The 62,735-nt window shown below is 36.7% G+C and overlaps 1 protein-coding gene across 5 annotated transcripts; it reads left to right on the top strand.

Moving 5' to 3' along the window:
* The first annotated feature begins 10,218 nt into the window (after positions 1-10,218).
* PEX2 (peroxisomal biogenesis factor 2) lies at positions 10,219-29,324 on the top strand. Of its 5 annotated transcripts, none has more exons than XM_042870141.1 (3): positions 10,246-10,458; positions 10,626-10,712; positions 28,275-29,324. In XM_042870141.1, the coding sequence occupies exon 3, from the start codon at positions 28,296-28,298 to the stop codon at positions 29,208-29,210; it is 915 nt and encodes a 304-aa protein (XP_042726075.1). In that variant the 5' UTR covers positions 10,246-10,458; positions 10,626-10,712; positions 28,275-28,295; the 3' UTR covers positions 29,211-29,324. The 5 variants fall into 5 exon arrangements, with proteins under 5 accessions (XP_042726079.1, XP_042726075.1, XP_042726076.1 ...); XM_042870142.1 differs by having other exon boundaries at positions 10,246-10,480; XM_042870145.1 differs by lacking the exons at positions 10,246-10,458; positions 10,626-10,712 and adding an exon at positions 10,219-10,239.
* Positions 29,325-62,735: the final 33,411 nt, after the last annotated feature.

Below are 62,735 nucleotides of genomic sequence, written 5' to 3'. Positions count from 1 at the left end.
TAAAAAGATTAATTAAAAAAAAAAAAGAATAATAATAATAAAAAAAGAAAAATTAGATAATTTGTGGTCTTTTCACCCTGATAGGCAGCTAAACCCTACAACTGTCCTCTGATTCCCCCTCACGAAAGAGCAGGAGAAAATAAAAGAAAAAGAAGGGCTTAAGCAAGGGTTAAGATAAGGACAAGGAGATCACTCATCAGTTACCATCGTGGGCAAAACAGACTGGGCATGGAGAGACAGATTAATATAGTTTATTGAATGTTAACAGAGCAGTGAAAGCAAACTAGAAACATCTTTCTCCCAGTCCACCCTCTTCTACTTCCTCTACCCAAGCAATGCAAGGGAATGAGTTGCAGACAGTTACAACACTCCTCCATGGTCTCTCTCCATCCCTGCTCCACATGGACTCCGTCCCACAGATGCTGCAACTCCACACTGCTCTGCTGCACTGCTCTGCTCCAACACAGCTGCATAATGTGGGGCCCAGCCTCCAGGAGCATGCTGCTCCACACGTTCCCCATGGGCACAGCTCCCCTAGTCCTCCTGCCCCACTGTGGGCTGCTCTCCACGGGCTGCTCAGCCTGAGGCTGCTCCTGCAGGGGTATCCATGGGCTGTAGCTCCTTCAGATCTCACCTACTGCTGCACCATGGGGTCCTCCATGGCCGCACATGGAGATCTGCTCTGCAAGGAGACAGCCTGCTCCACTATGGGCCTCTCCTGGAGCACCTCCTGTCCTTCTGCACTGACCTTGGTGCCGACAGGGTTGCTTGTATTACATTTCTCACTCCTCTCTCAGCTGCTGTTGCACAGTAATGTTTTCCCCTCTTACATCTGCTCACCCAGAGCACACCCACTGTCACTCATGGCTCCGCTCTGGTCTCTGCTGACATGGGGCAGCTGCTGGGCTCTGCTCACAGAGACCACTGCCTATGGCCACCTGCTACCAAAACCTTAACCTTGCCATGTAAACCTTCTACATAACTTTACAAATTTCTGGATCTCTCCATTACGCACAGTTTGACTTGGCGTACAGACTTTGTTCAATTCAAAAAACTAATATTTCAGTTTACTGAATGAAAAACCCTATATTTTTGTCTGGCATGTTCTTCTATGCTTGTCCCAGACTGTATTCTTAAGTGTTGACAATAAGAGAGAATTAGACATATGGATATCAAGAAAAATCTTGCATTCACTTCAAAACATAAAGTATGTAAGAATTTTTTTTTTTTTTTTAATTAAAAATGTGGAAATATTTTAAATAAAAAGTAAACCTCTTTCCTGTTTAACGTAAGGACTTTAAATAAAGCATATGGGATAAACTATCTCAGTATTTTATTTTCTCAAATCCTGCACAGATCCTCCCAGTTTTGGCCATGGTGTGAATTTCTGCATATTATAATTTGCGTATATTCAGTAGAAATTTCATTCCAAAAAAATAAGTCTCTTAAAAATCTATCCCTGCCAAGCATTCTACAACTTTGAGATGAAGGAGCTAATCCAGCCTTTTGTAGTTGCTTCTGTTCCAGGCTGTTACAATGCCAAAGACAAGAATAGACAGCAAGGGAACATCTCCTTCTGTGCATTCTGTTCCTTCACTAATTGAGCACTGAGAGTTCACAGATGACAAAAGCGTAACAGAGGAAAAAAAGACCAAAGACAATTAGGTAGATTAGACAGACAACCGCTACTGGAGCAATGATGCAAAAGGTCAAAGAAAAAAAAAAAAAGCAGATGAGAGAGAAACTGAGATGAAACAATTTTAGACACATATTTACTCATTAAGGACAATGAGCAAAGTCAGGACAGAAAGTAAGGCAATGATAGCAAGAAAATGCCAGGAAAACCTGCGTTAAAGAAGGATGCAGACGGACATGGTCAGCTGAGAGGAACTGAAGACCAATTCTGTACCTACACAATCTGAGTTGACGATCTCAGCAGTTTTCAGTGGTCAGCATAAGCATATGCTTTAACAATATCTAGAAGCTGTTTCAAATGCAGATGACTGTCATTAGTTCTCTCTCAAATTAAATAGCAGGTCTGCATTATCAAATGAACTGCGTGAAAATCAAGATAATTCCACATTATGAAAACTGTTTTGTATGTGTGGGTTTTTTTGAGTTGGTTTCACTTAAAAACTTAGCAGTTCATATTGATAAAGCTACAATTTTTCCAAGGGATCATTTTCTAACTAGATATTATTTCTCAAGTTACTTTTATCCCTCCCTTCTTACTGTAAATCACTGCTGGAGAAGCATTGGTATTACATCTAAAACTGGCAAGGAGTTGAGCTAGCACAATAACAAGGAAATATTTTAAAAATCTTTTCGGTGCTTTGCAGGAAATACCACCATCACTGCCCCAGGCCAATAAATAAACCTGTTGTTGGATGAAAATTACTGAATTTATCCTTACATAAAAATACAATTTTACAGAACTAACCTGAGTTACCAACATCCTCCGATTGGACAGAATTGGATGAAAAAAAATCATCTACTTAATTCCCTTACCAAATAAAAAGTCATTTAAGAAAAATACCCTTCAGAGCAAGGCAATTTTTAAAATCGATACAGTAAAAGCAATCTTTGTATTTATCGTGTTTTTCCAGACTGGATAATCAGAAGGGTAAGAGATCAGAAAGAAGAGATTCATCTTGATAAGCGTGGCTCCATTTTTGTTTAATCTAATTTTTTAAGGCATTTCTCACTGGAAGAATTATAAAACAGCATGCCTTCACTAGTTGCATACAACACTAAAGTAAAGTTTGCAAAGTTTAAAGTTGATCTTTGTATAATCATTAAATATAACACAGACACACTGCAGTACCTCTGCTCTTATGGAAATCAATACAAAGGAGGACATCCATGTTTTGAGAAGCAAGTTAGCATGCATAATTCTCCAAAGATCTGAAGAACAATGGACACCGTGAATTTAAAGTGCAAATCTTAAAACGTTAGGATACTACTAAAATAAGGTAATTCCTCAAAAGAAAAATAAGGCAAATAAGAACAAGAAAGAGCCTATCTTCCTTATCTATGGCCATTTTTCTGAAGAAGAATCTTTAGTCTCTTATCAGAGAAACGGTGTCCGCAGAGCAAAGAAAATTTGTTGCACTAATAAGAACCATTTTAAACAGTAACTTTTCAGATTAAAACTGCATTTTACAGAGATGCAAAGAGCTGCAAAGCTGAAAAGAAGGATTATAAAAAAGAAAGGGTACTCTTCAGTTTAAGAAATATTTCTATTGCTCTCCAAGGAGATTTATTTCATCCACTATATAGCATGTGTCAGGAGTTATGCTGATCCTTCACTGGGAGCTAAGTACCCAATAGTTTTTACATTACCATGTACCACAATAGCAATCCTTGACATTGGTTATAAGTGTCAGACAGAGCCTTCATTAATTGTCATCATTTCTAAGACATAAAAGAACCCTCTCTTCTTGAATGTTATTACACAAAAAGTGTACGTTATCTATATACAGCAAGTGCAAAAATGCTTTGTACTGTAATAATAATAATTTAGAATATATGGGATAAAAAGTGTACTATTGTTAAACTGTCAGTCAAAACCCTTGTTATACAAGGATGGAACATCACATCCATCTATAACAGCCTTTTCTGTCAGTCAAATGTGTTGTTCTATACAAATCTATCATCCATTTGATTTTTAAATTGGCATAGGCTGTAAAACATTATTCTGATGTGATACCAGTGTGATCTAAGTTGCTGCTGATATCAGAATACAACAGACATTCTCTCTAAAATCCAGTTCTCCTGTTTTCAGGTATCTGCATTACTCAGTTGATTTTGCATATACATTCATATGAATAATCACATAAATTTTTTTCTTCTGTTACAGGGAAAAGAACATGCTTGCTGACAATCTGTTCTAATTTTGAAATTAACCATAACTTTGAAAATTCTATATCAGCTTGATGAAGTCATTATTAATATTTACCCTAGGAAAAACGGTATTCATGTTTATCCATCACAAATCCTCATCCAGAACCATACTAGTCCCTTAATCCTAGTTATGAGCAACAGTGATTTATGAAAAATGAGTTAAGCAGCACTGAATTCCTATAACATTTTTTCTGTGACATTAGCTGCAGGAAGAACTGAATGGGACAAACTATTCACTTATAAAAGAACACAAGTTGGATTCCACTGTCCCACTGCAAAACCAAACACAAATGAAAAGGGCAAAAATAATTTGAATCGTGTTATAAAAGAACAGTAAAGAGTAAATCAAGGCAGGTTCATATCCTTTTTAGTTTATTCCCATGCATAGCTTGATGTTTGAAATGTTTGTATTAATAAGCTAATTTTTGTTTCTGATAAGCACAGGTAGAGAAAGCACATCAAATCAATTTCTCCAATGACCACTAACAAATGAAACCATCTATTTTGTTCCATGTTTGAACTGTGAAAGTAAAGATAATAAAATGTACAGCTTACCAAAAGCATTTCGTGCTTTCATGTCTTTCTTTATTGTTATTATTTCTTTATTCAGTTCATACAGGAATCATTAGTCTAGAGTGATTTATTATTATCCTCACAATTATTTGAGCATATGCACTGCAGCACACTTTTCCCCCATTCTAATTGGTGCCTTTTAATATATTTGGTATATACAACAACTTTGTGGAACACTATCTAATGACTAACAATGTTTTAAAATCCTTAAGAGCTCTAGGGGCAAGTTCAAACAAATTGCTACTGAAATGATATCACCAATCTCTTCTCCACTTGTTCACATGAATTGCTACTGAGATGGTATCACAGATCTGTTTTCCACTTGCACTGTTCCAGTAACACCTACAGTGAAAAGTCAAGGGTTCCCATGCCTATATCATCTGTTCTCAGATCACTGAAGCTTAAAACTGTTAACAGAGGCAAAGAACTATAAAACAGACAGGCTAAAATGCGGACTTATCCTTTAATTTGACAATTTAGCCACCTTTTTACAGAATTGGTGTAAAAAGAAACAACCTTAGTGAATCAGTTGAAAGTTATAAATAGAGCTACAGTGGATTTCAAAAACAAATCACAACTGAGAAGAACTCCAGTATCTTGCTTTTAAAATTCAAGTTTGTTTAACCTCTCACTAAATCACCTAATATTTCTGATTCAGGTAGAACTATGAATATAGAATACAAGAAGAATTTTAAGGCAACCAAGAGCTCAAGTATAATATTAAACAAATGTAATTACTGGAATTAGTATTTATTGCATTATTTGTTTAATAGTATGTCAACTGAGGCTAAAGTATTAAGCAGCTTGCATTAAAAACTTCAATGTCAGTTCTCTGTATAATCTTTCCATTCTGAAAATACTGTAATGTATTCAGTACAGCACACACTGTCCATATTCTGTTAATTTGCTAGATGACATATCACATGGCTATCCACGTTATGCTACCTACTGCTTTTAAATTTAAGATAGGGATAAAATAGACATAATTAATCTCAGTTACCAATTTTAATATTTGAATTGGTATTTGAAAGCTGGTATACAGTGCAGAAGTCTACAGAATCACAGAATGGCTGAGGTTGGAATGGACCTCTGGAGGTCATCTTGCCCAACTACCTACTTAGTGTGGAGTAAAGTAGAGCAGGTTGCTCAGGACTGTGTACAATCAAGCCCAGAAAATCTCCAGAAATGGAGACTCAACAACCTGTCTGGACAACCTGCTCTAGCATTCAATCATCTTTAAATTATGGGGAATATAGTAAACTACTCACTTCAAGTCAGTCATTATTCTAGCAAAAATAATAAAAGTCACATTACTCTTGACAAAGGAAAAAAATAGCTAAATCATTTTGAAAATGCTGATTATTCTCCTTAGAAAGCAGGTCTATGAATAGTAGCAAAAATGGATTTACTTTTTTTTTTTTTTTCCCCCCAATAGAAGCTTCTTTCATGAGAGGTCTAGTGCTTGACACTGGAAAAATACACAGAATGCAATCCCTATGTCAAGTTCACAGTATGCCATCAAGGAAGGACAAAGAGCCTCAAGTATACAGAAATACCTACAATCTTTGTAATTAGAAGGTATGCCATTTGCAAGAGTTATAAAGTAGACCCGTTCCTTCTTCTTTCTCCAAAAATTGAAATAAGCTAAGTTCAGCTTTCATTTTCCATTTTCTTTAACAACATTCTACATATATTTAACATAACATGTAACATATTTCTTCTTTAAAAGAGTAATGGAGAAATAACCCCAGATTACTAAGTGCAAATATTGTTTTATTTTTTAAATTCACATAATAAAGAAAATTTTGATAAACTGTGCCATATATTATATACATTAGAGTCAAAAGTCAGGCAGCGTATTTAAAAAACCATTAATCATTCACATGATTTTTCTGGGCATGGCAAGTTACGGAAAAGACATCAGCACCACAGTCAAAACAAGAATTTGAAGCTTCCTAATAAAGAATATGAAATCTGTAAAGGCAAAATAAAATAACTACATCAATTAGAATTGAATGCGAGATCTTTCTGTTACCTCATAAATAGCAGAAGTGAATCACAAAATTGAATTATAGAGTATTTTCATCTGACACAAGAAAAACAGAAAACAAGATATGGAGCTTACCACAATCTTTTCCTCTGAAAATTAATTATTAATTCTTTCCACAGCTTAGACATACAAAGGAGACTACATCATGGTTAATTTTCACACTTATGTATATAGTCATGGAAGACAGCACACAAACTTTAATAGTAACTGTCAAATTCTAATAATTATTTTGATTGATAAAAATGTCAAATGATTTTCCAACCATACCACTTCTTCCACCAACCTCCTTCCCCTCCCCTCCCCCCCAATAAAAAACAAAAAAACAACACAACAAAGATTTTTCAATACAATTATAGTGATTCATGAATCATAAAACTATAAAACAGAATTAGTTCTGTCATCAGATCTACATTCCTATTAGAACTTTTGCAATCTATTGGTTTGATACTTCGGCTTCTTCCACATCCCGAGTTGCCATTATCATGCCAGTAGAATGGAGTTTGATGGACAAATCTTACACACTCAAAGCATAGAACAGATATTAATTTATGTCTGCAACGCTATGAATCAAGCAGGTATTTTACATATGGGAAAATCAAAGAAAGGTGAAGTGCTTTGTCTAACGGCACTTGGAAGAAATGAGTAACAGTGCTCTAATTAAAATTCAACATCAAAAATCATATTAATCCTCAAGACCTAGCTGCATTTTTCAAAGTGCATGATTTGGAACATCAAAAAAAAGAATCAGATCAGTCTTTCTCCTCAGTACTCACATTAATGATAAAACATTGCATTCATCTTCTTCCCCTGTATTAGCATGAACAGTCATTTTTCTCAGATATAAAATTCACAAAACCATTTGGATTTAAAAGAAATATTTATAAACAAGTCCAGGTCACAATTAAAATTTAAATTCTACATTTGATTTGGCCTATATCTCTACATACTGAGAGTCTCAGAAAAAAATCACATACATGCCAAGTACGTTAGTATACCAACTTATACCAGACTGATTTAATTAGTTTGCTTTCAATGCAAAGGTGCAGCACCTCAGCAATTATGAGATCGTTAATACAACAGAGCATAACAGCACCTTTAGAGGTCTTGTCTAACCTCTAGGCACACATATAACTCCCATTAAGGCTAATGGGAGTCACATGTGTGCAACCAAGGGAGAAGAGGCCCATTAAAACTGATACAACACATCCATTAATCTTCAGGTCACTCTTAAGGTCAAACATTATAAAAATGTTTATGAACAGTACTTACTAGGTATGCACAGTGGCTACTTTGGTTTTAGGAGAGACCTGTGAGCAGTTAAGGCCATGGAAAATGTCTGCTTTAAAAGCATCACCGTTTCAAGCAGTAGCATGGAAATTTGAAAATGCTTTTCTATAGTGAAAGAACATTTTGTTATAATCTCTTGAATTAGAAGGATAGGAGTGACAGAAAAGGTTAGATGCGATGAAAACCTTGGACAAAGGTATGCTCTAACTTTTCATTTTACTTCCAGCTCCCTCTCTTTCTTCATACTTCAATCCTTTACTTGTGGTTTTCTGCTTCAGGAAGAACATCGCACTGACTAAATTCCTAATCTGTGAAGTATGCCACAAAGACACTACAAGTAAGATTTTGATTATTGAATCACTTGCAAACCACAACAATTCAAGCACTCGTTGCAGGGTGAACTGAGTTTTTAAAGTTTTTCAGAGAAAGGTGATCTTAGTTTGCTATCCATTTCATTCTCTCTATGTGAAACCCCTCTTATTCAACACTGTAGTATAGTTTAGGCAAGCATGACCATTCCCAGATTTGAAAAAGCTAAAGGTACCAATTTCCAGCCATTTCATTTGCAAAAGCAGTCCAATCAGAAATGAGTTTGCTATCTTCATCCGCTGAATCCTGGAGGAGAAAGAGATTTCTCAGAAGCATGCGGTCAAACGATCTCTCCACATGAACAGAGCAGAAGGAATGGCAGATGGGAATGCAATTGTTAGATGAATACAGAAATGAAGACAAGCTTCAAATATGTTTAGCGTTCAAGAATTTGGGCGAGGAAAACTGGCTTCATTGAGTTTACTATACTGACAAAATATTCTGAAACTTGTCTTTCACAATTACATTCAATACTCTTACATTGCAAGTGAAATTTATTCATTACTCTCTGATTACACTTGTCACAGAATCTTTGTTTCAAGCACTGACAACTAGTTTATCTCAGCACTCCAAGCTTGCACTCTAAGACCTTACATAGCAAACAGAGATGGTCACTGGAACAATTTCTCACCTAGAAAGTGAAGCTCCAAGGGAAAGCCAATAAATACAAAGCCACAAAAGAATGCTGTACAATGCTTCAGTCTTGAGCTGCAGGTCATCTATTGTTTTATTGTGGTTTGCCCATTGAAAGTAGGGTCTCACTGCACAGAACTTTTATACACCACTACAGCTCTTTATGCCCTGAAACAAGTGTTCTATGTTTCTAATTCAAATTTGCTTTCTAAACCAAAATCATAGAATCTTTTGAGTTGGAAAAGACTCTTTAAGTCCAACTCCCTGCAATGAACAGGGACATCCATGACTAGATCAGGATGCTCAGCGCCTGGTCCAGCTTCACCTGGATGTCTCTAGGTGCAGAGTTGTCTCATCAACCACCTCTTTGGACAAGCTGTTCCAGGGCCTAACCACACTTACTGTAAAAAATGTCTTATGTTCAATCTAAATCTCCCCTCTTTTAACTTGAATTCATTTCCTCATATCCTATCACCACAGACCCTGATAGCCTGTCCCCTTCCTCCTCATTCCCCCCTTTTAGATACTGTAGTTGGCTATCAGGTTTCCCAAGAGACTAAGCTATCTAATGGACTTCTCCTCAGCCAAGTGCGCATCATGTTCAAATCTTTTATATCAAAACAAAATCAGAAACTGTAAGTGAACTATTTCCATACCTTTTATAAACTTTGCAGGCTAATTGCTGAGAAGCCAAGAGACCACAATCTACTTTTAACACTCACAAGTATTACTCAGCAGTTCCTATTCTTTTCACCTTTCCCCCAACACCCCTGTGGTACTACTACCTGTATCTCCCCAGCTGCCCTTTCCAGACAGATCAAACACACTGTGGCCAGTAAGACAGGACCTTTACGTGTCACTGTTATCAGCGTCCCATCTGTCAACCCAGCACCACACAGCACTGGAGAAAGGCACTACTGCCTGTAGTGCTTACGGGCTGTTACCACATTTTCACTACAGTCTGCTGCATTCCTCTCCTCTCACAAGCCTGTGATCTGCCAGTAAGCGCTACATACACCCCTCAGCCTGCAGGGCCACAGCCGCAGCTCAGGTTGCTGTAAGCCCCAGGCGGCCCCGCTCCGAGGGCACCAAACAGAGGATCCAGAGCAAGCTAAGGCCGGAGCCGGTGCTCTCCGAGCACAGTACTTCCTTGTCCAGCCCGCTGAACTGTCCCCGAGGCCCAGCGGGAGAGCTCACAGCCACGCACTCGACTCCCGAAACAGCCATTTCCCCATAACAGCAGAAACTCCAATCATACACTCTACGCCTTGGCACAGGCAACGCCCCGCCTCCCGCCCTCTTCCATTGGCTCCTCAGCTTCACCCTTTGTCGCTTAATTTGCTCCCTGGCCTGTCAGTCAATTACCCCCGCGCCGCGATTGCTACCCTGGTAGCCGTTCTAACGCGTCATCTCTATGCCCGAAGGTACTTCCTGTGCGACCGCTCTAGGCACTTACCTGTGGCATCCATCGCCTATGCCGCCGCCTCTCTAGGCTGTGGGTGCTCGCTCTGTGACCCAGGCGGGGCGGGCTAGCAGGACGGGGTCCGTGGAGGCAGCCGAGTGGCGGTCCCGGCGGGGCCTCCGTCCGCGCGAGGTGCGAGGTAGAGCCGCGTAGGCCGTGCGGCCCGGGCCCCGCGGCACAGGTCAGTCGGGGCGCGGGACGAGGTGAGCGGGGCCGTGGCGGCGCAGGTCCCGCTGACCGCCTGGCTCTTGGGCCGTGCAAGCTCAGGGCCGCGGGCCTGCTGGGGTCAGCCCCAGGCCTTTCTTGTAAACGCTTTGTTTCTCGTTGTGGCCTTGCCGGGTTTTGCAGTTCCGCAAGTCCCACTGGTGTTTTTTCCCTGCTGCCCGCTGTCTGCCCAAGGAGGCTGTGAGTCTTCCAGCTAGGACGAAATGTAAGGTAAGAGAAGAGGAAGCCTTAAAACACGTTCCGTAGAGAGGACAGCACGTTGAATTTTGGCAGACATGGTTTTTCATCTGAATTGTTAATTGTCGATGTCAGTTGAAATTGCAAAACATTTATAGGAAACTTCCCTGTAGCTATGATACGACTCAGTTCAAGGCTGTTCTTTGCTGGGGGTGATAGTAAATCTTTTCCACTTTATTTTAACCCAGTCTTGTGTAGCCTACTAGTGTTTAGTTGCCAACCAATGGCTTCTCCCAAAACTAAAGCAGGTTTAGTCTGAACGGCCAAGTTATTTTGGCAGGAAGATGAATTCCAGTTCATGATAGAGTTACTGCTGTGAACCAGAGGGCTGTGTATTTCCTTCAGCCCAGATTTCTTGTATCGTCATCTGAGTGCTGGCAGGAGGGAACAGTTCACCAGGGTCAAAGGTTAAAGTATGGCCACTAATGTTGTAAAAGCTGATTCCAGTAAAATAAAATAAAACAAATACATAAATATTTTGAAAGTTAGTGAATTCTTGTCTAACTTTTTGGAGCCATTATTAATGTGCAGTTGAGCAGCAGTTCCCAATAAACTGTTAATTCTAAGACTATTACTGTTTTCATTTCTTTTCAGAGGTATTCTATCACTGCTTTCTTCTACAAATGTTTTTTCTCTGTATGTCTCGGTTTCATCTGAACAATTTTTCATCTTCTGCAGGGTGTTATCATCACTAGTTTAATGGAATGGATTAGCAGGAAAACAGCTGAGAAAGGCATCATTGCTGGGATATGAGTTAGAATAGAAAGAAACTATTGAAGGGAGTAACAGTTCACACCTCTGAATTCTCCTGTTTAAATCTGTTCATGAGCCATGAAGTCATCAATTTCAGTTATTTGATCTGGAGTGGAGTGGATAACTTCACACCTATGGGATCTATAAATGAAATCTCTAGAAGACTTCTTCCATATTTTTTTGTGAAAGTGGAATAGACCACTAAGGCACATAATGTCAAGTGTATTGGAGGGATTTGACACTTAAACTTTAGTGTCATGGAAATAGATGACTGTCATTATTAGAACACCTGCTTTGACAGCTGATGCTCTTATAGGAATACTATTTTGAATTAATAAGCCATATTATCTGCATATCCTGTTTTTGGAGAGAGTATTTCACCACTTAGATCTATACTGATGTTTGTGTATGGTGCTGTGCATGGCATATTTTGCTACAAATAGGCTAGTTCAGAATAAATCCAATTTCTGAAAAGAACTTATCCTTCCGATACGTTACCAACATATATGTTATAGTAACGCATTGAAAATAATACTTTCATTGCTGAAAGTTGTTAGAAGATCATCTATCTGTGCAAATCTATTACTAAGAAAGCATCATTGTCATTATTTGTATTTCTCATAGTGTTTTAATAGTTTGTGCATTTACACTTTAATTACTCTTTAAGCAGCTGAAGTAAGTTTTGGCCTAGAGTTTTGCCTCTAGTTCTAAATCCCTTTAGCTTCTTCTTGCCTTGGACCAAATTTATGTTTTTAATTATTGAAGTCATCCTTTCTAGAACTAAGACGAAGGAAATTAATTCCCTTTAAAACTTCAGTGTAAGTTTTAGAGTTGGCGTAACTGGATAGACAGTTTGAAATTAGACATCTCATTGAATGGCTAAATTTCTTTCACTTGTGCTACAGGTGTTTCAGAACTGCAGTAACACTGGTGAAATTAGACATTTCTAAATGAACTCATATTCTAGTCTCAAATCTGTCGTTAGAAACACTTAGAATGACACAGGCACATAAAATATCATCCTTTGAACTTACTTAAGAGAAGTTTCATCGCTCAGATAATGGACCTTCAAATGCTACGTAAATGCTTTCACCGATTAAAAGACTGTCAGGTAATGTGAATGATATACCCCATTTAATGTTGGGGGATTAATGAGGATTAAAGTAGCTATACCAAACAAGAATGTAAGGATTCAAACCCTTATTAATGAAGTAAAACTGATTCAATTTCATTGTGTAAGGAGAACAATTTATTTACATATGATTATTTATAAATGCAAATAATCGTTAATGTCTGTGTTGGCTGGTAAACTGAAATATAAGTTAGGTTCATTATTAGATTAATATGTGTAAATAAAATGGTCTGATTTGCTGGATTCACTTTCAGCTATTGAGCATTCTGAAAATTCTAAATGGAGCAAAATCAACTACTCTGGTAAAATAACTTTGATTTTTAGTGTCTAACTTTTGTTTTCATTCCAAACTGAATGTCTTTCGAGCAAGGAGAGTGTTGTTTGTGAAGCAATTTTTTGTTGTTGTTTGCTTGAGAGCTGTGTGCCTTTGTCTCCTTTTGGACAAATATATTTTTTTTCCCTCTGAGACTGGATGTCACTTCTTTTGTTATTGAAGGAAGTGACTCACAGAAAAGCTTTGATACTTACTGTGATTCAGGACGTGTAGGAAGCAAGTGTTCCTTTGATGGACTAAATAAAACTCAATTAAAACTTGCAAGCAAGTTTTAATATATTGATAATATGTAAAGACTTCCTTAGACACTGTGTAGAATGGAATGGAGAAGGTAATTTGTATACTCCTGAAGATTTTTGACACTGTTAGTAATCTGCAGTCCTCCATTTGTGGTTTTGACATCAAATGCTGTGGTGCAAGTCAAGAAAGACATTTGATCTTCTCCAGTGTTTTATCTCTTATAGTCTTTTATAGTGACAGTTCTAAAAACTGCTGCAGATCCCAGCAACTCATAGAACAATTGGGAAGGAAAGAATGAAGCAAGTTTGACTACAGAGTATCAATATCTTATGTCTATATAGCAATCAACATAGATTATGTATATATTGTGAAATCAATAAAGGTGTAGATAATTGAGGGACAAGGAATGATCTCTGAATTCAATATTAACATGTATCCTGTTGTAGTAATCTAACACATGGTATTTCAGAAGTGAAGTTGGTGGGAGAAGATGAAGAGGTGCCTAAAGGAAAACTAGTCAGCTAAACTATGGACAGATCATTCAGCAGTGTCAGACCATGATGTAAATACCTTATTACCAATGTTTTGGGTTTTTTTGTCTGTGTTGGTTTTAATGGCCTGCATTTTTCTGGCGTTGCTTTTTTTTTCTTTTTAAATTCCATAGCCCTGCATTTGCAGTTTCTATGATTATTTACTGAGATCAGAAATAAAGATCTTAAATCTGTCAAACCCTGGTAAACTTAAGGCGTAAATGCAGCTTCATTAAATTAGCTTGTAAACATGATTTCCTCTAATATCAATAAAGAAACAGACAAACATGAATAATAACAGAAAGAAATGTTCTTCAAATATTATGAACTTGTTCTGTATTAACTCCGTAATTGAAGAGTAAGATGTATTCTGTGACATTATCTTTAGCATGTGATTTCTAAAAGTTGTTTGATATTTAGTGATTTTTGGAGAAATGTTTTCTTTAGTCTTTGTGTCTTTGATTGAGATTCTGTGGATAATACATTTCTAGTGAGGAATGGAAACTATTTTCAGACATGTTAAAGTCAATAAGGTGATCAGGAGTAGTCAGCATAGATTCTCTAAGGGGAACAGAGTTATGCATGACAAACCTGATAACTTCCTATGATAAGTTTCTAAGAGAAAGACAGAAGAAGAACACCAGTTACAGTCTGTCTGGACTTCAGTATGATTTCTGATGCTGTCTCCCACAATGCCATCATTGAAAATCTCTTTATATGTGGGCTTGTTGAGCAGACAGGGAGGTGGACTGAAAACAGGCAGAACATCCAGGCTAAGAGGATGGTGAGCAGTGGTGCAAAGTCTGATAAGCAGTTAGAAGGTAACTAGGAGCGTACCGTTGGGTTTAATACTATGTTTTCTCCTATTTAACATTTTCATGTTAAAGTGGTCAAGGTTTTGCATCTTTTCAGTCTCCTCAACACTGGTAAGGCCAGATCTGGAGTGTTCTGTCTCCTTGGCTCCTCAGTAGAAGAAAGATGGGGGAGTTCCTGAGGGTTCAGTGGAGGGAATTCAGTTAAGGGACTGGATCATTTCACATACAAGGAAAGGTTGAGAGAGCTAGGACTTGTAAACCTGGAGGGGAAAAGGTTTAGGATGAAACTCATGGGTGCGTATGTGTACCTGCGGTGCAGATGCAAAGAGAGCAGAGCCAGGCTCTTCTCAGTGGTGCCCCTGGACAGGACAAGAGGCAGTGGGCACAAGCTGCAGCAGGGAAATTTCTCTCTGAACTTGAGGGAGGCACTTGAGTACTGTGTGGTTGATGGAGCACTGGTGCAGATTGCCCAGAATTGCTGTGGAATTCTCTTCTTTGGAGATATTCAAAAGCTGAATGAAAAAGGTCCTGGGCATCCTGCTCTAGATGTCCCTGTTGTGTTGGACATTGTAAGTTTGAAATAAACACATTGATCCCTTTCTACTTTCCCCTATTATCACACGTATTTTCTTTAAATAAATTTAAAAAAAAAATAAAAATAAAAATAAAAGCAATTCAGAGTTTTTGTGTTGTTAGCTGCGGTAAATACACAAACAGTATTTGTCAAGCCACTTGTGGAATTTTGCAGAATTAATTTAAGAAATTCAGAGGGGGAAGTCACTTTTTAATTACTTCAAAATAACAGATAAAAAACCTCCTTTCCCATGGGCCTCAAAAGAGGCACATTTTTCCTTAGATCACTCAACTCCATCCTGTAGGTGCGAAGTGTACGTTGTTCCTACACATTATGTGCTTAGTTCTTTACAAAAGCACTTATATATGTATGTAATTAGCTGATGTTTGTTTGGCCAATTAAAATCAGTCTTAAGAAAATTTTAATGTGTATTTCCCCTAACAGTGATTGTTTTCTAAATGTGAACTTTCCAGGCACAGCTTCTGAGTTCACAAATTCTTTTAGAACATAGCAAGAGTGGCTTCACATCTATTGTGTTTATATCTCAGTCTGCCTGGGAAAAACCTGTCTAAAAATGTGCTCTCTCTGCCACTGCTTATCTTGACAGTCTCAGTGTCTGCTAATATTGGCTGTGGAGTTGGGAAAGGAATAATCCAAGTCCAAATTTTAAGAAAACTTGAAAAATACTTTCAAAGATAATATTATTTAAAACCAGCGTTATTAATTCTATCAGCAGAGGAGTAGACAGGAGATATCACGGTAGGGGGCTGGCATAGAGAAAGGGACTTTTCCTGGAAAGGAAATTAACAGCCAGCCATGACTCTGTGGGGCATTACTAAAGTATGAATGGGAATCCATGCTAGAATTGCAGAAAGACTGCAGAATGTCAGAGGTGATTGCATAGTAAGGAAGTTGCTATCCTTCCAAACTCATAATATGTGTGTGCAGCCCTACTAGTGGATTCTGAAATGCTAATGAAGTTACAGGATTGAAGAGTGTGTGGTGAAAGCATATCAGTCTTCTCACTTGTGCTTAAAGTTACTGCAATTACTAGGTAATAAAACTGTCAAGATTTGGGGACAGTGAGCACTTCTAATGTTCCCAACATCTGTATTAGTCATTGTGTATGCCAAACATTTCAAACTGCAGTCATATCAGAGAGGTAAGAGTTGGGAGGAATTGTGTAGTATTCCTTATGTAGAGTAGCCTCTCACCTGCAAGCCTGCATGAGTACAACACTGGATGCTGTGCTCACCTGTTTGTGTACAAATGTGGAGAAAAATTGAAACAGGTTTGTTTTCTGCTACTTTAACATACTATAACAATTCAACATGTTCAAGTTCAGAATGTTGGTGCTAGTCTATTAGAAAAGGTGGCAATACCTAGTTGAATGAAGATGGGGCAGAAGATTAGCTTTTAGAAGAGCTTTATTACAGCTTAAAAAAATGATGCACAATTGTCAGATAAAATGCTGTTCTTTGTCCTTCCTAATTAATAGTTCTTGATTATAGCTAGATCCAATTAATCGTGTTGTGCTATAGAAGACTAAAACTTACAAGTAACAGTGTACTGACTTATCTTTCTATTAATGAAGGACCTTGGCTTTAACATAGTGTAAATATGTTATGGTTTAGTTTTATATGCAGTAATCATTTTAGTACAGATGTGGACAAAGGTTAATTATGAGTTAACTACACATTACTGATTTTGCCATCTCATCTAGTACACGTTTCCAGGAAAAGGTTGAAAGACAACCTTTTTTGCTGTGCAGTATGTGGATTGACATTGCTACACTTTCATACCACTAAATATTCATAACGGTGCAGTTTGATTGCATATGTACATAAAAAGCAAGGAAAATGAAATAAAATTGGAGCAGTGACTGTGTATGCAAAAAATGAGGCTAAAGTATGTTTCATGCAAAAATTCAGGGCTCTGTTGCCTGTATTAAATTGTATCTCAGTATGTAGAACAGGCATTGTTTTTGAATCGCTTCTGTATATCTTCTCAGTCTTCATCTAGCATTTCCAGAACTGTTTGGTGATCCATCCATACAGATCAGAGAGGTAGAAGCAGAACAGAAACACAGCAGATCTGTGAAATAGGAATTTAAGCTAGGTAACACTTTTTTTTCTTTTTTTTTTTTTTAATAGTATCAAATGGAGGAAAGGCAAGTAGGCTGTAAAAAAGATGCATAAAATTGGCATTGGCACTGTGCATGACAAATTAGACTATGTGAGATCTAGAGCCTTTACAATAGTGAGAAAGAAATAGTACATAATTCAGTACACATAAGGTCTGCTTTTCAGGGAAGTAACAGTAACCAGCACATAAAGAGTTATGGTCATAATTGTCCACAGTGTACTAACAACCATTTGTCCATATTCTCTGAACCATTCTGAAAAGGAGCTGCATACCTTTGCTACAGTGATTTGTTTTACCTATGTAACACAAAGTATGGCACATCTACAAATCCATCCTTTTCACTTTTATACATGCAGTACATTAGAGACTTTCATTTATCTGTCCTTATAACAGAACCTGGTATTCTCATCATAAACAAAATCTCTTAAAACACAAGGATCTCCCTGTCGTCTGCTGATGTGATCATCAGTGACTGAGAATTACTTTTGTAACTTAAGGGATTCTTTGCAATAATAATTTTTGATACTGGTTTAGTCAGAGATGTTGCACTTTCATTACATGGGGCTGTTCCTTTCTAGTTAACCATCATAGCTGCAGCTCTGTCAAATGCTACAACTGAACCCTCCATGATTTTGATTTATCAGCAGTAAATACAAGGTATGTTTCCAGACAATTATTGTTACCTGCTGGTATTTCAGAAGAAAGAGCATCGATAATGCATAATGGGTATATATACTGGCTCTCCACCTTACTGCTCAAGGTCTTGTTTTGTTTGGGTTTTTTTTGAAGCTTTTTTTTTTTAAAGCCTCCACTTGTCATGAAGCTTATTGTGTCAAGCTTTTGAGTTTTGTTTAATCATCAAATTAATTGAAAGCAGCAGCAGATAGCTTCAATTTAGTACAGCGGGAAATGGGAATTTATACATGGAACCGATACTTCCATGTATAGATGAGTTTGCAATTTGACATACTAAGGACAAGGATGACAAAGAAGAGGAAATCAGATAGGGGAAGTAGAGAAAATGGGATATGAGGTAAAGAATAGGAACAGGGTATATGAGTTGTTACATGCTTGTCTTCTTTTTTATTCTATTAAATTAAAAATAGGGCCATATACAGAAAGTTGGAAAGATTATGTTATTTGTGCTCATTATGTTTCAGGAAGTGCAAATGTACTGTGAACTTATATTCCCTTAAATGCAACATCACAGACTTCACAAGGTAATAGCTTAAATATTAGTTGTGCGGTAATTAGAAACTCTGATTTAGTTTGATTTAGTTCTTTGCATTTAAGATATTTTGAGAGTGCTTGACTGATCAAAGATTTTTCTCAAGTCCATGGAAGCTCTTAGCATTCAACATGTCTTAACACTGGCCAATATATTCTCGGTTGCTAGCATTCATTGAGAGAATGTGTTGCATTGATACAACATTTTCAGTTTCCATCAAACACTGACAGAAATGACTGTTATACAGCTTGTAGAAGTGCAGCACTTCCCTACTGCTCTTCATTACTGTTGTGTCAATTCTAGCTCTTCTGAACTGGTTCTGATTTTGTAACTTGAAGCCTTAATATTTTGGCTCTGTCAGGTTGTTTATGGAAAGATCAGTCAATGAGCTATCGTTATGTTTTCTTGCCGTCTCCAGGCATTCATCAGTTGTTAATTTCTTGTATTCCATTTTATGAAAACTGAATTTACTGAGTTAAAATTAGAATGGCAACCTGCAATTTGAATGTACTTTTGTCTTGTGCTCAGTCTTCTGACACTAAATGTTAATGTTGTGGTTTAATGCTGGTAGGCACCACACATACTCTCATCCCCCTTCCTCAGCATGACTGGGACAAGGGAAGAAAATAAGTAGGATGAAAACTTGAATTCTTCACATAAAAGTAGCTTAATACACATAGTATTTAAGAAGGAAAAAAAAAATAAATGGCCATGCATGGATTCAGAAGGGCAAAAGTGTTCTTGACTTCCCGTCACAAGCAAAGTTCACTCATATTCTGGGAAGCAGAGTCTCACGGTGTATAGCAGTTGCTTCAGAACGCCTTTGTAATGAATGTCTTCCTTTCTTCTTCTATGTGGCCTCCCCCCCGACTTCTACTTTTGGGCATGATGTCAGTACAGTATTGGGTTGTTCTTTTGGTCAGTCAAGTGGCTGCATCCCCTCCCAGCCTCTTGCCCACCCGCTGTCTACTTTGTGGGATATTGGACAAATAGTCGATGCTGTGCCAATGCTGTGCCAATGCTGCTCAACAAAACCAAAGCATTGGTCACTAGTAGCTTGCTGAAACTCCTTAGTTTAAAAAAAAAAAAAAAAAAAAAAAAAAAAAAAAAAAACAAAAAACCTCCTCCGTGGGATTCATTCAGACTTTACTCATAAAAGTAGTACTCATAAAAATAAATAATTGCATTGTATAGTTGACTTTTCAATTAGCATTAGTAGTTATTCCAAATAATCAGTTTGTTCTTCACAAAATGATAACTATTTAGCTGAAGTACATAGAAATCCAAACGATACTGTAAATCAATCTCTTATAAGGTTGTTTGAAGTACTGATATGGTATGGTACTGATATGAACTTTGTTCTGAGGATACTTCTCTCTACATTTGGGGAGAGAAAGAAATGAGAATTAATGATAAAACATGAGATTATGAGCAACTGAGGTCTAGGTTTTCTGTTTTATTATGAGAGCTTATGTTAAGGAACATTTTGTAAGGAAATGCATACATATAGTTTGATTTCTCATTTTAATCTAAAGTTTATTGATTTCAGGCTGACATCTAAACCATCCTCTGCTATTCACACAATGTCAGAGATGTTCCATTTGGCACTTAGAGTTAAAAAAAATTTTTTTAGAACACTGGAGAAGTTAGTAAATGAGCATCTATTTTAGGTTCATCTCTTACATAAAAGGAATAATTGCTTGCAAATGGAAAAGTAGAAGGAATTTTCTGTGGAAGTGACTATAAAATGTTAGATTCACTATGAGAAGCTTAGGGGAAAAAAGTCTCAGCAATTGCAGAGCTCTTTATGGCAATCTTTGGACTCTAGAATAAGGCTGTCAAGGCTAATAAGTCTGTTAAAGTGCATATCTCATCTTTTCTTAATGTTGAGATAGTATTTCAGTTTATAAACCAAAATAAATGTTAACGAGATGTTATGTAATAGAAATTTTTTTAGTGGCCTGGAAATCAAAGATTTGTGTGAGCAAAATTAATGCTACGTGATTAGGGATGTATGTAAAGAAATAGCATAAGAATGTAAAAGTAAGAATAAAATAAATGAGAAAATAAGTGTTTAATTATTAAGCACTAGGAAAAGAATCAATTAAAGGGTTCAACAAGTCTTAAGAAAAGCCATGGAGAGATAAGTGCATTACTTTGGTCTGTGACTTGATAAGAAATTAGACCAAATAACAGATTTCTGAAGTTACATATTGTGGCCAGCTGCTCCATAAAGTTAGTTCTAGACAGGAAGTAAGAGTGGAACGAAAGTATAGGAAGGGTGGTGTACAGAGTGTTAATATAGATGTGCTCAGGTGCTAAATCTTAATAAAATTCATCATAGTATGATTGAGGAATTAAGCACTCCTGTTTTTATTTATTTATTTAATGTCCCAGAGGGTGAAAATAGCCTGTAAAGTGACAGAGATTGTCTTTTGTTTCTCTATTCTTTTATGATGGGAGTTACTGAAGCTGTTAGTTTCAATTCCAAATTAAGATTCAGGAACAGATATATTAGCAACTAATTTGTATCTGAAAGTACTCAGAAGAGAAACTGCAAAACAACCAGTATGGTTTTGACATGACCTATTGGTGAGGAATCTCAGTCTTCATCACATAGGAAGGATGACAAACTTAGTAAGGGAAAAACTTGTAGGTACAATAGTGCTTGCTTTCAATTTTATTTTTTATTTTTTTTACTCACGTAAGCAAACTGGGGAAGCATTAGGTGGTGATATTATCAGCATCAAGTTGGAAAATTGCCTTTACAGGGTAATTATCTATCCTGTCAAGATGAAAAGGCATTAATGAGATGGATGATTGAAGAGAACACATACTTACAAAAGAAACTTATGTTACAAAGTTGGAGAGGGATTGAAAGTTTTGCGGGTTTTTTTGTGTTTTTTTTTCTTTGAACATAAGGTCTAAATCCAAAATACTCTTGGTGAATTGGGAAAAATCACTGAAGTCAATGAGATGAAATGCAATGCAGGCAAGTTTGAAGCACTGCATATAAAAGGAAAACTCAGATACATGAATATAAATCAGGAAATAATTAGTGAAATGACAGAAAAGGATCTGAAGATACCGCAGACCTGAATTTACATACGAGCTAAGCTGCTGGGGGAAAAAAATATATATTGTGGAGGATAATACCACACGTTGTAGGAAATAGAATATTGTCTAGTTTGGCAAGTCATGTATGTAGTTGGTCCTCTCACCACTTTTTCCTGTTGAGAGAATGCAGGCAAACTGGAAGTTATTCTCCATCATTGTTATGCTTTTCTTCTGTGAAATGAAAACCATCTTTATTTTTAATAAGAATAATTTATGTTGAATTTGAGAAAAAAAATATCACCCTAATAGTGATAATATAAATTACTAGAACAAGCAAGAGAAGTTCTGAATTGTGCTTTCTTTGTAGTTAAACATCTGTCTAAGGTATTCATGACTCCCCATCTTTGCAGAGTTAGAATTAGATAGTTTTTTTCTGATCCCATTCATCTCTTCATGAGTACAGTAATCGGACTTCATGCTTTGGTTGGACATAAGAGAGTATGTAACATAATTAAATAACTCATTGAGGTGCTGTTTCTTTAATGCTAAATACTGTTTTAAGTTACAGCAGAAAGGAACAAAGTTGAGTTTTGACTTAATGAAATGTATTTTTATTTTGCCTCCATAAAAGTGCTTTCTTAAATCATACTTTAAAAAGTACTGTGACACCTATGCATATAATGTGTCTGTCCTTTAATTTTTATGCTAGAAAAATGGGGAATGAGATTCCACCAGCAGTGAGACAGTACGTACCCTTTGATTACTCATCCATAGTGGAATAGCCCTATGGGGAAAAAAATGGCACTCTAGAGATTACTTGGATTTGTATGTTTCTGCAGGCAAAGTTTACAGACCTGTAAATTTAAATGTAGAATTTTTTGTAGGCATAATACGTTGACAAATATGCCTGCTGGTAATACATCTCATACTGATAGTCTCAGAACAAGTCAATAATAATGCTTGTATTGATAGCAGCAATGCAGGGGATGTTACTTGATATTATAGCTAAAATCCATGTTATCTCTTTAATCATAATTACATTAATATTGGCAAGCTGTTGACAATACTCACATTACTATTGATAGATTTCTGTCAATAACATGTTACCAAATAAAATATATTCATTCGTAATTTGTACAATGCTCGATAACAGCATTAATGTATACCAGGAAAAATTCTTGTTTCCTTGGTGATGTACAATTTTTTGCAGATGTTTTACAGAGTGTTGTGCTGTTCAAGTGGGATTGTTTACACACAAAACATAGGTTATTTAAGAAAGAAAAGTTCATATTACTTTTTTTTTTCAGAGGGGTCAGTGGGGGTTCAAACTTTTAGTTCTATTAAACATTACCTGTGGATGGTATAAAATCAAGAGGGAAGGTTTTAAGTAGTAATCTTTAGTGCTTTGTCTTAAGAATTAATTAACAAATTAATCAGTCACAGGCCTGGTTTGTTTGTTTGGGTTTTTTTTGTCTTCGCCTAATTTTTGGTTGTTAAATTCTAATCATATTAGTTATGTGTGATGGCATTATGAACTGAGCATTGATATTTGTCTCTAGTTATTGAATCTACAGTTCTGAATTTCTAAGTTGCAAATAATTTAAAAATAGAGTAAATAATAAAAACACTAAATCCTGACAAACAGGATTGCACAGGAGGAAAACTAGCATCCTTTTGGTGGTCTGTTAAGCTCAGCACAATATGGAGTTTAAATAAAACGATCTGATGCTTACAGTGCGTGTTTCTGGTATTATGTTTTAGAACAGAGGACAGATTTCTCATTTATTCATATGGACCAGAATTTGTGAAATCAATACAAAATGAAAAATCTAATAGAATTTTGAGAGGAAGTAAAAAATGAAACTTTTTTTAGTTATTTTATAATTATCATCACTTAAAGAAATGGACGTCATAGATACCGAATAGAATGAAAATTCCCTAGAAAATAGGGAAAAAGACAGAATTCATGCGTCTTCTCTGAAATAAATAGTTTATGGTATCCAAATCAGTAGGGCTTTTTGAAAATATTTTTCATAGGAGAATACGGATTTTAAATTTTCCCTTTAAATGTTTGTGTTTTTGAAGTAAATAGGTAATGTGTCTCAGGTGGAAAATCTTCCATATCGGTGCAGTAAAATCTTAAATCAGTTCAGAAGCAAGTATAGTCTACAGCACAGTACTTCAGCATGTATGTAACAGTAAGTATTCTAAAATGGGTTATGTGTTAAAGCCATATGGATATAATCTTTAAGTAACTCACAGGGTCTTGTTAACAGCCATGGTCTATGGCAAACTTGTTATGCTTAGCAGCAATCAGAAAGACTGGGAATTATGTCTAATTGTATTGCCTACATTAAGAATTCGTGTCTACCTGTTGATCAGAAAGTAAGTTTTCTGCATATAGTAAGATAAGCATAACTTAAAGCATTTTAAAAGATTTTATTTTATTTTTTATTTCCTGCTTGTGTTTCTGCTTGTCAGCCTTCCTTCTTCATAGTTTGCATAAAAGTGACTTGTAGTTGAATAAAAATGCTAGTTGGTAATTCAGGAGCATTAAATGTAACATAAGTAGTATATATACTACTGCTTCTAATTTTAGGAAAGGAGGCTTGTTGGATTTGGGAAAAATTTGAAGATTGACAAACAGTAGTTAGATCTTTGGTTCAAAGGAGGCTTCAATTTTCTGTAAACAGAATCTACTCCCACTCTAACAGTTAAGCTCATTGAAGTTATTTCCTTCTATAAAATGTCAGGGACATTAATAGGTATGCTGTTCTGAAACTAATGCCTTCTATATGTTTCCATGGAAACTACAACAGATACAGTGAGCACAATAAGAGTGTGTGATTGACCAAATTCTCAGCTACAGTACCCTGTCTTTCAAAACAGTCACCATTGTTTTCTGTACATTTTCACCAGTGGTGAACAAGAGCCTGCATGCAGCACTCAGAAACATCTGCACCAGCAGGGATTGACCCACTGTCACCACTGCTGAAATGCACTACCCGCCAGCTCACAGGGCTCACACACACTGTTTGGTCTCCAGAAACATTCAGCAAGTGTCAGTAAATGTCAATGGGTACCATTTTTTCCACACGAAGGAATTCAGTTACACAGCTTTCCTTCATATGGACTTCCATGTCAGATGCCACTTTGTCAAATGTCTGTCTGCTGCCATCTGTCACATGGCAACAACATCTGAAGGAATATCGGTGAGAAGATTCATCCTCAACTGGCATACCACCAACACCTGCCTCTGATGTCACTGGCCAACACAGTAAAAGGAGATACATTACTTCTGGAGCATCCCTCCTACATTTACAGAGAGAATCACAATGCAATCAGTGGCATGTAGCCCAAACATGGGCTGCATAAGGGGTAACAAAATATTACAGAGGGGAGGGTACAGTGCAGTGATAACTGCCTCTTGCACCCATCCCACATGCTCACTTGAATAGATAGATACCCATGTGCATTACATGTTATGTGCACTTGTGCCACTTGGTGAGTACAATATAGTGATTACAGACAGTAATATTTTAAACTGTCTTTGCCCGTTTAAACATTGTCTTGTGACATATGCAGTCTAGAAGAAATATGCTGAATAGTCATGCTTTTCAGTATTTTATTGTATTTTCAGTATTTTCAGTATCTTTAAAAGCTCACAAAGCATAAAATAATTTGTGATGTTTTTAATTAGTTTTGTGATATATATTTGATTAGTGTTTCGCAAAAGCAAGATCAGATATTCCACAAGTTTAATGTTTTTTGTTGCTCTCATCTTTTAATAAAAAAATAAAAAATAAAAGACAAAGTAAATTTTGTTACTTATTATATACATTAACTATATTTTATATGTGGCCCAAGACAATTCCTCTTCACTCAGCACAGCCCATGCAAGCCAAAAGGTTGGACACTATGGTCTAGACAAACTGTTCTGGTACTTAACTCCTCTCATGAAGACGTTTTTTTCCTTATGTCTGGTAAGAATTTCTCATATTGCAAGACATGACCAATTGCCTCTTTTTCTTTCATTGTGCATCTCTCAGAAAGGTTTGACTTAATCTTCTCTGTAACCTTTAGATAGTGAAAGATAACAATTAAATTGCTTTTTAACTACTTTATCTTCAAGTTAAACAATCTGAGTTCTTTCAGGCTCTCCTCATATATCATGTATTGGGGATCCCCAGTTATATTAGTGTCTAAACTCTTTCCAGTTTGTTGACATTTCTCTTTTACTTGTGATAGAAAGGAGGCAAAACTGGATGCCAGTGTAAAGCCAGCAATGCCAAACAGAGGGGAATAAGCACATCCTTCAGTCAGTCTGCAGTCACCAGGCATTACTGTTGTGAGGGTACACTGGTGATTGTTTTCAGCTTGCTCCCTACCAGGATTCGGGGGTCCTTTTTTTCCTCAAAGCAGCCATCCCATCGATCTGCCTCTGGACTATAGTCATACGTAGGTTTTCATGTGTCTTTTGTGATCTGTTGTGCTCCTATGTGTTTAGCATGTTTTCCTTGAACTTCAGGAGGTTCCTGTTAAGTTATACTGTGCTTACTCAGGTTTCTTTGAATAATCTTGCCACACAAATGGAAAAAAAATCTGCTGTTAGGCTACTTATTTATATTTAATCTACAAAAGAAGTACTCATAGCACTTGGAGTAGTGGCAGACAACTGGAAAAAATGAGCTGATAGCAAATAGTTTTAGTGAATAATCTGTGGGCATAGGAGTTGTTTGATGAGATGGCTATTTTGAGTCCATGTAAGGTTTTGGAGGGGGTTTATATGTGTTGGAAACTGTGTAGAAAGAGAATGAGAGAATAGCTGAAATGGTTAGATGAGAATGAAGTGAATAGGGGGGACTGAGGTAGAAGAAGTGAAGAAGGTGTTAGATTTTAGGGGTTGCAAATAAATACCATGGGACTGAAGGGATAGGTTCTAGAGCAGATGGTCAGAGACTAGGGTTCCTAAAATGGTAGTGAGGTAAGAAATAGAGGGTAATAGGGTTTGTAGTCACTGTGGTTGGACTCACTGAAGAGTTACGACATGGTACAGTGGGGACTGAATTGTTCTCATGACTGCAAAGTGAAGGAGGTAAGTTATTGTGATACTGAATAGCGCTTTCCAAACAAACATCCTATGCATCAGGGCTTATTACAGAAAGGACAGATGTGTGACTCAGGCTTGGCATACTTTTAAATGGTAGCATGTCAAGGAGGTTGATAGCACAGGGCGGGTGGCCTTATGCTAACTTCAGTCATATTTTGCTTGATAATGAGGATGGAAGGATTTGGAGAAATCAAGTGGGCTATCCCATGCTCTACCCAAGTATCCAGTCATAGTTAATTGGAAACCACTGTTGTACTGCATACATTAAGAAAAAAAAATTGTGTTTCCTGTGATCTTTGCACAGAATTTTCCTTAAGAACATTACCAGTTGTAGGTCATATTTCTATAGGTGTAGAGAAAAAAAAAAATAATGCAAAAAGTGTTTTATACTGGGTTTTAAAACCTTTGGTGTACTGTCTGGGGACAAGATTAATGGTTTGGGGGACTTTTTTATATTCTTAGTATCATTCGCAGCCTTTCGTATATGGAATCTATACAGCATCAGTTATTCAAATTATTGTTATAGCAGGTTTTCCTCTTACAAATAGAAATTGAAGCATCTTCTTTTGTACTTTTTTCAGAAGATTGTTGTCTATCTGCTATACAAAGAATCTCCTTTAGAAGCTGAAATACACTGCACGCTACCTGAAATATGCCCCTTCTCCTAAACCCTATTTATGTAGACAAAAGAAAAAAAAAAAAATCAGTTACTTTGCAGTTTTGTATTATGGAGTTGTTAACTACATTTTAGTCTTGCAATTTATTATATTTGTCCGTAATGCTTGAATAATACCAGTATACATTTGTTGAAGTTGCCAGGAAACTTATTATCCAACCATTAGCACAATTCTGTACCTATCAAAGATTCTCAGAAATATATGCTAGCTTCTGTATTATATTGTATGTTAATTTGTGGTTGAATACTGAGTATTTTTTTAATTTTATGTAATGAACAAAACAAATCACTGCCTTTATTTAGCAAATTTTATCATTTCTGTCTTCCACCCTTATTTTTTGTACGTACAAAATGTATGTCTGTACATTTTTTAATATTTCTATTTTTTAATAGAAAATATATTTAAAAATTTCTATATCTAAGATTTTACTTTAAGCTGCAACTACTGAAGTATTTGTGGACCAATATTATCTATCTAACCCTCTGTTCCTTCCTACATAGATTTTAATCTGTATGCAAATTTTCCCTGTTTTTCCATTAAACATCTTACAGTTTTACTTTTTTTCTGTTTTAAGGCCCATGTGAGTATTTAAGCACATAACTTCTTTACTTTTTTTTTCAGTTTACAGCAGTGAAATGTTAAATTTGTAATGTTTTGTGAAAATCAAGAGGAGATTACACAGTTCTCTATAACCAAATAAAAATATTACTGCCAATGAGAAATAGTCTCAATGTAAGTTCTTTTAAGAGGCAAGTGTATGCTATTTGTATGAATCTTGCTGAAAAGACTCATAGTAGTTCCTGATATTATATTAATAACTCAGGAGGCATTTTTGTTATTTCATGTTTACTCCTGATTTGTTAAAAACTTTGTTAGCTCTAACAAGAACAGAAATAGGAAATGCTATGTTATACTAAAATGTATTTGTGTTTATTCCTAGAAAGTATTTTTTTGAGAAGAAATGGCACCCAGCATTGAAAATGAAAAGAGTGTGAATCCTGTGCTCAGAATAAGTCAACTTGATGCTCTTGAACTAAACAAAGCTCTGGAACAACTAGTGTGGTCCCAGTTTACCAGCTGTTTTCATGGATTTAAACCAGGGGTGTTGGCTCATATTGAACCAGAAGTTAAAGCATTTCTGTGGCTTTTACTGTGGAGATTCACCATCTATTCTAAGAATGCAACTGTGGGACAGGCTATTTTGAATATTCAGTACAAGAATAACTTATCTCAGACAGAGAAATACCAACCTCTGAGCAAACACCAGAAGTTATGGTATCTTATTTTCACTGTTGGTGGAAGATGGCTGGAGGAAAGATGTTATGATTTCTTTAGCAATCGCCAACTGCAATCTGTCAGCAAAATCAAGCAATATATTAATTTTGGAGCTGGACTTCTTAAAATTTGTGGACTTGTAAATTTTCTGATTTTTCTTCAGAAAGGAACATTTGCAACACTTACTGAACGCATTCTAGGAATTAAATCAGTTTTTTGCAAGCCACAGAATGTTCGTCAGGTAGGATTTGAATACATGAACAGGGAGCTGTTGTGGCATGGCTTTGCTGAATTTCTGATCTACTTGCTACCACTTATTAATGTACAGAAACTGAAACTCAAAATTTGTTCTTGGTGTTTGCCTATTGCCAATCTTTCTAATAGTGAAAAAACATTAGCAGCTCACTACAAGGTGTGTTCGCTGTGTGGGGAATGGCCTACCATGCCACATACCATAGGCTGTTCACATGTGTTTTGTTACTATTGTATTAAAAGTAACTATTTACTTGATATGTATTTTACCTGTCCTAAGTGTGGCTCAGAGGTACACAGTCTTCAGCCACTGAAATATAAAATTGAGATGACAGAATTACATATCTAATGAGGATGTTGTTCTGTTCTTGTACTGCATATGAAATATATTAAAGATGAATGGAAAAGAATCAGAAATTACTGTAATCAGACAGCTTGAAAGACAGCTTTGGAAATTCTTTAAGCCTTTTCTGGTGTTATTTTTTTTTACTGAGTAACAGTGCCAACTTGCATCTCTGAAGAAAGGGAAACAAACAAGTTTGCAGGTTCTTCTACTCTCTCAGACTACTTGTTCCCATTTTGGTATGGGATCTATGTTGTCTTCTTAGATCATGGTCTGGCAATCTACCGCTTCCTAAGTTTATACTGTATTCTTCCCTCAAGGGTAGATGAGAAGATACTCGATTCACTTGGTGGATTTTCTCAGCATTGTTTTAAAAGTTTCTGCTATTGCCAACGTAGCTATATGGATTTTGTGCAGAGGTCATCCTAGTCACACCTAAAGAATAGTTTTAACTTTGAATATTTAAAATTTGAATTTACAGTATAATGCACCACTGATAAAGAGCAAGGTATAAGATGAAGTTTTACATCAAATGATTGTTAATAGCTTTTATCGCATTCAGTCACCATGACAAGGCATTTTCTTTTTGTAACTTGTAATTGCTTTCTTATAAATAGATCATTAGCTTCAAGTGATCCATTTGTCAACAGACAAAACATTAACTTGTGCCCACAAGGGATAAAACCATCTCCCTCCTGATCAAAGTGCTTCTTCATGAAGTAACCCACTTTCTCACCTATACGTATGCCTTTGATCTTCAGTGATTCACATGTGACCACACCCTGCTTTTCCTTTCAAGCTGAGGGATCCAGTCCATCACCTATTGGAACGTGGAAGCTTCCTGTGGTAACCCACATTATTCCACATTATTCTTAATCAGACAGTGTAGGAGAAAAAAAATAATTAAAAAAAAAAAAAAGACAAAAAAAACTATTTAATTACAAGATTATCGTCTTGTAATCTCTCATTATTATCTCATTATCATCTTGACATCTCTCATGTCATTAGTGATAGGACCAGAGGGAATGGTTTCAAGCCACAGCAGGGGAGATTCAGGCTGGACATTAGGAAGTATTACTTTTCAGAAAGCGTGGTCAGGCACTGGAATGGACTGCCCAGGGAGGTGGTGGAATCACCGAGCCTGGGGGTGTTATGGAAAGGCTGGATGTTGTGTTGAGGGACATGGTTTAGTAGGAGCTATTGGGAATAGGTGAACGGTTGGACTGGATAATCTTTTAGTCTTTTCCAACCTTGGTGATTCTATGATTCTATGATTCTAAGATGCTTTCTTTGGGACTTGCAGTTCTTTCTTTGGTGTGGTCAGGCTAGGTGCCAGACCTCACTAACAGCTATGTACCACACAGAAAATAGATCAAGCCCAGATGCGTGTGTGTAGACATACCAAAAAGATAGGTAACTGTTTCTGTTTTGAAGTTAGTACTATTTGTTTTCTCTGTTGGCTTCATGATGTTTTTATTCCCTTTTTAAGGCTTCATCCATTTACTCTCTTTATGTTTGTTTGTTTTTTCAAATTTTCAGTCCTTTCTTAACAGAAATCTTTACCCAAAAGTATGTAATTAACACAAAAATACATTTTGTCCTGCTTTGGCTCTTAGAATTTGTAACTGAAGCAGAATAATGATATTAATAAAAATGCTGGAAAACTCTTCATATGTTTTGGTTTGATTAAGAATTAACAATTATTCTGTGTTTTTGAAACATTTAGATTAAAGGAGTTGCAGAATGCTGATTCCCAGTTTCCACTAACCACCACTCTGTACTCCGTATGCTGTAAAAGAGATCTTGTCTTAAGCAGTGTTATGGAAGACCTGAAAGCAGGAGTTCCAGTGTTCTGCAAAAGAAATTACAGATTTAGTATCTTACTTCTGTATTACCTGGAAATGTCCATTTATTTTTCAATAAACGTAAACTCTTATGGAGGAGGGTAATTTGGACAAAATGGTGAAAATAAGATGTTAAGAAAGACAGGGCAAATACAATCCAAACTGAGGGATATACTTATTTGAGACTGTAATTACTATTGTCTGGGATGCATCATTCTTATGAAAACCAAGTTAGCAAATAAAAGATGCTTCTTAAGAGTAGGTTCTGAAGTTTGCTTTTATTACTTTTTTTTTTTTTTATCTTAAGACACATATTTTGTTTGCTTGGGGTGCTTTTTTGTTTATTTAATCTTTTGAATGCTATAAGCTACTTACCATACCTATTTGATAGTTTGGCCCTCAGGCCATTTCATGTTTTGGCATTTATGAGATCAAAATGCAAAGTGGGAAACAAGTTTATAATTACTATTCTTTTTTAAAAGTATTTGATTTTATGTTGCAAAGCAAAAAATTCTTAAAACTTCTCTGGCAATAAATTGGCAACTTTTCCACCTTTCTGTGTGTTCACTTGTCTTGCATTAGGAAAAAAATAATGTGACATGGCTGCGCACACAGAATAAGAGGCATATACTTGCTGCCATGTTAGATATTAAAGCTGATGGTCATTTGCTTACAACCGAAATCCCAGAGGGAAGTTTTAAAATAATGCTTCATGCCTTTTCAATGCCAAAATCTTGTTCATTTCCAGATAGAATTGATGAAGGAGATCACAGCTCCTTTCCTTTAGCATCTCAGGAGGCTTTTCCATGTTGTCATTTAAATGCCTACTTAAAAATCTTTCTGCAGCCTTAATGGCATAGGTCCCCCCTCATTCCAGGGGAGCCCTCTTTCAAGGCAGAATCCAACTAAAGCCTGACAAGGTCATTGAATAGATAGCTTTCAAACAAAAGTTTGTTTGGGGATCCCAATTAGCCTGGCATACTGGACCAGAGGATTACAAAAACATATGCAGAGTATCTGCCAAGGCCAATCAGTGTCCATTCCATTCCCTGGAGCACACCTTGGGTTTTGTACCTCTGCTTAAAATGTTAATGCTTACTGCACAGAAACCCAGTCTGGGTACTAGGTATAGGCAGACTTGTTTTGCAATAGTGTCTTTTTTGTAGGAGGAGAGGAGGTTCTTTTAATATCTATATACCAGGCGTGAGATTAAGAAACAACGGTTCAAATGTTGGTCTGACGAGTTTATTACAAACCTTAATTAGGGAGATGGGCTAGGGGAGGATGGACACTATTATGAATTAGGATAATGGGGAAGGGAAGGAGGGCAACAGAAAGGATGGGAAAGAAGAAGCAAGGAGTCTTTGTAGGCAGCAAGAAGGAGATAGTCACCACCATGGATCTAGTGTGGCGGTTCGTAGTTCGATCTTTGATCTTCAGTAGTGGTGGGTCGTTGGACATTATTGTTCTGTTGATGATGACAGCGACCATGGCGATGATGGCCCCTTTTCAGTGGTTCCAAAGTGGTTGAGTCAGTTCTCTTTGGAGCGGCAGCTTCTGGCTCTGGGATCTCAGCAGGAACTCCTTTGTCCCCATCTTCCGGTCCTTGTCAGCTGATAAAAGGGAACAGGGAAGTGCCAACTTGTATCTTGCCTTCACAGGATACAATGGCATCATCCCCCAATCTCCCATAGCAAACAGGAGTTATTTGGTCACAGGCTAGATCTTCCGCCAGTAAAAAGTCCTGAGCACTCTCTTCTGAAGGTAAACAGCTCCAAAGAAATGCTTTCAAATGTAAAATTGTCCACACAGTGATGTTGATTGCCACACAGCAACACCCATCTCTCATCTCCTAGAATCTTATCACAAGAAATACCAAGCAAGCAAGCTTTGAGCCCAAAAGCAAAGAAGGATTCATACAAACAGTTGTTACAGGTAGATGTTAGAAGTAGTTTTTAGTAAAAAATCCTCAGTTGCACTTCTCTAGACCCAGGTCTACTTGGAGAACTGAATGATACAAGGTACAATAAAGTTGGCTGGAGTGTCAGCATTCATCTCAAATAATTGGTACACTTTCAAGGAGATATTTCAAGGAGCAGAAGGCTGTTCATCTGCAATCTGCATTATGCTGTATTTTAAGAGGTATAAAAAGGAACTAACTACACAAAGACATTAGAGTGGCCCAGGGGAGAAATTGACTCTTCTCTCTTCTGCCATTAACCATACTCACTACAACTGTTTATCTAATCTTTGACTGCAAAACTCTGAAATTTGATTAAATTGGCTTAAGAGTTTCATCATATTCTCTAGGTTTAGACAGTTTCAACTTGTTTAGAGATCTTACCCAAATAATCTCCAGGACACAATATGCAAATGAAATAGATGCAACTTTGCATCTCCAAATTGTCTGTGCAGTTGGGAAGGATTCATCTGAAGCAATAACTGGTAAAGATCCTTCCCTCAGATACACTGCCTTAATGGAGAAAAATGTGATAACTTAGTGGTTCTGTAGAAGTCTTCAGGTAAATATGTCTGATTCCCTAACAAGATTGCTAGCCTGCCTCTGTAGTTCACAAACTATATTATCATAGAATCATAGAATAGCCTAGGTTGAAAAGGACCACAATGATCATTGAGTTTCAACCCCCTCCTATGTGCAGAGTCGTCAATCACCAGACCAGGCTGCCCAGGCCTCCAGGGATGGGGCATCCACAACCTCCTTGGGCAACTAGTTCCAGTGCATCACCACCCTCTGTGTGAAAAACATCCTCTTAATATCTAACCTAAGCCTCCCCTGTCTCAGCTTAAGATCATTCCCCCTTGTCCTATCACAATCTACCCTCATAAATAGCCATTCCCCCTCCAGTTTATATGGTCCCTTCAAGTACCAAAAGGCCATAACGTGGTCTCCAGAGAGCCTTCTCTTCTGCAAGCTAAATAAGATCGGTTCCCTCAACCTTTCCTCACAGGAGAGGTGCTCCAGCCCTCTGATCACCTTAATGGTCTTTCTCTGGACCCGCTCCAAGCACTCCACATCCTTCCTGGGGGCCCCAGGCCTGGACACAGTACTGAAGATGGGGGCTCACAAGAGCTGTGTAAAGGAGAACAAATCACCTCCCTCTCCCTTTTGGCTACCCCTTCTTTATTGCAGCCCAGAACTGGGCTGCAAGCGCACACTGCTGGCTCATCCACCAGGACCCCCAAGTCCTTCTCCGCAGGGCTGCTCTCAAGGAGATCTTCCCCCAGCTTGTATAAATGCCTGGGATTGCCCCGACCCAAGCGCAGCACCCTGTACTTGCCCTTATTGAACCTCATTAGGCTTTCATGGCCCCACTTCTCCAGCCTGTCCAGGTCCTTCTGGATGGCTTCCCTTCCTTCCAATGTATCGTCTGCACCGCTCAGCTTGGTGTCATCCGCAAGCCTGCTGAGCGTGCACTCGATGCCATCATCTATGTCACTGATGAAGATGTTGAAGAGCACCGGTCCCAAGACCGACCCCTGAGGGACACCACTTGTGACCGGCCTCCACCCTGACACAGAACCACTGATCACAACCCTTTGGCTGCGACCAGGCATCCAATTCCTAATCCATCAAACAGTCCATCCTTCAAATCCTCACTTCACGTTTAGAGAGAATTATGTGGTGAGAGTCCATGTCAAAGGCTTGCAGAAGTCCAGGCAGATGACATCCACTGCCCTTCCCCAGTCCGCCAAAGCCGTCACTCCATCATAGAAGGCCACCAGATTGGTTAGGCAAGATCTGCCCATGCTGGCTCTCTCGAATCACCTCTTTATCTCATATGTGCCTTAACATAGCTTCTAGGAGGATCTGCTCCATGATCTTCCCAGGAACAGAGGTGAGGCTCACCGGCCTGTAGTTCCCCAGGTCTTCCTTTCTCCCCTTCTTAAAAATGGGAGTAACATTTCCCTTTTTCCAGTCACCAGGGTCATCACCAGACAGCCATGATTTTTCAAATAAGATGAGAGCAGCTCGGCAACCACATAAGTTATCTCTTTCAGAGCCCTAGGATGGATATCATCTGGCCCCATTGACTTAAACACGTTCACTTTCTTGAGGAAGACTTGGACTTGTTCCACCTTTACAGTGGGACAGAAACCACTCCACACACCCTCACCTAAAGGCTCATGGTCCTGGCAGACATGGGAAGCCTGACCACCTGTGAAGACTGAGGCAAAGCACTCACTGAGAACCTCAGCTTTTTCTATGTCTGAGGAAGCCAGCTCCACACTACCTTCCATCAGAGGGGGAACACTCTCCTTGGCCTGTCTCTTCCTGCCTATGTAGCCGTAGAACCCCTTCTTGCTATCTTTCACATCCCTTGCCAAGTTCAGCTCCATCTGTGCCTTGGCTTTCCTAATCCTATCTCTACACACACAGACAACAGCCCTGTATTCCTCCCAGGATACACAACCCTGCCTTCACTTTCTGTACATTTCCCTCTTTTCTCTCAGTTTAAGCTTCAGATCCTTGCATAGCCATGACGGTTGTCTGCCTCCCCTGCTCAACTTCTGCTGGGGGATACATAAAGACAAGATGTGAAAAGGATCTGGTATTTGTGCCAAGACAAGGCAAACACTAGGGCTGGGAGAGTAGAAGGGTGCCTGTTACAACAAAGACAGTAGTGTTTGTGGTGGTTTTTTCTCTTACACTGGACTTTGTACTAGTGAATAGTTTTAAAACGCATGCTGCCTTAAAACAGGTTTACTATTGGTTACGTGATTACTGTGTGTCCTACAACTCTAATCTTGAAAATTTCTTGGCAGTTATATGTGGTGTGATAAGTGACAACAGCGCAGTTGTCATTCTGGATTATGGTACTGAACCTGTCCCTGGAAATCTCCATCTTTTAGATGCACCAAACCACAACAGGAGTTGAACATCTGACTGAACATTCTATGGAAAACTCAGTTATCTGGATAAAAATGCATGGCCCATTAAAAAAAAAAGGCACAAGCAGCATTCACGGAACAAACACAGCAGCTAATCAAGCTTTTATGAAGTTGCTTTTGCATCAATGAAAAGAAGGTGCCAATCTGTCTGTACTCAAGTAGACAAGAGTTTCTCATATGAGTGACTACCAAAGCTGTATCTAAAAAAGTCAATTAGCAAAAGCCCATGTGATGTAGAAATAATGTTTATTGATAACCACTAACTTCAGGCTCCTTTGGTAAAGGGTCCTACCAAAGACAGTGGATCCTGTGAATTGTTTCACGTAATAAGGTCAATTGGTTTAAAGTATGTTTCAATGATAGATTCAGAAAGCTAATAATTGCCATTATTTCAGGGTAGCATTCAAAATGCTAACAAACCATCCCTGACATGTTCAATATTATTCAAAAGATCAGAGCCAGACTAAAGGCAGTGAGAGGTATTGGACACAGGAATCAAAGATCTACAGAACTGTGGCATTAGGATAAATGACACAAGGATCTCAAAGAGGGTGTTTTACACGTGAAAGCTTTTGCTGTTACTGCTGTCAATTGCATATACATAATGGTTTCATGAAGTAGCAGAATTTCTCCTACAAAACCAATCTTTGAATAGTCAGAATATGTTGTAAACAAAAGAATGGGATGGGCAATTAGTCAAGTGGCACAGCTTCTATTATATGCACTGTGGAAAACAGGATAACAGTTAAGTCATGCTAAGCCATCAATCTCTAGGTTTGCAGAAGATATAGATGGAACTGCACCGTGCCTTCTCAACTACACCTTTACAGAATCGATATAACCAATTGCAGCAACAGTGGTCAGTGTAGCAGTTTCAAAGGTAAGGAACGAAGGAACGCAGGTTACTCGTTATGCCACTGCTCAGTGCTACCACAATTGATCTTCACCAAAATATAGGCAGATCCAAGGAAGGGTGATACATTAGCAATACTTGTGAACCAGCATATACACAGGTTGCTCCAAAGGCAATGCCTCCTATTTATTTCCATGGAAACTACAACAGTCTCAAGACCACAATAGCACTAGTTGATAGAGCCAATTCTCAGCTATAATACACTCACTATCTTTCAACTTAGTCACCACTATTAGCCAATTCATGTGGGTGAGTTAATCGAGGCACTCTTCATTTTGTGATGTGACAGCTATGCATCCAGAACATGGCTTGCCTTTTGCATTGCCGTCATCCCTGCTGAAATGCTCCACCCACTGCCTGGCTGTGGTCACATTCACAGTTTGGTCTTCATTAATTTTCAGCAAGTGTTGATGAATGTCAGTGGATGACATTTTTTCCACATGGAGGAATTCAATAACACACCTTTGCTTCATACTCATTTCTGTCTCATTGCCATTTGGTCAGATTTCCCCTCTGCTGCAAAGTACAAAATGTAATGGAATATTGGTGAGAAAGTTCATCCTTTACAGCCATTCCACCAACATCCAACTCTGAAGTCGTGGACCAACATAATAAAAGAGGAAGCATCACCTTCCAAACAGCCATCCTAGATGTTAGATAAGGAGTAAGGAAATCTAAACGAAACAGCACTTAATTTTTTTCCACTTATGCAGCAAACACAGCTTTTGCTAAAGAAATGCAAAGTGAATTAGTCATCAAAAATAAGTATATGTTCATTTAATCATTTACAATAATGCCTGGAAATATTTGGCAGGATCAAGACATTCAAGCAGTTACATCTTCCGCTGAAATTATCTTAAGCTATTGAAAAAATAAAAAGATAGTAGCAGTCAAACTCAACTCTTGTTCTCATCATCCAATGTAGGAATAAATCAATTATGTCAATTAAATTATTTAAAAAACAAACAAACAAACAAACAACCTAATCATAGAAATATAACCATTCTGACAGATTTGATTGTGATACGTCATTTTTTTGCAATGGTCAGTTCTGGCCCCCAAGGTATCAGTTAAATTTGTGCTTAAAGGAGATTTAATGATTTATTTTTATTATTTTATTTTAGTACTGATATGTACTTCACAATTTTGTCATTCTCAGGATAGTTGCTTAAAAATTGTGATTTTCTCATGTAGTCAAGATATTACAGAAAGAAGAAGCATCTTACATGCAGGCACAGTAAGCTCATAGACAGAACAAGAGGAAGGGCTTGCAAAGAAGAGCAGGTACTTAGCTGATTACAGAGAGACATTACCTGGTTGTGACAAATTGCTCATAAGCATAATTTTCTTCCACATTTCAGATCTACATCTTGAAGAAGAAGCATGTTTTTGGAGAAAAGTATTTATTGTACTTTAAAGTATGTTAACAAAGACAACAGTGTTATTACAGGGTCTGTTTTTTCTCATAGAGAATGGAGAGAAATTTTAATTCTATTACAGAAGTAAAAGCTCTTCTTTTGGCATTTTGTAGGCAGATGATATTCTGCTAGTGACTGTCTTTTTTGTAATATGTTAGTCTAAATTCTGAATTCTATTATTTCACATCTACAGCAGCTCAAAGTATATTTTTTTATAAACAGCAAACTTCACCTCATAAAAATTCATTACATAAGGGCATAAACAAGTACTTTTCCTTCCAGTCATTGGCAGTAAGTGATTCATCAGTTTTCCACAGAAAACCAATTTCATTGCAGATGTTCTGTAATTTCCAGACTCCCTGAATTGTAGAATCATATCATCCAATCCTAGTGCAAGAAATGTAGATTTATAAAAAAAAAAAAAAAAAAAAGGCAGGCTGGGGGGAAAAAGGCTGTGCTTAGTCTTTTTAATAGGATTGAATATCATTTGCTGTCTCATCAGTTTTGTGAAATAACCATAAAGTAATCAGTTTGCCATTCTTTCCTTTCCTATAGAGGCTATCAATTTACCCACAATGCTGATTCCATACTAAGTGCATAAGTGAATAACTTGCAGCAGAGAAAAAACCTTATTTTGAGGTTAAACAAAATGTAACTGGTTTACATAGTTGTTTCTCTTCCCTCCTTCATTACTTTCTTCTTTCCTTTACTCCCTTTCTCCTTCTGTCCTTTCCTCATTCCCTTCTCACTTAGACCAGTTATTAGGAAACAGGTAATGCATTAAATAAAACAATAGTGAAAATAATACTTCAAAATACAGAATTTTTCCTTAGTTATCAGCTACTAAGTCAACTGTTTTATCCCAGAAATAGATGATACTAAAAACTCCTCTTTGCAAATATATGCAATTCAGTTTAATTCTATTCTATGCAGCATATAGGATCCAACCAACTACACTTCCAACTTCGTTTCTGATAGCTGGAGAAGGGGAAGGCGACAAAGGTATACATTCAGGTGAAAACAGAGTGAAAGAGTTTGAAACATGAACTGGAAGAGTAACAGACAGGCATACTGCAGGAAGCAGAAATAATTTTTTTTCCAGTAAAGAGATTGAATTTCACCATCAAGGCCAATAGAGGGTTGAATTTGGCCCTTACAGAAGAAGCTGGTAGTAGCAAAATTCACAGATGAAGCCAGCAAATGGATATTGTCTTACATTGCTTTTTTCTTTTGTATGTATATATGTTATGGATATTTGTCAATTTAAATAATGTAGGAAATAGGGCAGACTTTCTTAGTTAGCATTCTTCTATAATTACTGTTTAATACTTGAAGATTTAAACATGCACAGAGAATGTTGAAAATATTAGGGTCACAAATTCCTTACATGTCAAAGTTTATTTTGCCTTCTATGCATCTGCAAGTGAAACCAGCTAGTGCACAGGTCACTGATAGCTCGCAGTCTGTATTAAAAGCTTTCGATGCTGATATTCAAATTAACTTCGTTGAGCTACCATAGCAATGTCAGCAATGTCATGCACAATCCTAGTCTCAGACAGAACTCAAGCATAATCATCAGTTTCATATTATTCTGTATAATACGGATAAACAATCATAACAATGATGTGTCTTTTTCAACAAATATCCAGGTATATATTTCATAGTTTAATGTCTTTCAGCTTCATATGAAACCCAGTATTGTCAAAGGAGAAAAAAAAAGATAGAAATTAATTGGCTGTCTTCATCAGTGAAACTCGTTATTAGTTTGAAGTTGGTGCTGCAGAAGTCTATAGCTGTCTCTTTTTGTTTTGTTTACTAATCTTAACACAGCTTGAAAGAACATTTCTCCAGACATGTATGAATCACTAAACTACTTCAGAGAAAGATCTAATCTCATATCTACATCCAAAAAAGTAGTATATATTTTGATGTTGGCAAAAGTGATGAAAATCCTGAGGGAGAAAACTAATTTTCTAAAGACTATGAGAACAGCAAAGTTTTCAGATTTAGGATTTCAGCAGTTAATAACTACACTATGTCTACATTAGCAAACTGAACCTGTCAGGATCTTTTTTTTTTCTTGCTCTGACCATGGTATGCACTTGCCATGTATTGCAGCTATGCTCACAGACTGTACAATCTAACTTATCTCAATAATAGAAAAAAAGTACACTGAGGTCTCATGCTGCCTTAATGCTAAACTCCATGTGAACTTTGGTAGAACTTAGGGAGTTAGAAGAGGAGCAACAACTCCAATTTTGACATCACTGATTCTGTAGAAGAAACTGTGACTCCACTTCCACCAAGGTTAAATCTTCCTTGCTCCAGCCTTATAGCGTGATCTCTGGGACACGGAATTCCTGTAGGCTGATCGTGCCAGTAAAGACTGAGGCAAAGAAGGTACTGGGTCTTTTCACTGTCCTGGGTAACCAGATCTACCATCTCCTTCAGTAGAGGCCCCACATTTTCCCTAGTCTTCCTTTTGCCACTGATATTCTTGTAGAAGCCTTTATTGTTGCCTTTGACATCCCTGGCATATTCAGTTTTCTCTGGGCTTTAGCTTTCTTAACTTGATCCATGGTTGCTCACGCAATGTCTCTGTTTTCCTTCCAGGGTAACTGTCTTTGGTTCCAGACTGATAGCTTAGATATACAAAGAAAGGGTGAACATTGATGTTGGCATTAGGTCTGCATTTCTTGTGTATACTTTGAGATAAAGCAATGGACTAAGTGCTAACCAAAGCAAAGAGAATTGTTTAGTCCTGAATTAGTGTGGTTAAGAATGAGAAATTGCCCATTAATAGTAACAAAGAATGGATTTCTTCATGTATATTTGCATATCTGTTCATATCCTAATAGAAGGTGGTTAACTAACTATTTATTTCACTTGTAATATTTGTAACATCATAAACTTTCCTGTTCTTCTGAAAGCAGTGCAGCTGTCCCCCACGGTGCCAGAGCACTTGGCAAAAGTGAAGGGGCACAGCAACTGGGAACAAGAGATTTACCACGTGCAGTCTGGTGGAGCTGAAGAGAGCAACACATAAAATGAAAGTTGATTTTTACTGAGGTATTGAAAAATACAATTGAATTAAGTTTATTTTCCTTTAAAATGCTTTTCTGGAGCTGAAAAAAAATTTTCGGTCTGAAAAAAATTAGCCTGCTAACTGCAGACTCCAACTGAATATGTGGGAAAAGATTTTTCTTTCTATGATGTAGCTTGCACTGACATGTAGAATGAAGGCTTAATAATGTACTTTATCATTAGTCCAATGAAATTACAGATATCAACTCTTTTAATAAATTAAAGTTATACCACATGGAGAAAAGGATTAAACCACATACAAAATTAAGGCTATCTTCATTCTTCTCTGGTCTTAGACCCATTGAAATTAAAAGGACCAGCTTCAGAAAGTTGCTAGGAGACCATAATCACAAGTGTCAGAATAATACATTTTTATTTAAAATAGGAAATGTAGATTAATGAACATACTTAACAGATAATGAGTAAAGGTACTGAAAGCATCTATGTTCTATCAAATTTCAGGTGAAAAATTTAATTTATATGTTGAAAAGCCAATGTGAATTGAAAGTCTTCAAGGTAAAGCAAACTAACACAGTTAGAACTGAAGGACACATAAGTACTTGATTAGAAGTCCCTAGACACAGCACTGAGAAGCACAATAAATTTTTCCAGTTTGAAAGGCCACTAAGACTGAAAACAGAGAATGGGAAAATAAATGATTTAGCTATTGTCATCTCATTTAAGAGTTTTGTTGAAGCATAAGTGAGATGAGCCAATTCCTTTGAAGACAATTAATAGATTTAAAAGTAAACTACTGAAATAAGCGCTGTATATACAACATATTCAAAGTAGAGAGTTCTCAGCAATAAATTAAATCAATTGTATCAAAAAAATCAGCTTAAATGAGAAATTAACCTATTAAATTCAGAATAAAAGGGTACTAGGATTTCTTAAACCAAAGGTAACAACAGTATCTACTGCTGTAGGATCTGTTGATTTCATTTGTGCCATGACAATTTAAACAACTATTATACACTGAAAATACTAGCAGATTATTTTGCATGTAAGATTTATGATCCTTGTGATCTGGGAATCAGATGTTCAAGAGTATTTTGTACTCTGGAATCTGAAACAGCAAGATATTTACTCTCTTTTCTCACTTTTAGATGTAAATAATAAAGTATAATAAAAAAAAACCACTGTGATGACCACTTCAGCCTCATGAGCATAGCATGGAATATGTTCTTAATGATTCACATCAAAGTCTTAACAAGGAAATGTCAACAAGGCCCATAAAAACTAATTAAAAATAATTTTAATAATAATAACAAATTGCATCTTATAATCTAAAAGACTCTTGGAGGTGATAGGAAAGGAGATAATGGTCCAGTGTCTGGCTGCTGACCATTCCTACTGGTAAAAACAAACAAACAAACAACAAAAACATAGATACAGATCTTTTGTTTTTATATTGATGTTCCCACATTAAAAATGAAAATATCAGTTTAATTAAAACTACCATTTTCAAACTTCTAACAAATCTCCACTGGATGTGTTTAAAAGCCATTTGGATGTGGTGCTCAGGGGCATGATTTAGCCTTGGGTTGTTAGAGTTAGGGTAGTATGGTTAGGTTGTGGTTGGACTCAATGATCTTTAAGGTCTTTTCCAACCTGTGCGATTCCATGATTCTATGATTCTGTCTTGCTAAATCTCTTAGGGAAAAACATGTTTACTACATGTACACAACAGGAATCACAAAATTCACTTGAAATTATGGTAGTTTGAATTAAATTTTTCATGTGGGATCATCATCATAAAAACAACAGAATAATAGATTTCTATGTTGGTTGCTCTTAATAAATAGTAGACACTTAATTTTTTTACTTTTTTATTTTTTTACCATACCATCATGTAGTTAATTCTAACTTAAATATTTCTAATAAACTATAATATTCATAGTTTTAATTCTAAGTGAAGCATGTATTATTCCTAATAAAAAACTGTAGTTGCATGCAATGAGAAAACATTCGTGCCTAAAGCAATTACAGTGCAGGAATAATACATTTTTGGTGACGTTAGCTGAAATGACAGCTACTCACACAGGGAGAGCATAACCTGAAATAGTGTTTCACTTAAAAGCAGAATAGATTACTGTCATTTTAACTGTTGGCTCTCATTTGAATAATTGCATAACAAAAAATTAAAACTGATAGTTTTCCACTATCCAGTAAATGAATGAAATAAAGGAAAAAGCATCTTTATAACCAAGTAATGTTAAATAATAAGAACAGCAAGCATGGTTTGTGCGTCAGAAAAAGTTCAAAAAGTTCAAAAATGGCCTATATTTCCAAATTTTAGAGCTCCTGCTGGATGAATTGTCTTTAAGAGTTCCTACAGTGCTGTTACTTTTGATCTGAAGATACTTCTCCTAGTAAATTGAAAAGTTCTGGAACTATATATTCCTCCTTTAAACAATGCTTTTATTGCCTACCAAAAAGAAAAATGAATAAGAAAAAAAATATACTGTTAGTCTAGCTTGATAAAATTAAAGACTTAGATAAAATATATTTAAATATATATAGCATCATTATTTAGACATTTTTATATAGCATGATGTAACTCAGGGATTTTTTTTTTTTTTTTTAATTTTAAATTTTAATTTACCACCATTTTTCAAATCCTTATATTAGGATATGAATTCTAACATACTGGAAGTATAGCATGAGTAATCGGCTAATAATTAGCAAACTTAATTCATTAATATAATGCAAAGGAAAAAGCAAGGTAATGCACTGTTTAAATAAATGGACTCATTTTCTTTGCGCTCCTTCAATGAATTATTTGCTGTAACAGCAGAGTTCTCTCTTCTTAAAGATCTTCAGAAACCAGTTAGAAGCTATATTTCATAGATACTATAAGGGAAATAAAAATATGTTGAAATTAGTGGTAGTAAGAATTTTATACCATTTTTATGTTTGTTCTATATAAAATTGCTAAATAATAAGCAAGATAGATGTTATTAATTCTTAAGCAGAAATGATCAGGCTTTAAAACAATATTCAATAAGGTATTATTTCTGCACTTAAGTCCAAGGTAGTGATCCACATGCCTACAAAATTTCTGGACACCTTTCATTCTACAGTACTTATTTTACTACAGAAAATTTCTGTTTCATCTAATATTCTGGTACTATATGTGACCCCAAAATACAGCTCTTTCAGGAGATCTGAGCATGCAATAGCCTGGCCTTAGTCTAAGATAATAGGGGATCTGTGGAGTAGCTGCACTTCTGCCCATGTCTCCTGAAAGGCCTTTTACAGCAGTCGTGCACCAAATTCTCCAAGCACAAACCAAGGAAGTGCGTCTTCCTTGTTCTCTTTCTTGTAAATGGGAGTGACGTGACCCTTCCTCCAGTCATCCAGGACCTCACCTGACAGCCACAACTTTTCAAATATGATGGAGAGTGGCTTGGCAACCACCTCAGCCAGCTCCTTCAGAACCTTGGGATGCACGCTATCCTACCCTATAGACTTGTACACATTGAGTCTCATGACTCGGTCTCAGCAAGCCCAGTAGGTCCTTACCAAGCCACACCAGCTTCCTACCTCCTCTGCCCACTTTCTTATTCAGAGGGACGGAGAGTTCTTGTGCTCTCAGGAAGGCATCCTTGAAGAGCAGCCAGCTCTCTTCAACATCTTTGTTTTTAAAGACAGCATCCCAGGGGATCTCGGCCAACAGTCCATTGAACAGCTTAAAGTTCGCTCTTCCAAAGCTCAGGGTCCTGATGCCACTCTTCGCCAGGCCCACATCCCTCGAGATCACAAACTCAACCAGGGCATGGTCTGTCTCCACATTGGTGAGCAGCAGGTCCAGCAACGCTTCACCTCTGGTCGGTCTGTCCAACACCTGGACCAGAAAGTTATCATCAACACATTCCAAGAGCCTCCTAGACCTCTTGCAACTCACCGTGTGGTCTTTCCAAGAGATATCCGTGTGGTTGAAGTCCCCCATCGGGACAAGAGCCCATGAGCACAAAGCCTCCTGCATCTGAAGCAAGAAAGCCTTGTTGACAGTCTCCCCTTGATCAGGTGGCCTGTAGTATACTACTATTACCAGCTGGCCTTTGTTAGACCCATCCCTAATTCTAACCCACAGGTTCTAAACCTGTTTCTGACCGTTCCTCAGAGGGAGCTCATCACAGTCTCTATCCATTCTTTGACAATAGAGGGCAACTCCCCCACCCTTCCTACCTAGCCTATCTCTTCTGAAGAGCCGATACCAATGGTGGTATTCCAGTTATGGGAGTCATCCCACCATGTTTCCGTGATAGCAACAAGGTCGTAAACCTCCCTATTCACCTTTATATGTTGGGATTCAGTACTTGAGGGGAATAAATATCAACTTCCATAGATGTTGATGGGAAATTAATCATTCAACAGTAAGAACTGATGGCTTTCAGTCCATGAGTGAATATATTAGGCTCTCTTTTCTTCTTTCTCTGAACCTAAATTATATTCTGAATGACTCATATGTGAGAGGTTCACCCGAGAACCTAAAATTTCATTTTACTGTTATAAAAAATTAGAAATTCTTATGTCACTGTGTTCAGCTCTGAGAAGTGACTAAAGATAAAATACTTAGAATCATAGAATCATAGAATCACCAAGGTTGGAAAAGACCTAAAAGATCATCCAGTCCAACCGTTCACCTATTCCCAATAGCTCCCACTAAACCATGTCCCTCAACACAACATCCAGCCTTTCCTTGAACACCCCCAGGCTTGGTGACTCCACCACCTCCCTGGGCAGTCCATTCCAGTGCCTGACCACGCTTTCTGAAAAGTAATACTTCCTAATGTCCAGCCTGAATTTCCCCTGCTGTAGCTTGAAACCATTCCCTCTGGTCCTATCACTAATGACACGAGAGAAGAGGCCGACCCCCAGCTCACTACAACCTCCCTTCAGGAAGTTATAGAGAGCAATGAGGTCTCCCCTGAGCCTCCTCTTCTCCAGGCTGAACATTCCCAGCTCCTTCAGCCTCTCCTCATATGGCCTGTGTTCCAGACCCCTCACCAGCTTTGTTGCCCTCCTCTGAACACGTTCCAGGGCCTCAGTATCTTTCTTGCAGTGAGGCGCCCAAAACTGGACACAGTACTCAAGGTGCGGCCTCACTAGTGCTGAATATAGGGGAAAATACTTCTTGCAGTCTTTGTTAGTAAAGGCCAAAACATTTCCATTTTTGCCTATCATACAGCACTTTCTTTCTGGTCTTGAGACCAAAAAACAGTTCAGTATGTAGACCTTAATATGTTAAATAAGAAAATTATCCTATTCTTGAACAAGAAGATCTTCAGTTTACATAGCTATTTTAGGTAACTTAAAGGCATAATTTTTCTTTTTTATTTTCCTTATAGCTTGCAACTGCAGTACCAATTATCACATAGGAAAAGGTAAAGTTTAAGTAAAGAGTTATCTTTCATATTGAAATCTGTGTAAATATGCATGCAGTATATATATCAAAGGTAAGTTGTGGTGTATACATATACACACACACACTTCAAAATTTGGTAATCTGAGGACAGAGATTTGCAGCTGTGCAGTACCTTCTCCATACAGCAAATTTGCTCTGAGTCTTTATTCACATCGAAATATCCATAGATGCATTCAGATTCTTACTGAACAGAGATTGGGGTTACATTTCCTTCGTTTCAGATGAGCAGTGAGACAGTGTAATAAAAGTAAATGTGTCTCTGTCTGCTGTTCCACTCCCATCTTCAAAGATGTTGACAGTGTTCAACTGTTATCTTGAACAGCATTTTTATCCTCCTAAACACTACATGAATTTCATGCATAAAACTGAGATGTATAATTTTATGCCTATGAGACACAGAAAGAGTGACACGAATAGGAACTGTATAGTCTTACCCAGTGTACAGTTCCATCGCAATAGTTTTACACAAGAGGAATGGAGTAATTAAGTTTACAGATCCATCCTAAGTCCTATCCAGACGTTTTGTTTTGATACTGCTGCTTGCAAATATTTATCTATCTGTGAGGGATAGGAGAGAGGGCACAAAAGGGGGATTGTCAGTTCAGACTATGTTTCATTCTTAGTGACAGCCTTCTATTGCAGTTCCCTATCAGCTGAAAGTCAAAGTGCAACTTCGAGGTAAATTTAGGATTGATCCCCTTTTCTGCAAGGCACTTGGCTGTGGGCTGTGTCGAAGCAGGGAATCCTTTCAGTGGGCAAGGGGAGTCGCTGTCAGGGAGCAGCTGCCGGGCACCATTATCCCTCCTCTTGGCAGCAGTGCTCTGACATGGCAGAGGTGGGCCCAGGGGTGATATGGCCACCCCCTGTAAATACAAAGGCAACCCCTAGGGAGCCAACAACTGAGGAGGACAGTGAACAGGACAGGAAGAAAATTTGCCATCAACCAACCGACCTTCTGCCATCAACCGACCATCAGCTGCCATCGACCAAACTATGGGGAAGAGTCAGCACCGTGGAGGGAGAGGATGCCACCCAGAGGGATGCTGACAAGCTTGAAAAGTAGGCCTGTGCAAACCTCATGAAGTTCAAAAAGGTCGGTGCGATGGATCGGGGCAATCCCAAGTATAAATGCAGGCTGGGTAGAGATTGGATTGAGAGCACCCCTGAGGAGAATGTTTTGGGAGAGCTGGTGGATGAAAATCCCACTGCGAGTCAGCAGTGTGTATGTGCAGCCCAGACAGTCAACTGTATCCTGTGCTGCATCAAAGGAAGTGTGACCAGCGGCTCGATAGAAGTGAATCTCCACTTTCACTGCATTCTTTTAAGATATAATCTGCAATATTGTGCTCAGCTCTAAGGTCCCCAGCATAATGAGGACATGGCCATGTTGGAGCAGGTCCAGAGGAGGACCATAAATCATAGAATCACAGAATCATAAAATCACAAGGTTAGAAAGGACCTACAAGATCATCTAGTCCAACCGTCATCCTATCACCATTACTACCCACTATTCTACTAAACCATATCTTGTAGCAGCTCATTCAGACACCTCTTCACCACTGCCAGGGACAGTGATTCCACCACCTCCCTGGGTAGGCTATTCCAGTGCCTTACCAATAAATACTTTACACTAAAAATTACTGAAGGGTTTGAGTGACCATAATCTACATTTTTAAAGAAAATATTTATCTCATAATTCATTATATATTTCATATCTAACAAACAATGCAATTTGAAAGAGTAGTTCTGTTTATTGTTTTGTGGGGTTTTTGCTTTTGGGTTTTTTATTTCAAGTCTAGTTAATCCTTCTAAAAAATGTGCAATGGATTTTTGTGTTGGAGGAGTAAAAGGCTTTCTCAAAGGGCCATATTTTCAGAAAGTGTCAGACATAAGGATTCTGACAAGTTCTTCATAGTGGGGTGCATAAATCAGGATACCTGGAATCCGTGCTCACTTTTGAAAATCTTCACAATCTCATTTCAAAATTTTAATCCAATTTCTTTTTTTGGAACTGCAACCATTCTGTGAGTTTATGTTAGCAGTTATCATTTACGAAAACGTATGCTGCCCCAATTTCACAGGTCCTTAATTACCCATCTCCTCCCACAGAAACCATTAGCAAGTGATACATGATAAGCATTTCTTAAAATATAACATGGAATGCAAAGCAATGTGTCAAGCTATTCAGAAACTATGCATATTTTGGTGACTCAGAACAATGCGCAGTAACATAAGGAGATTAATAAAATTAAGAGTTCATATTCGTTCCCAGTTCCATTTGGTCTTATTTAAATTCTGGGCTGTCCTAAGGTTAAAAATAAGCCTTTCTTGTTCAAGCTTTTAAATTGTAGCTTTAATCCTTTGTCTCATTTAAATTTGATAGGCTATATTCAAAGCAGATGGACTATAAATATTCATGAATTCTTTATTTATTTATTTTGTGAAATGCTACCCATTGCAAACCAAAGAGGTCAGCAAAATGCAATTTCATAACTTTCCACAAGGAAAAAAGATGTTAAGGTTTTTTTTTTTTAATATTTGAGCTCAGTATTTCATCACAGAAAATCTCTGGCAGTAAGTATTCTTAAGGAGTACATCAGACTGGTAGTGGTGCAGGAATACAAATACTATTTGGTGCAGGATTACAAAGATGGTACATTAAAGGCATAGTAATATTGCCTCCTTAAGATTTTAGAACAAGTCTGAATCAAAGTATAATTAATTATATAAATCATAAGTGAACTAAAATTGTAGGTGCATTCAGCATAAGCAGATCATTCTGGGGTAATGTTGTATCTCTCTTGGCTAATGTAACAGGTTTTCTAGGCAAAGAAAATACAGTAATAGCAGATAAATTATATCTGGACATCAGATTTATTACAAGTAATACTCATAGGAAATTACTTGTTAAGTTAGTGAAGTTAGACTAGTGCAAGAATTGTAATACAGGTAGGAAAAGGCTTCAGCTTAATGTTAGGGAAAAATATGAAACACAAAATTGTTTGCAGTGCTACCAAGTTGGGATGTGTTAGCACAAAAGAGGTTCAGACTATCAGAACAAAATGGAAAAGTTGGTATAAAAGTAAGAAAGACGGGATGGCATAGGTATGATAGAAGGAAGTGTCACATAGTACTAATAGCAAGACTTCAGGGCTTATGGACTGGAAATAATAAAAAAGGAAATGCTCACTACTATTAATCAGTCACATCAGATTTGTGAACCACTGATCTGAAGAGGCTATCAAAATGACAAATGTGATCTCAGGATGTGGCAATTAAATATTTGAAGTAGGGAAGGGAAAACAATAATACCACTGTGAAGGTTTGGTGAAATCTCACCTGAAGTTTCTGCCATTTATCTACTGTAACATAGTACAGAAATAAAAAGTATAGACAATTTCACATATCTGCCAACTGAAGTCAAAGGCTATCTTTAGCTGCAGCTACTATGTGCAAATATCTCACTTTCCTAAGCCTGTGTGCTGTACTTAATGCCCTAATGTATTATTAAAAATGTAGGTCCTTTCAAAAGTAATGCCTCTTATTTATTTTCATTGACACTACAACAGAAACAAAGAGCACGATAACACTACTCAAGAGACAAAATCCTCAGCTAAAAAAACACTATTTTTCAGCATACTCACCACCATTAACTATGCATTTTCACCAGCACTGAGGAAGAATGTACATGCCATGCTTATACAAACTACACTGCTGTCCAGAATGCATCAGTCTGGAAGGCAGATGGACTGAATAAAACCTGAGCTGTTAGAAGAAAGGATTTGCTTCCCAAGGAAGAGGGAACTGGACTAGACTATCACTGTAATCTATCTCAAAGCAGAAAATGTAAAGCTGCATATTGAAACTTACAGCCTCATATGATCAAATGAATCTAGTTATACACATCTACCTTATATCCCCATTTTCTCAACAACAGAGGGTATATATGAGTGATGTTTAAAAAACATTTTGGATTTGATCATGAATAATACTAAAGTTCTGGATACTTTTATATGTAATTAATTAAATTATATTCCATGGAGCTGTAAAGATATATTTCTTCATAAAAATTATCATTCTTTGATACAGAAATATTTAAGAAATAATTTATGTTCCTTCATCAGTGGAATTTCAACACAATCTAGTGAGTGTTAGCAGTCCCAGCAAATATCTGAAAGCACTAGTGTGAAGTGTTATATGTTTGAACAAGTTTTTATCAGGAAATACATCAAAAACAAATAATCCTCAGGCCGAAACTTTTAATACTGCAGAGCTTTTTCTCCCTTGAATCCATGAGAGATTTACCTCAATAGCTCCTATTAACACAAGTAGGAGTTGCAAGTCAATCCCCTATACATTATTTGAAGAACTTATCTCAAAGCATGGCCCAAAGCAAATTTTTATGATAGCTTAGTACCCTTGGGAACAAGGCTTTATAATGGCAACAACAGAAAAAAAACCTCTAATCTATACTTTAGTGATGGGAATAAGAGTACTGTTATACATTTTCAGTTATTATGCTGCTGAACTTGAACTCCAAATTGTTTCCTTCTTGAAGAAATATTTGGAGTAGTTTTATAGAAATAACTATTATAATGCTTTAAAGTTTTTAAGTATTTTAATACTATCTCAGATTTCAACCTCTCTTTCCATTTCTCAGTCAAATGGCACAATATGTAGCAACATGCATTATTAAAAGAAGTTATATAAAACTCTTGAAAACCACCATGTAAAATAACAGACACTCTTGTATGTGTACCTTTAAAGCAATGTTTTCCTAATATCTATACATTTAATCTATTACTAGTTATTTTTGCTGTGATAAAGGATCTGACTAGTTCTTTGGGTGATCATCTGTGTTTTAGAAACTTACAAAAGGAAACAAGAAAAAACAAGGACTCTTAAGCTAAATGGCAGAAGTAAATGCTCTGGAAATTATCTTGTCAATATTGCAGCCCAACATTTAAAAAGCAAGGTTGATAATAGCATTTCTAAATTAGTACTTTTTTTAAGTGTGGATATTTAAAATCCTTAGGCATGGTAAATGTTGCAGTTCAGTAGCTTTAGATTTTTTGCTAGATTTAAAAAAATAGTAACAAAATATTAACTCAAAGTAGGAAGTTCAAAGGTTCAAACTAGTTTTTTTCATGGTTATGTGGTTACATTTTGGAGGGTATTGGTGGAGAAAGCTGTCTTAAAAAAATAATGGTGAAGTGTTCCATTTTTCGAGTGGACCTTTCTATTTGCGTAGTTTTTGCATTATCATGAAAAAATTGACAGGTTTGAATCTAGTGTGATTCTCCTGGATCTCACATAAAGTAGTAGAGTTTATAGCCTGAGAAATGCCTTGAAATTCTTCTCAGTCAATATCACAGAATCAGTGAATGGCTGAGGTTGACAGGGTCCCCTGGAGCCACCTGGTTCAACCCCTCCTCCAGCAGGGACACCCAGAGTAGGCTGTTTAGGACCACATCACCACATCCAGAAAGCTTCTGAAAGTCTCCATGGAGGAGACTCCCAGCCCTTCTGGTCAATCTGTGCAGAGTTCTATCATCTGCAGAGTAAATAAGGGTTTTCTCATACCCAGAAAGAACCTCTTGTGTCCATTGCCTCTTGTCTTGGCACAGAAAATACTGTGGCTCTGTCCTTTTTGCACCCTCTCCTCAGGAATTTGTAGCCATTAAATTCCCGAAGCCTTCACTTCTCCAGGGTAAACAGTCCCAACTTTCTGAGACTTTCTTCATCTGAGAGATTCTATAGCCTCTTCATCATCTTTGTGGCTCTCTGTTGGACTCTCTCCAGTATATGTTCGTGTCTCTCTTGTACTGAAGAGCCCAGAAATGGACACAGTACTCCTGGTGGCCTCAGCAGGGAAGGATCACTTTCTTCTACCTGCTGTCAACATTGCTTCTAATGCTATCTTTCTTCAGGGCAAGAGCACATTTTTGGTTCACAAATGAACCCCCAATCCTTTTCTGCCAGGTTGTTTTCCAGCTAACTGTACGCCAGCATTTATAGGCAAGCATTGCTTTCTGAACATTCGGAAATCAAAGTGAACTCTAGGTTGTGTATATGGAGCAAGAGAAAATTTTAACCAAATAGAAAAGGCAATCTGTGCCATATTGCAATGTCAAATCTGTGCAACTTGGTGAAATCAGAAAGGACAGGATGCAAAAGCATTAATGAAGACCTACTAGATTCTGTGAATTATATCTGAGGAAGCCAGAGAAGAGAAACAAAGGTGTTGAAGGATCACTGAGGTATAGAGCATTAACAGGAGCTGTCCTAAAGTAAGGTGGCTTTGGAATGCTATTTTCCACACACAAGAAAGATTTATACCCGGTAAGTGTTACACACACACTGTGAAAACAATTTGATGACTCACAGGATGAGCCCTGGAAAAGTATTTGCCCATTGAGACATTTACATGCTAAAAGTATCTAAATATCTTTCAGGAAACAAGAAATAGTTTGCAGAAATTAAGAATCTATGCTCTCAAAAAATGATTATCTACAACAACAAGCAATTATAAATGGCATTTATAAGGTTAGTGGGAAAAGATTTAACACAGAAAGGTATAATGGAAAGACTAAGCTTCTTAGCAGCCAGCTCATTAACTTCTGTTGTTTCATCTAAATTTACCCATGTATATATATACATATATATACATATATGTATACATATATACATACACATACATATATAAAAACTCCAAAATGCACTACCGTTGTTGATTACCTCTAAGTAAACTGCAGAGAATTGTAGAAAACTTTACATCATCAGCTAGTAGAGGCTGAGGAATTAGAGATGGGTTGAGAAAAAATGTGCTTTTTTGTACTAATTAAATTTGTATGCCACTTGAATGCTGCATTGAAAATAGCTTCCTCTCCAAACCAATCCTAATAATTCATGGATTTAATACGAAAAAAAAAAAAAAGAAGAAATGTTTTATGTCCCTCATAAAAATATGTTGGGATGAATCCAAGACTGTTCAAAACTATTCCAATTATTATGCTGTTATAACAGTGATACAGTGATGAATTTGTACCATTTATATGAAATCAACAAAATTTAACTGAAAACAGGGAAAAATGAGATTGTGTGAGTGTAAACAATTTTCACTGAATATTTCTAAATGTAAATTTTATAGGAATTGGACACCTAGAAATATCCTGAACAAATACATCATGGCAATACATTGTTCAATTCAGTTCCACCTGTAAGCATATTGATACAGATGATCTTCATTATCCTGCCAGTTGTTATTGTTCTTAAATTATTTAAATCTGAGTTAATTGTCTGTACAAGAAGGCTGTATTTTGAACAATTAAAAAAAAAAATTGATGTTTGTTTTTTTTTCAATAAATTACTCACTGACTACTCTGTCAAGATGACAAAGATGATGACTAGACTCTTTATCCATGAAATGTTTGCACCTATACAATGTGTCATACACGTACTTTTTATTTTATTTTATTTTATTTTATTGAATTACTGAATTTACCTGAAAGAATATATAAACAGTTTCATTTCTCACTTTATTTACATGAGAGAAAAAATCCCATTGACCCTGGCTATAGTATCAAGACTATTTCACAATATCGCCATGTTCTGATTTCATTTACATTGCCCTCTCTCCAAAAAAGTCACCCAACAAGGGACTAGATTGAGAAAGAAACCCAGATCACTATAATGAAAGTCAGTGCTCATGTATATACCATGCTATTTGGCAAGGGAAAATAAAAAGACTATCTTTTTTGAATATCTGCATGAAGATGTTGCATACAAGATAGTCTGCACTGAGTTTTCTATATTCAAAGAAGTATTTTATAATTGTTTGAAACTTAGTTTCATTGTTTCTTATATCTTCAGAATTCCAGATTATTTATTACAATTTTAGGGCCCATCACATATTAGCTTTTAGTCAATAAACTTGTACCAACTGATGTTATTCTGCATGTCAAATCTTCTTGATATCATTCTGTCTCTAGGATGCTACAAATCACTAGCTTTTTTGTAGTGTTCTTTCCTGCCTTCTTAGTAGTGACTTGGGAATTACTTCTCATAGCTATAGCAACAGAAAAACAATTCATATTCCATGCATTTCTAACAAAAGACAAAACCAAAAGAAATAGAAAATTCTGCACTAATGCACCAACTGTCACTGCATTGACTCAGATAAGTTATGCAAACTAAATAAATTTCTTTCTGGTACGAATCTTGCATGATCTCTCAGTCGTGTCAACTTGCTGCCAAATCTGAGTAATTTAAGCAACCAAACCAATCAACCAATTAACCCACAAACTGTATTTGATATTTTCAGGTCATTTCAGAAGGGTTCATCCAGATTAGTTTTGTTTATGTATTTTAAAGAATAAGCTGGATTTGTTTTTTAAGAATTTCTTCTCTAAGTTGAGCATATTAAGGGAGAGGAGGCCTTTTTGAAGGAAGAGAATGTAACCAGAATCATCAAGGACATTGTGGTAAGTCATATGGTAGGTACTGACAAGAGACTGATGAGGCCAAGATAAGTATTGTCCTTATTATGCAGAAGTCAATTCTATGACTCTGTTGGGATCAGCTGTTTAAAGCTGGTTTTATTAATCTAATATATATTTACATATATCCAGAGACAGCAAAGAATTTCTGTTGCCATTTGGTTTTTGACAACTGGTCTGCTATTTAGTTCTCATACATTCTTTCATTAGTGTCTTGGACTTTGCAGGAAAAGAAGACAAGACAGCAGGAATGTGGTTTAACTACGCTGTGACTTCATAAATAACACATCTGGGAGCCATCTGGCAATGACTCGTCCAGTGCAGGTCATACTTCCTTTGAAATCCATACCACGTGGTGGCAAACTGCCATCAGCCCCCTTCCCTGCTTACATGGCCTTAGCATCACTCCTGGGCGCATGGACCTCCTTCCCCCTAAAGAAGACTCAAAACAGAAAGAGGGGACAATCTCTCATGTCTACTGTATCCACAACCTTGTTTCCAATCATCTATTTCCTTCTCAATTCTGATTGCACTTGAACTCTCTAGTTAGTAATTTATAGTGTGGCAACAACTTTTCTACCCTAAACAGATTCTCACATTGTTAATCATTGCTTCAATTAGAATAACCAGCACCCCTTTCAAGTCAGAGACTTTGAACAGAACATACAGTTCAGTTGAATACATACACCATATGATACTTATCTGATTTTTCTTTTCAGATAATTTATAAATTAGTAAGATTGCTTCTGTGATCACCTAATCTTTCTGGTATAATGTCCTGAAATCTTAGCCATTCAGTGTAATAAGATCTGGTTGTGCTTATGACCTCTCATTTTAATCTCAGTTCTGATCTTATTTTATCCTTCCATTGAATTTATCATGATCCATTCAAATGGCCTCTCCTTTATCCTGAATGAATCAGAGCTATATTCTGACTCTATACTGTACCACTTGGGTTGGTCTAATGCCTATCTGAATGCTAACAGATCAACTTCCTGAAAAAATAGCTTCCTGATAGAAGCCAAATGTAGATGATTAGCCAGACTATGTATTTACAGTCTGACACAACATTCTGAAAAATAGGCTGAATATTAATATTACAGAAACTGTCCCCTCCCTACTCATGTTCTAAGTATTATCTCTCACAAGCAGAGCCTTTGGGGTTTCAAGTCTTCTTTAGATACTATCATTTTCATTTCACATGAATCAGTTTACCGTGATAATGTCTGTAATATATATTCTTTGACATTTACACGAAGTAAAGTATTCTCTATGAATTAACTGTCTTCTATGGAAAGCAACAGTGGCAAAGCATCAACTGAACTCTGTCACGTGTGAATAGTTTGACTATGAAAATCTCACATTGTAATAAGCAAATTTATTTCATCGCCTTATCATTTAAAAAAAGTATTCTCAGCAGGTGAGAAACTGAAGAGGCAAAGATGTCTTTTCCTAATTTTTTCAACTGCCTATTTTGTAGATACTTAAGCCAAGTCTCTACATTTATTATATTTTGCCAATTCTGGTGAAAATGTGCAACTTACCCCATCGAGATCTATTTAATGTTTCAATAACCACCTTACTGGCCATCAGAAAATTCTCTATCTCCTTCCCTCTTTGGTAGACTTAAAAAAGTCAAAGTTCAAGGATTGTTTGGACTGTGTTCTCAGAAATATAGTTTGAATTTTGGGCGATCCTCTGTAGAGCTAGGAATTGAACTCAGTGATCACTGTGGGTCTCTTCCAACTCAAAATATTATATGATTCTATGATTCTGTGATTTTTATTTTGCAGTACTTTTTACTGTTCCCTGAAAATCAAATTAGTGCAATTTATTTTTAGGGAAAACTTTATGAAACTTCATTTGCCCCATAATCAATCTACCTTAAATTGTTATGGCTGATATAGCTGATAGAAAAGTGTCAATTTCAAAACAGCTTCCTGGAATATTAAAGATGCTATATTTGTAGGTAATCATTTTGAATATTGTCATCTTAATGATTTTGACAATACTAATATTTTTGTGAGTATTTAATCTCGTCTTCAGCTGAACTAGACTAATGTAACAGTGAATAGAGAAACTAATTTTTCATTTGTTAGCAGCATCCAAAACTAGACAGAATATTATGAAAGTAGCTTCTTTCCTTTTATGAACTCTTACACTACATAAAATATTGTTGTGGCTTCTTTCTTATGATCTTAATTTTTATCCAGTCCACTTATACTGATCCATATTTATCATTTAGTCCACATGTACTGATCCATATTCATCATTTACTGTAATGAATAACCTGTGTTTCCTTTGGTTTGCACCACCAAAATAGGCTGGAATTTTCACTGAAAGGTAGAATTAGACTGAAATCTGCTTTATAACATGTTAGCTCATCAGTATATGTAACACAGTGGGGGAAAAACAAAAAAAACAAAAACAAACAAAAAAACCACAACCAAACAAAAACAAAAAGACATGAAGAGAAGCATTACTTCACAGGCTCCCAAACACAATCTTACTGGTAGAACTGATAAATGTCAGCACCCTTAGCCCTTTGGACACAAAAAAGCAGATCAGCACATGATGAGAATGCTTCTTCCTGCCTTCTCACAGCAGTTTGTCTTCTTAGCATCATATACTAACCATAGGGAGTTACTGAGAAGAGAGATCTTCTACAGAGATACAGATAGATATATATATGTACATACCTACATATAGATATAGATACGTACATATAAACATAGATACATACATATATATATATATATATATATATATATGTAGGATCTCCTCAAGGGAAACCACTCATTGGATGAAGATGAACCCTCTGCTTTACCAGTCACCTACAGCACCTTCCTGTTGTCTCCAAGCTTGAGAAGAAGCTGATTGGTCACAGAGAAATTGTGCTGAGAAGATATGATATATAAAAAGTAGAGTGTCTGCTGGTCCAGAAGGTTTCTCCAGCATCTGAAGATGTGGAATGGGTTCTTGTAATGGACAGTGCACAAACTGGTTGTCGCAATTAAACCTGAAAAAATAATTCTCTAGCCTTTTGGTACAGAAGGTTTCTTTTGTTCCTAGAGTTTCATATAATAATATAATTCCCTAATTGCTACTGAGAAAATGTGCTTTGAGTTGCAAACTGATGAGAGAAGTAATAATTAAGAGGGCATTCCAAGTACATATGCCTTAAGCAAAAGTAATTTGCAATACTGAATTAATGTATTCTTTATCTACCAATGATATTTGGTGCCACATTTGCTTCTGTTATTGTTTTGGGTATATTTATTTGCTCTGACTGATTCTGTCTCCCCTGAGTGTGTTATTTCCCCAGTCTCACTTTCTTTCTTCTTTTTTTTTTTCCCCTGAATAAATTTGAAAATAAATATGCCAGAAGAAGCCTCTCTGTGATACCCTGCACATAATCAAAAGGCATTTTTTTTAATTGTTATTTACCAGAATGGAATAAAATAAGTACTTCTTTTTATAACCAATGTTTGTCTGAGATAGAAATTATTTTTTAATTAAATTTAATTTAAAAAATCCTTTTCTTCCTAATTTTATTTACCTAAATCTTTTGTTCCACTATTTTTTTTTAATATAATTTTCTCATGATTCCAACAAGTGCTTTTGTTATGAGATCATTTTAATTGGTTTGAAGATAGCAGTCTACCAAAACATCTTCCCATAGACTGGTAAAGGTAAAAATTGCAACAGGACTTATGTGTTGAAATACAAATTACTGCAACATTTGTGGTATCCAGCTTTCATCTTCAGTTTTCCAGTGTGAGACAAAAGTGTGCTGGATTCTTAGTGGTTGACTTAAAGAAACTAACAGTGTGTGGAGAGTCCTCCACTTCAGCTAAAGATATATACCTGTTGCCTATACCATGTCCTTCACAGGGACATAATGCAGCATGAATTTAGACTGCCATAAAGTGCTTCCTTCTATTCTGGAGCCACATCTGGAAACCCTTTCTTGAATAAGGCACCTATGCCAAGTCAATCATTTCCTGAAAAATAAAATCTGTAGAGAGGTTTTGTTTCCATTAAACCCAGCTGCCTAGTGGTTAAAGCATTTGACTACTTAAACTACATGAAGGGATGTGGATGATCTATATTTAGCTGTGCCCCATTCAGAGCATACTCCTGTTTGTTGGGATACTATGCTAGCCATGAAGATAAAACATGTTTTTGGGCAAAATTCTTAGTTGCTTTTAAAGCCTTTTTGTATAAACTACTTACATATTCTCTTGGAGCAAGAAGTAGGAGCTGGATTTCCCTGGTGAGTGATTTAACCACCAGGCATCCTAACTCTCTCTCTAGTCTAATGAATATTTCATATTTTATTCTGTGAAACAACATATTATACAATCATTCAATTAAACACTGTCTCATAATGCATATGCACAAGGTGTTCTTCATGAAGAATACCGCTGAAGCTGAGAGGCTTGTTTTGTAAAATAAAAAATCCTGTTTTTCATTATTAAGCACTACATCTTTATTACTTTGCTGTTGAACACAGAGCTCATATTTGGAAGCTGAGTATCAAACAGTTGTTATTGAAAGGATCACTAAACCCAACTCAGCTTCAAAAACAGAATGGAAAGATCTGGAGCGAGAGGATTGTAATCCTTCTCCATTACCTGAGGCATCCACAGAATGAAGCACCTGTTCTAAAAGACTTTGGAAAGACAAAGCCACCTTCCAAGGGTGGAAGAGAGAAAATAGTTCAGAGAGCAGGAATATAAAATATTTGGGTATAAAAATAGCCATCTTGTGAATGGAAGAAGGATGGATGACAGAAGACAAAAAGGAGCAAGAAAAAGGAAACAAAGAACAGAAATTTCATGGCTGAGAGAGTAATTCATTACAAATATTTGTTTTGTTTTGTTATTTTTTTCATGCCATTTCCTCATTCTCAGAAAAGAAGCCAAAGTGAGGGAAGGAGGAGTGGAAGAATTGAAGAAGATAGTTAATCTGAGAAAATTACTTGCTGTTATTTAGGAACACGTTCAGCCTGCTCTTCTTCCTATGACTACTGGTGAGGGCTGGAAAAGTCTAAGAAGAGAAGATGTGGTCGTAGATTTACCTTGGCAAGAATCAGAAGCAGTAAACTTTGAAAAAAATGAGTTAAATCACCATACTAAACAAGTATTCACTTTTACTTGAAGCTTGTACAGTATTGCGTAAGACAGGTTTAATATCATCTGCAAAGTTTTGACAGACATTTTAATAGTGAAATGAACTGAAATGCATATGAGATTCTGGAAAGATTTGACAGTGACAGCTACCTCCTGAAGCTGATAAACATCCCCACTGTTCATGGAGCTTCCTCTAGGTCACAGTCTTCACTGGACACAAACTGCGCATGAGTCAGTAGCAAATGCTCTTTACATTTTCATTCCCTTACTATCTGCTTTAAGTCATTTTTTATTTTTTTTTTCCAAAATGCTCTGCTACTAGAAGTTCATACCAATCCTATGCATTAATCCTTGATGAGGACTCCTACACTGAACTAGCTTGGCCAAACTTCCTATCCAAATAAGGTTATCCAAGGTCAAAACTGCTACTGTCCAAGTCATTCACTCAAACATAAAAAGCTATACTTTCAAGACTTGTGAACTTGGACTAGAAAAGCAGTAGTTCCACAAGCTATCAACTCTTTGTGAACACTGCACTTCAAGTTTCACAAAAATTATTAAGAGCTTCAACAACACAAAGTAAAAGCAGCAACAACAACAAAATAAAAGCCTACAAACACAGAACCTCTACATATTTATGTAACTTCAGTCAGCATTTAATGAAATGTATTTTCTTTTGAGATAGTGTTTCTATCTACAAATGCCAAATTTGAAACATTACTTGTATACACCACTTATGTAATCTGCGTCTGTGTAGAATCAGTGAACACAGTATTTCAGAGGTCATACACAAGGGCATCACATTTTGATGGATACTTCATAAGCTGTGCTACCTATGAGATTCAATTAGAATATTTCGCAAAGTAGCCAAAAAAAGAAACTCACCCAGCACACCGAATATGTGGATTCTTACACTTTATTTAGGCACTTTATTTAGGTGAGATTTAGGGTCATGTTTATCATGTCATGGAGGACCTTTTTTCACTTCACTGATGAGGACTTTTTACTCTAGTAGTCAAGGCTTCCATCATTTCTGGCTGGCATTATAACATATTGAATATTGTTTCTTCGTGTAGACACCATTTGCATTTATTGCATGAAGACTGTGGACATCTAAGTGAGGTTGAGAAGTTCACAAGTGGACTAAGTGACAAGGAATTTGGTATTGAAAATATATTTAGAAGTCTAATTATTTTAATAAGTTGGCTTTACATGAATTAGTCTCCCAAATTCACATAGACTGTGGCCCAATTCATATTTATCTTAATAAAAGGTATTCTAGTTATAAGAATGAACAACAACAAAATAAAACAATTACAGAGTAATGATTATCATCTTTTTCAGTGCACGTATTTAAAAACATTAGCACTCATTCTTTTTTCTGCCTAAAAATGAGTTAATTTTCAATAAGCAATTTAATGCTATCTTTACTGTGTGTAATTTTAAATACTTAATACCATCCTTTTTAAAAGAAATATTTTTCTCAAGTTTCTTTTAACATGATTTTGTTCCATAGAGATGGGCAAATCAATATTTTTGAGTTCTCCTTTGTTCATCTTTGCAGTAAATACTCATTTTTATTATTGTGTTCAATGACACAAGATTTTTTCTGCTGCTTCAAGAGTACTAAAGGGAAAAAAAATCTCTAGCCAGTATTTTAAGAAAATTTACAAATATCCTGGAAATACTTAAACGTTTGATCTTTCTTTTGTTAGAATAGGAAAAACCTCTTCTTGTTGTATCTCATCCTGTCACCACCACTACTTGAGGTTAACATATTGTCTGTCTACTTTTAATAGAAACATTCTTCATGTATTCTAACAAATCACGTATATCTGAATTCTACATACAAAGCTGTAATTCCATTGAGAGTTTGTAGTGACATTGATAAATGATGTCACCAGAACCCTTTGCTTGAATTACAATCTTAATTATGTACACCTGGGTTCTTATTATTCCTTATATTATTTCTGTCATAGCACTATCTTGTCCTGTTCTTACTCTGATGCTAATTTGTTTTATCGGTAGCCTAGGCAATACAGCTTACAAAATCCAGTCCACAGTGTTTAAAGTACTGTAAATTTCTTCCTTGTTATTGCTATTTTAAAGACAGAGTGTAATTGTAAGCAAGAGATAATTTTTTCGTTCTTTCCTTTATTTTTCAGGAAACTAACATAGATTGCACATAAAGTTATTTTGCTTTGTTTTTATGTAGGACTGCATTTTTGCATCATTTTTGACTTTAGTTCTGGTTCTTTGATATCTCTCAAGAAAAGAGGAGCAAAAGGGTTTATTTA

This window comes from Lagopus leucura, unplaced genomic scaffold (assembly GCF_019238085.1).
Source record: "Lagopus leucura isolate 7727_CA_CO unplaced genomic scaffold, USGS_WTPT01 Super-Scaffold_100002, whole genome shotgun sequence".
NCBI lineage: Eukaryota > Metazoa > Chordata > Aves > Galliformes > Phasianidae > Lagopus > Lagopus leucura.
This window is presented reverse-complemented; position numbering and strand designations above follow the sequence as displayed.

Bases quoted from the DNA above. Each gene is read 5' to 3' on its own strand.
- PEX2 (XM_042870145.1), top strand. From the start codon at position 28,296: ATGGCACCCAGCATTGAAAATGAAAAGAGTGTGAATCCTGTGCTCAGA.